The 72,089-nt window shown below is 44.2% G+C and overlaps 2 long non-coding RNA genes across 5 annotated transcripts; one reads left to right on the top strand and one right to left on the bottom strand.

Annotated features, from left to right (window-relative positions):
* The first annotated feature begins 28,664 nt into the window (after positions 1–28,664).
* LOC117196847 (uncharacterized) lies at positions 28,665–67,724 on the top strand. Of its 4 annotated transcripts, none has more exons than XR_004477242.2 (3): positions 28,665–29,209; positions 51,781–51,936; positions 60,278–67,724. It is a non-coding gene; the product is annotated as an uncharacterized LOC117196847 (long non-coding RNA). The 4 variants fall into 4 exon arrangements; XR_007478824.1 differs by lacking the exon at positions 28,665–29,209 and adding an exon at positions 49,482–49,771; XR_004477243.2 differs by lacking the exon at positions 28,665–29,209 and adding an exon at positions 49,781–50,175.
* On the bottom strand, positions 29,216–34,760 carry LOC125965201 (uncharacterized). Its single transcript, XR_007478830.1, has 3 exons — positions 33,786–34,760; positions 30,685–31,293; positions 29,216–30,193 (listed from the first exon to the last, which is right to left on the bottom strand). It is a non-coding gene; the product is annotated as an uncharacterized LOC125965201 (long non-coding RNA).
* Positions 67,725–72,089: the final 4,365 nt, after the last annotated feature.

Here is a 72,089-nt window from a genome sequence, read left to right as displayed (position 1 = left end):
GATCGTTTTTATGCCCAACGTTAGAGGGCTTGCTCTATTCAAGGCTTTGTGAAATATGACAAAAGCAAATGCCAGCTTAGTAAATCTCATGTCCAAAGTCCCTCTAAATAAGTAAAAAAGGAAGGCAGAGGGACAGACAAGGGGAGAGCACAGTGTCTCGGGGCTGGGGAATAACTGTATTAACGGGAGAGGATCCAGAGCCAGAAGGGATGAATGGGGAGATTGTGCTTCTTCCCGGCTATGAAACACTCTCAAACCCACCTCCTCAGCCCATCTCCCCATAAAACGTGATTTGGGGTAAGTGCCGGAAAACGGCCTGTGTGTACTTGGGGAAGAAACTATTCATGACATAATGATTTTGGATACAATCCCATTAAGCTGTGCCCTGTGGCTGTTTTTTCCATTAAGCCATTTAAGCCATTTCACAATCCGTGATCTCCTCTTTGGGAGAAAGAGAGAAACTTGGTCATGGGGGCCTGAGCGGGGAGATGGGCAAGAACTGACTTGGTTCTGTTTCAGCATGTAGGTACCTCGAGGTTCTCCGGTAATGTGGGCTTTCCTTGAGCAAACACTAGGTGGTCCTTGGCTTGGCCCTGTGGGGTTAGCAGTCTTGGGCTCTGCACAAGTCAGTTCTGGATGGAATACAAGAAAAATGTCTTATGGAAAATAGAAACTTACTAGGCTGGATAAACAATAGCACAGTGGTAGCCGTGGCACCAACCACTAACAAAAAAATGACAAAACCCCAATTCACCAAGAAGGACTTTATTCCTATCATAGTTTGGTTGGCTCTGTGGTTTTGGGCGAGAGGAAAATACTTTGGATATGATGACGGTGTTTCCCGAGTGATGTGTGGTGACCTAAGGGGTATGGGGTTCAAGTGTTTGGGGCTGGGGGCCCCCCCGTGTGAGTCACAGGTGCCTCTTCACGGTTGGCTCAGGTAGACGAGGCCGTGAGCAGACATCACAGTGCAGAGAGACCGTCCCTGACTCACAGAGGGTCCCGTGGAGAGCAGGAGAGGTGGTTGGCCTGCAGAGGACAAGACATAGGAAGCAGAGGAGGGCCGTGTCTAACAGTAGCGCAGTGTGTGTCTCTAGTGCTTGACAGCTGACAAAGCACCGTGTGCATTGTCTCATCTACAGAAACCTGTGAGGTCAGCAGGACTGATACTCTATCTCCAGTTACAGACGGGGAAGGCGAGGTTCACAGAAGTGAAGGAGTCTGTCCACGAGCACACGGCAAACAGGAGGCAGAGCCAGGGCTGGCACTCAGAGCTCTTGACCTGAAAGCAAGTAGAATACGCTGGTACTTGAGGGGCGTTAATGAGCTTACCTTGTAATCTTTGCCTCTACTCCCCTGCTCTAGAGCCCAGTATTCCCTCCCTGGACTTGTCCTTTTTGGTTAAGGCGTGGTCTCCAGCAAAGTCCCAGTTAGAGGCAAAGTACAGGCATGAGAGGTCACACATTTCACAAGTCTTTTGCCCTGGTGATACTTTAAAGGATGTGTCTGCCGTGCCGAGCTGGCAGGGTCTCCCAGAGGCACAGACGTGTCTGTGGCCCCCAGCCCCTTGATTCCGCACTGTGCTCTCTCAAATCTGCATGGGAAGGTCTCGTGCGCTGCCCTGTACTTCGGCCCCTTCGGACTCCTTCTTTGTTACTTCGCGGGTACGTCTTCCCGTCCTCGGCTTCGTGCCTTTGCTCAAGTACTTCTGTTTGCCTTCCTTGCAGGGTCCTCTCTATGTGGATTAGGATGAGAGCGCTCTGTAAGCCATGAAAGGCCATCTCAAAATCCCGTCTTTGAATATTCTGAGTTCTTGGTGCGGTTCCCGATCAATGGTGGATGCCCAACAGGTGACTGTGGATGGAAGTTTGGGGGGCACTTGTCGGAGGCCATTTCGTGCTCTGTGCTGCAGCCAGTTAGACTTCGGTAGCCAGAGGTTGTTGGTGACTGTCTTAGGGATGGGCAAATGTTCTAGGCGACAGATAGATTTGAATTCTGCTACTGGCATGGAATGATTGTATCAGGTCTGCAAAGACCATGCGAGATTTTTGAACTGTTCACTCCACTTTTCCCACAGCTGAAAGAAGTGATTCTGTAACTGTGGCCTGGGGTCAGCTTGCTGTCTGGGGGAACGCCCAACTCACAGTGAGATGGTTGATGGAAAAGGAATTTAGACAGAGGGAATAGCTATAAGAAGATAGTATATAGAGGCAGCAGAGTGTAGTAAGTGAGGTGCACAGACATTGGAATTGCTTAGAATCTGGCTTTGACACTTTCACTTGGTGACCTTTAGTGCTTTAGTTATCTTGTCTGTACAGTGAGGATAATAATTATACCAACTCCACAGAGTTGCATGAGGATCGAATTAGAGAATTCACGTAAAGTGCTTAGCAGAGAGCCTGGCACAAGGTGAGTACTCAGAAGAGATGCTCTTCCTAAGGAATCCCCTGTCGAGCAGCATGGAGCCGCAGCCATGGAGTCCGGACAGGGCTGCACTGAGCAATGGGCAAGCCCACTTCAGGTGCATCAGCCCTTTGGACCTCAGTTTTCCTGCCTGTGAAATGACCTGAGGGGATTGTTCTAGCTCTGACGTCATAGCATCCAATCACCAAACTACCTTAAGAAACCGAGGGTGGGATGGTACCAGCATGTTGGATTTCAGGTTGCTTCTAAGGTGGGCGCAGGATGGTGTCTCTGAACACAGTTCTAGGACAGGATATTGGAGTGAGAGGACCCCACATATGATGGTAAGAAGGAATCCTCCTACTTACTTAGTGCTCCATGGTTTGCAAACATTGTCCACGTTCGTCATCTTGTGTAATCCCTACAACAGCCTTACGAGGGAGGCATTTTTTCAGGTGAGTTGCTGGGGCTGGGAGAGGTGGAGTGACCTCACTCATAAGCAGCAGGGGCAGCAGGGCTGGGACTCGAGTGAGCCCCTGGCGGTGCTTATCCCTGGGACCCACACGCCAGCTGCGTGGCTTTTCCAAGAGGGACAATTCCAAGTGCTGACTCATGGTCAGCTTTTATTGACCTCCTTCTCGGCCACTCCAGCTGACTCCAGCTGACACCCCAGCTCTTCCGTAAGACTCTTTGTAGCCACACAAGTGCTTGATATATCTGATACAGAGCAAACAGGACTATTGCCCTACCAGGGCTTAAATCCTAATATGAGAAAACAAAAAAAACAAACTAGCCATCAATAGACTTTGTCATTAAGATAATCACCAAAGGGCACTGAGGGGGAAGGGCGAGTCAGGCATTGGGTGGGGGTAGTCCGACTGGTTTAATCTAGGAGAACTTCCTAGAGGAGGTGGCACAGTTGATTTATGATTTAAAAGAGGGGAAAATGTAGTAGTTGAGACTGGGGGAACCAAGCCATCTAAGGAGTCTTCCCTTCCTTCCTCACCCCGCCATCTTGCCACCTATAGAGCTGACAGTACTGCTCAGTGGCAAAAGCCAGAAAGAGGTCCCAGGACATTTGATGTCCCTTGTCTGAGGCCTGGAGAGAGACTGTGCTGCTTCCCCACCCCATCGTTAATCTTGCTCAACCTCTTTTGCAAAACGGGACTCTCAGCTCTTAGGGAGGAGGTGTGAGAAAGAGTGCCTGCAAACTCCCCAAGCTTTCTGGACGAAAGAGGCAGTGTTCATGGAGGCTCAAGCACTCCCATCCATGCCCTGAACCTGGGGGCTGGGCACCACGCCGATGTCACTGCCACACACCAGTGAGCCTCAGGAGGAGCAAGTTTCAGAGGTGGCAGACGGGGGCCAAATACTAGGTTACAGTGCAACAGATGATGGAAGACCAATTAATTTCTTTACAACGGAGAAATAGCTGAAAGATTACCAAGCAGTAATTATTTATTGAACTGCTGCCTATGCAAAAATAGGGGGAAAATTGCTCTGTAGGGGGAAATTAATCTCTCCCATAACCTCAGCTTTTGGTTGCTCTCTGCCTGTGCTTGGAGGTCATGTAACGATCTCCAGGTCATTCAGGAAGCACGGAGTCACTGTAACAGGCTCTTTCAGGGTTGTCAGAAAAACTGTTTAGAAATCTAGGGGTTTTCACCTTTCTATCTATCTTTCAATCTTTCCAGCCCCTGCACAGAAAGAGCAAGCTCTAGAACCCGACCTCCATGCCAGGTAGGCAGTTCTGACCCCCAAAAGAGGCAAGTTGAGGCAAACGCCTGCACATCACAGGTGCAACTGGGTAAACAGCAAGCCCAGGGCACGTGGGCTCAGAGCAGGGGCAGGGAGGAACTAAGGACAAACCTGTTGGTCAGAGGCTGTCTTAGGATAACCCGTGAAGAATTTGTTCATTCACTAGTTCATTCATTCATTCATTCAGTATATTTGGAGAGCCTCTGTTGTGCTCTCTATAATATTGCTACCAACGAGATGAGACGCTCTATAGCTTACACTAGGATTTCTGCACTATCCCTCTTTGTCAGAGGAGATCGCACACTGTCACTATGCTGTCTTGAAGTACAGAAGCCCCAACGTAGTCAAGCCAGAACGGCCTCCCAAGGGAGCGACATTAAGGTGACTTGGTGTCCTTTAAGGTCATGGGTTCAATTCCCCTATGGGGAGGAACTTCCTTCAGTTCTTGAACCCACCCATCCTGCAGATAACCCTCTGACCGCCAGGGGGCCTGGTTGAGACGCCTGGCGCAAGCGCAGCCCTCCCAGAAAAACCTTGCCCTTCTGTTGGCGCTTGCAGGTGTCAACATCTTCCTCCAGAGGTCAAGGCCACCTTTGAGGGTACACGGTGGCTGGTCCCTCCACACAGGGAGGCTGGGCGGGGAGTTCTTCCAGCTGGGCCAGTCCTGATGTCCTAGAGCTCTTAGTGGGTGATCCTGCCTGCCCTGGGGCTTCTGCCTTTAACCCCATGGGTCACCGAGGAGCCCCTTTCACACAGTTTTCCCAGCATTTAGGCTGGGTCTGAAGGTGCGGAGTGAGATAGAGAATCCATAGCTGGAATAACTGGTGCTGTTTGGGGCTCCGCTTCCAGCTTGCACCGCTGTGATAAAGTCCACCTTCCTCTCAGGCACCTCCTTCCCGCACCCGAGGAGGAAGACATCTGAGTCCCCCTTAGGTCAGGAAGGGCCACTTGTCCGAGCCTCCTGGCTGGCCACTCCCAGGACCCGTGGCAGGTGGGAAAGGATGGAACAGGTTCCTTCCAAACCCATCTTTACGCCTTGGTGAGATAAGTGAACGTGTGATCTGGGAAACACCGAAGAGCTTCAACAGAACCAAAATCTCTTCCTCACCAAGATTCAATCACACCAAAAATTCCATAGCTGGAAATTAATTGGTTCAGGCCAGGCGGTGCCTTCAGTTTAAGGCATCCTTTAAAAATCACTAATAATTGAGATTTCCCTGGCGGTCCAGTGGTTAGGACTCCGCGCTTCCAATGCAGGGGGCACAGGTTCCATCCCTGATCAGGGCACTAAGATTCACACAATGTGGCACGGCCCGAAAAAACCCCACTACTAATAGCTAACCTTTCTTTGCTGTTCTTTAGTATATAAAGTGCCCCAGCGCCCCACCAGTCCCAGATGCCCCAACTCTCTCTTCTGCCTATAGAGAGTAACAAGAGCTACTTTCTTCATTTTTTTAAAAAATTGAGGTATAATTGGCATATAGCATTATATTGGTACCAGGTGTACAGCATAATGATTCTATATTTGTATATATTGTGAAATGATCACCACAGTAAGTCTTGTTAACATTTGTCACCACATGGAGCTGCAAAGAAATTTTTTTCTTGTGATGAGGACTTTTAAGATCTACTCTCTTAGCAACTTTCAACTATGCAATACAATATAGTTGTCTACAGTCACCACGGTGTACATTACATTCTGATGAATACATTATTTTATAACTGGAAGTTTGTATCTTTTGACTCCCTTCATGCATTTCTCCTGCCCCACTCCACCCTCCACCTCTGGCAACCACCAATCTGTTTTCTGTGTCTATGAGCCTTAGGGTTTTGTTTTGTTTGTTTGTTTAGGCTCCACATATAAGAAAGATCATATACTATTTGTCTTTCTCTGTCTGACTTATTTCACTTAATATAATGCCCTCAAGGTCTCTCCATGTTGCTGCAAATGGCAAGATTTCATTATTTTTTATGGCTGAGTAATATTCCATTGTGTATATGTACCACATCTTCTTTTTCCTTTCATCTGTCAATGGACACTTAGGTTGTTTTCATAACTTGGCTATTGTGAATAATGCTGCAATGAACATGGGGGTGCATGTATCTTTTTGAATTAGTGTTTTAGTTTTCTTCAGATAAATACTCAGAAGTGGAATTGCTGGATCATATGGTAGCTCTATTTTTAATTTTTTGAGGAACCTCCATACTGTTTTCTGTAGTGGCTGCATCAATTTACATTTCTACCAACGGTGTAGAAGGGCTCCCTTTTGTCCACATCCTCATCAACACGTTACTTCTTGTCTTTTTTGATGATGGTCATTCTGACATGTATGAGGTGATATGTTATTGTGATTTTGACTTGCATTTTCCTGATGATTAGTGATGTTGAGTATCTTTTCATGTACCTTTTGGCCATTTGGATATCTTCTTTAGAAAAACATCTATTCAGATCCTCTGCCCATTTAAAAAAATCAGATTTTTTTTGGCTGTTAAGTTGTATGGGTTCTTTATACATATTGGATATTAACATCTCACCAAATATATGATTTACAAATATTTTATCCCATTTGGTAGTTTGCCTTTTCATTCTGTTGATGGTTTCCTTTTCTATGTAGAAACTTTTTAATTTGATGTAGTCCCACTTGTTTATTTTTGCTTTTGTTGCCTTTGCTTTTGGAGTCAGATCCAAAAAGTCTTTACCAAGACCAAATGTCAAGGAGCTTACAGCCTATGTATAGTTCCAGGAGTTTTATGGTTTTAGGTCTTACATTCAAGCCTTTAATCCATTTTAAGTTAATTTCTGTGTATGGTGTAAGATAGTGGTTTAGTTTCATTCTTTTCCTGTGGCTGTCCAGTTTTCCCAACACCATTTATTGAAGAGACTGTCCTTTCCCCATTGTATATTCTTGGCTCTTTTGCCATCAATTAATTGACCATATAAGTGTGGGTATATTTCTGAGCTCTCTATTTTTTTCCACTGATCTATGTGTCTGTTTTTATGCCACTGACAAACTGTTTTGATTATTATAGCTTTGTAATATAGTTTGAAATCAGGGGGCACGAGGCCTCCACCTTTGTTCTTCTTTCTCAAGATTGCTTTGGCTATTGGGGGTCTTTTTTAGTTTCAGACAATTTTAGGATCGTTTCTTCTATTTCTTTGAAAAAATGCTATTGGAATTTTGACAGGGATTGCATTGAATCTCTAGATCACTTTGGGTGATATGGACATTTTGACAATATTAATTCTTCCTATCCATAAGCATGGAATATCTTTCCATTTATTTGTGTCTCTTCAATTTCTTTCATCAATGTCTTATAGTTTTCAGTGTACAGGTCTCTCACCACCAGGTTTCTTTTCTCTTGGCACCCCTCTGAGCTGTGACGCCAGCTCCTGGCAGGGACTGGTTCCCCACCGGGTTGTAAGGTGTTTCCACCACCTCCTAAGCAGGGAGTTGGGAATAGACATTGCCCTCAGCTCCCACCTGGACACCGGAGGGACAAGGCTCAGGGACAAGGACACAAGCCACCTGGCGGAGGCCATTTGGCACCAGTGCTCCACAGTATGGGCAGCTGAGCTGGGTGCTGTAAAATTTTGTACATAGTGCTAGGCCCTACCCTCCAGGAGTTTATATGTCAAAATGTCTTAGATATATTACTGTCCCTCCCTGGGCTCCTCTCCCTCTGAGTGTGGCTGCTACTTACTGTTACAATGGGATGCGATTCTCTTTATTTAGGAAAGGTAAGAACACTGGACTTTGGGGATCATAAGACTTGAACAGAGTTCCAGATCTGCCACTAAATTGGCCCTGTGGTCTTGAGCAAGTTATCTGGGCTGGCTGAGCCTCAGTTTTCTCATCTGTGAAATAGGAAAGATAATACCACCCCACAAGATTGTTCTGAGGCTGTAATGAGAAAACGCACTGAAAACATATGAGAGCCACAAAAGGCAGTGGGTGGGTGAGATGAGATGCTGCTATTCTTAGAGAAGAGGCAAGCAGAAGAGCCTAGTGGACAGATCGGCTATACCACACCTCCTTACTTTCCTTCCCCACCTGGACCTGGTCAGCATCTCCTACCAGTTCCCTTGACATGTGCCCTCGACATGTCCCAAACAGTCCTGTTCTCGATGCTCTGGCCTTTCCTTTACCCCTCCTCTCTCTTCAAAGCTGCCTAATCTCTGCTTCAGTCCTTTGGATTCTTGTGCCTTCAATTATTTATTCTTGTAATAAATGTTTATTGAGTGCCCTGTAGAAGAAAGCCTGGTGTATTAGATTAGAAAGAACAAGACTTGGCATCTTTTGCCTTCTCCCCAACTAGCCACGACTCTAGGCAAGTCCCTTGCCTTCTCTGAGCTTCACCTTCCTAAAATAGAAGATGGAGATGACACCTACATTACAGGGTTGTTAGGAGGATGATGGGTGATAAAGTGTGTGGAAACCAAGGCCAGGTGCTCAGTAAACGTTAACTCCCTCTGCAGCCTGCTTACCGTCAATCAGATAAACTTACCAAGTATCAAGCAGCAGTGGAATGACGAGGACCTACTAGGCTGATCCTTTAGAAATCAAAGCGAAACAAAAGCCCATGCATTTTAACGGGATCCCGGGACCCATCGCAAATTCTGGCCTGACAACAGCTGCTTGAATGTATGACTGCGCCCCCGGTGTCACCTCCAAAAGAAGTAAGTGTGGGAAGCATTCCAAGTCCCGTGGCAAGGCCACGGGAGCTCAGCTGCATGGGCACCTTGTTGCCCAATGAGGTGTTTCGTCCCGTGCCCACCAACACCACGGCTGTACAGTGCCAGCCCTTTCGAACTCAAAAATACAGCACCTCTTCATCCAACTGAGGTCCCGGATGGGTGGGGAATGTCTGGGCTTCAATCGTAGACAACCCTTTTGGGGGACTAAATTTAAAAAGCAGGTATATCATTTGGTAAGTTTGATATTAAGCCTCTGGGGGGATTTAGAAAGACGAGTAAATATCTAGCACAGGGCACTTTAAACGGCTCATTTAATCATTCATTCAGCAAATACTGGCTGAGTTAGGCACCGCTGTAGATGCTGGGGTTCAGACCGGCTGGGACCTGGGACTTTTGCTGCAGGGCTGCAGTGCTTGCACCTGAACACATCTCTTCTCCAGCAACTAAATCTGAAGAAACTCTATGGGACTAAAAATAACTGCGTGCATGCACAGTTGGGGGCAAATTCTGGACAAAAGATACAAAGAGACCAAAAAACCCAACTGCCACTTTTGAAGAGCCTGGAGCAAAAACAGGGTGTTGGGAGCAAATGTGGGGTACTGCGCATGGCCCCTGCACACACCACCACCAGAGGGGTGGGCAAAACACCCAAGCCACCCCTCCGGCTCGACCCCTGGACACGCCCCTACCCTCACCCCACGTAAGGAACCAGCTCCCCTCCCCCACCCAGGGGGCGAGCAAGCGTGGGAACCTCTTGTATGATCTCGCTTCCCCCCCTGCTGCGGCAGCGGCCCCAGTAAAGCCTTGCCTGAATTTCTTGCCTGCCGTCTGATCAATTTTTATTGGTTGGGGAAGGCCAAGAACCCTGGTCCGTATCAGCGTCACAGCAGTGAACAAAACAGACGGCCCCCTGCCTGTGGAGCTGGCACGCTGGTGCCAGAGGCAGACGGGAACGGGAAACATCATAAATAAGGACAGTGAAGGGTGTGTTAGGAGTGGGAAGTATTGAGAAAGAAGAAAAAGTAGAGCTGGGTGAGGGGATCAGAGCGCCAGAGGGGCGAGGGGATGGGCTGAACTGTGAAACGGGGTGGGGGTGTCGGGAGAAGGCTCACTGAAAAGGTGAGATTCAGCCAAGACCCGAAGGACGTGGAGGCAGGTGATGCCGATGTCGGAGGTGCAGCGTGGAGCTCGTCCGCCGTGCTCAGGACCGCTAGGGCAGAGGGCGGCGCGGTGGGGGGAGCAAGAGGATGGAGGCGGCGGAGGGGGCCGTGGAGACCACCTTAAGGACTGCAGCTTTTACTGTGGGAGAAAAGGGAGCCGCCAGCGGTTTTGAGGTGAGACAGGATCCACCAGGAGCATTCATTCCAGTCCTGGCTCTGCCAGGCACCCGCCACGACACTTTGAGCAAATCAGGTCACCCGCCACGGGCTGCACTTGCCTCAGGAGTAAGATGCCACGGATGAGACGGTTGGCTTGGGTTATTTCCAAGCTCCCTTCTAAACCCAGTGGTGTCGGATGCGGACCAAGTCACGCAAACTCTTCCACAGTGTCTCTGCTTACCACGGAAGGGCCGTGCTGCCTGGCACTCGCTCGTTTTCCTTCCTGTTCTTTCCCAGTCTGCCCCCGAGGCATCCCCGGGTCCCCAGGCACATCTGGAAGGGAGAGCCAGTGGTGCTGGGAGGGTCGGCTGCGTTTCCTGCCACGCCCACCTGGAGCTGAGTACAACTCTTCCAAGGCAGTTACCTTTCCTGGCTGGGACCAGCGAGAGGGCAGTTTCCCATGGTGAGGTAAGCCCGTGGCCTGCTCCCAGCAACCCCTGCTGGGCTGGCGGGATTAGGAGAGGAGAGGAAACAAGTGACAGGGCTGGACAGCCCCCCCGCCCCCGGCAGGGGAACAGGCAGTGACCGTTCCTGGGCAGTGTGGCAGGATTTGGGCGCTGCGTCAGTGATGGGCCTGCCACCATAAGTGCATCTGTTTCACTCCGAGGGTATCAGAGACACAAGCACCTCAGCCAGGAGGGACCGTGCTTCTTCGCCCGATTGAGGGGAACAGCTGACAAAGACTCTTTTGACGCAGGATTGTCAGAAAGGAGGACTTTCCCCTTTTTTAGCAGAGGGACTATGAAAGGAAGAATGAGGAGTTCAGGGCCCCTTCTCCTCCTCTGTCACCCTGCCCTGCTCTGTCTTTGGGTCCATGGCCTCCAGCCTCCAACCAACCATCACCTCCCGATCTCCTCCATCGCCAGCCAGAAGGTTCTCATTCACCAAGTTTCCAGAGCTGGAAACTTCCCCAAACTAGAGACTTGTTGGGAATTTTAAAATGCCATCTAGGGCTTCCCTGGTGGCGCAGTGGTTGAGAGTCCGCCTGTGGATGCAGGGGACACGAGTTCGTGCCCCGGTCCGGGAAGATCCCACATGCCGCGGAGCGGCTGGGCCCGTGAGCCATGGCCGCTGAGCCTGCGCTCCGCAACGGGAGAGGCCACAACAGTGAGGGGCCCGCGTACCGCAAAAAAAAAAAAAAAAGAAAAGTGCCATCCAGCCAAGAGCTTTCAAACGCACAGCCATCAGTGGGCGTGGCTGCTGGGATGCGTGAGAAGAGAATCAAGTTACAAGAACAGGTTAACCGCTGAGACTGGACTAGTGCACCTGTGGCTTTCCACCAGCATAGGCCGGCATCTCTGCAAGGAGTATTTTAAAAATCAGGTTATTGAAGTGTAATTTACATAGAGCAAAACGAATGTTTTTTGGTGTACGGTTCAATGAGTTTTGACAAATGCAGATAGTCGTGCAACCCCTACCGTAAACAAAATGTAGAACATTTTCATCACTCCCCCCAAAACTCCCTCATGCCCCTTGGTATTCAATCCCTCCCCACCTGCAGCCTTTGCCAGGAGTATTCTTCCTGAATCATACTGAATCATATTCTCTCTTTTCTCTAGATGTCTTGATACCTGTCTCCTTTCAGTTAACATTATGTTTTTGAGATTCATTCAAGTTGTTTTGTGTATCAGTAATTCCTTCTTTTTTATTGCTGTGGAGGACGATCACTTTGGTTTTTTTATTTTAATTTTTATTGTGGTAATATAACAAAATTTTCCTTTCAAACAATTTTTAAGGGTACAATTCACTGGCATTAACTATATTCACATGTGCAACCATCACCACTATCTATTTCTAAATATTTCTAAAACTCTTTTTATCATTGCAAACAGAAAGTCTGTATCCATTAAGCAATAACTCGCCCTTCCCCCTTCATAGCCCCTGGTCACCTATAATGTACTTTCTGTCTTTGTCAGTTTCCCTGTTCTTCATACTCATGTAAGTGAAATCATGTAATATTTGTCCTTTTGTGTCTAACTTATTTGGCTTAGCATAATGTCTTCGGGATTTATCCAAGTTGCCACATGTATCAGAATTTCATGCCTTTTTGTGGCTGAGTAATACTCTATTGTATGGATATAGCACATTTTGCTCATCAGTTCATTAGTCAATGGACACTTTGATCATTTTCACCTTTTAGCTATTGTGAATAATCCTGCTATGAACATCGGCATACAAGTATCTGAGTCCCTCTTTTCCTTCATTTTTTTTTTTTTTCTTCCAGTATATACCTAGGAGTGGAATTACCAGGTCATATGGTAATTCTATGTTTTAACTTTTTGAGTAACCACCAAATTTTTTCCACAGTGGCTGCACCATTTAAGATTCCCACCAGCAATGCACGATAGTTCTAATTTCTCTACATCCTTGCCAGCCCTTTTTATTTTCTGTTTTTTTAAAAAGTACGGCCATCCTAGTAGATGCAAAGTGGTATCTCATTGTGGTTTTGATTGCATCCTAATGACTATATGTTGTGCATCTTTTCATGTGTTTATTTGAAATTTGCTTATCTTCTTTGGAGAAATGTTTACATCTTTTGTCCATTTTTTTTTTTTTTTTTTTGCGGTACGTGGGCCTCTCACTGTTGTGACCTCTCCCGTTGCGAGCACAGGCTCTGGACGCGCAGGCTCAGCGGCCATGCCTCACGGGCCCAGCCACTCCGCGGCATGTGGGATCTTCCCGGACCGGGGCACGAACCCGTCCCCTGCATCGGCAGGCGGACTCTCAACCACTGCGCCACCAGGGAAGCCCTTTTGTCCATTTTTAAATTGAGTATGTCATTTTATTGTTCAGCTGTAGGAATTCTTTATATATTCTCGATAGGAAACTCTTATCAGATATATGATTTACAAATATTCTCTCCCTTTCCGTGGGTTGTCTTTTCATGCTCTTGATAGTATCCTTTGATGCACAAAATTTTTTAAAATTTTAGTGAAGTCCAAATTGTGTTGTTCATGGTGAATTATCTTTTTAATATGCTGCTGAATTTGGTTTGATAGTATTTTGTGAAAAATGTTTGCATCTATGTTGTTAAGGAATATTGGTCTGCAGTGTTCTTTTCTTGTGATACCTTTATCTGCCTTGGTAATGCTGACCTCACAGAATGAGTTAGGAAGTGTCACTTCTTTTCAGTTTTGGGGGGAAGAATTTGAGAAGGATTGGTGTTCTTCTTTAAATATTTGATAGATTTCACCAGTGAAGCCATCTGGTCTAGGGCTTTTCTTTGTTTGGAGGTTTTTGATTACTGATTCAATCTTCGTACTAGTTATAGGTCTATTTAAATTTTCTTTCTCTTCATGACTCAGTCCTGGTAGTGTTTCTAAAACTTTGTCCATTTAATCTAGGTTTTCCAATTTGTTGGTGTACAGCTGTCCTTAGTACTCTCTTATAATCCTTTCTGAATAAAAATATACATACATACATACAAACAGGAGAGTTTAAAACAGTGTGTGTGTGAGTGTGTGTGTATGGGTGTGTGTTTGTAATAGCCTGACTGAAAGTTTAAGGAAAGAGAGAGGACGGTTTTACATTATAGCAATTTAAATAATTTCAAATGGAACATTTGATATCCCTGTGTTCAAATCCTCATTTTGCTGACTAGCCACCAGAATTTATTTCATCCAAATAAATTCCCATCTTATAAGCATGGCACCAATGCTTTCATCTTCTTGTATTGGAATGAATGATGACCCCCAAAAGATATGTCTCAACCTCTGCGGAACCTGTGAATTTGACCTTACTTGGAAAAAAATCATGTTTAAGATGTAATTACGTTGCAGATGTAATTACATTAAGGATCTTGGAACGAGGTCATTCTGGGCTTAAGGTGGGCCCCAATCCAATGACAAGTGTCCCTATAGGAGACACACAGAAGGGAGACCCATAGGAAGAAGGAAGAGAAGGTCACGTGAAGACAGAAGCAGGTATCAGAGTTGTGTGGTCACAAGATGAGGGACGCCTGGAGCCACCGGAAGTCGGAAGAGGCCAGGAAGGAATCTTCCTTAGAGACCTGGGAGGGGAGGTGATTCTGCCAAGCCCTTGATTTTGGACTTCTGGCCTCCAGAACCGCAGGAGCACAAATTTCTGTTGTTCTAGCCAAGAAGTTTGTGGTAATTCGTTATGACTGTCCTAGGAGACTAATGCAACCATTCTTTTCCTTTGTGTCTTCTCTTCTCTTTCTTAGAAGGAACAAAAATAGTTTCCTCTTACTGTCCCAAGCACGATGGTTTTCCCTTTGCTGTGATCACAGAATCTCGTCCTCTTCTACCTGTGTTTCCCAAAGTGAGTGATGTAGGTGATATAAGGGCATAGCATTCAATTAAAGGGAATCACACGATGAGACGTGACACTCTGTTTATTACGAAGGCTCAATAGTCAGAGAGAAAGTCTCCGTATGGTGGGAATAGGCACGTAACATTTAACACCAATCTCCCTTTTTATCAAAGAGAAAGCAGGCTTCAGCTCAGCTCTTTGAAAGCTGGCAAGAGTATCTGGCTAGATATTAATAACATTGTTCTGGTTTCAGTGCATTTATTTTTATGTTTGGCTATCTTCTATTTATTGTAAGCGATGCCAATTTTTCTTTTAGGCTTATGATAGCAAGTTTCTTTTTTAAACAAATAAATCTAAATTAAAGTCTCAGTTATTTTAAAGAAACATATTAAGTAAAAAACAGGGATGTTATACAGATATGGAAAAGTCTGTGAAGGTGGGAAGTACTATACTACCCCCATAATCTTATCGAAGTATTTTTTTCTAGGGAAAATTCCCTCTATAAGAAGAATTCTGATGCCAGAAATGGTCCATTTCTGAACTCTTTGGATTCATCTCTTGGTTGAGTGGGTTTCCTTTTTATTTACAAGAAGTGTTTATGGATATTGTGTTCCCTGAGTTTTTATATGCTTGACATTGTCTGTTGCCTCTGTGTTAACAATAACTTGTTTGGTAGAAAATTCTTGGGTCCCACTTTCTTTTCTTCAGAGCCTTAGGGACATTGTTTTACCATCTTCTTGCATTAAATGCTGCCTGATTCTCAGCGTCCCCGCCAACCCACCCCAGCCACGCGCACTGTAAGTGAATCACTTTTGTAGGACCTTTTTCTTTTATTCTGAAGTGTGGCAAATTCATTGAAATACATCTCAGGGTTAAGCACTTGGTATCACTTTTTCCCAGAACCCAAGGTGCCCTTTCAATTTCCTGATACAGTCCTTTCTTCCTTTTCTTTCATATTAGTAAATATTTTTTTCTGTTTCATGTGTTGTAGTATCTCCTTCGGGGACACAAGGACCCATATGTCAGATCATTTTCTTTCTATCTTCCATATCTTTATCTTCCTTCTCATCATTTCAACTTTGTATTTTCCCTATGCGTTTTCTGTGAATTACCTCAAGTTTTCCTGAATATGATGAATTTAGTATTTAGGTATGTTAATTTTGTTTCTTGTTGTTTCAAAATTATTTAACTCTGGAATTGTTATTTTGCTCCTCATTTTTTTTTTCTTAGCTCTTTAATGACCATTTTTCATCTCATTTTATTGTCTCACCTGATGACTTGTATTCATTTCATTGAATTCGTGTTTTTCTTATTTTTTTCCCCTAAATCCAAAACACTTGGATTTTTTCCTGTTTCTTGGCGTTGTGTTATCTTCCAGAATGGATCCTTCACTGGTGAATTCACACTATGTTTCTTCCTTTTTATTTTTGCTTTAACATCTTTGCATAGTCACCATGAATTTCATTCTTGAAAAAATGTAACATAAGCAGCTTTTTTTTTTAGCACATTCCATTTGCCTGCATATAGTATGAGTCAGTTTTACTGGGTCTTCATCTCAATATGTCTGAGTCCTGCTGTCTTCCCTTCAATATTGTTTGTTTCTAGTCTTACAATTTTTCTTGCCCTTAGCAAGTTACTTCAACTTTCTGTCTCACTTTCATCAGTCTGCAGTATGAATAATAATAGTACTTAATGTACAGGTTGAGCATTAAATGAGCTATAAAGTTCCAAGTGCTTGTAACGGTGCCTGGCATACACTATGAGGCTAATATCCCAAGGGAGGGAGGCTCTCATCTCCCCAGCTTCTAAGTGTTGGGTGCCCAGGACTCGGTCCTTAGACCTCTTCTCTATCACCACTCACTCCCTTGGTGATCTCACCCACTACTGGGTGTTAATATCATTCATAAGCTGATGACTTTCAAATTTCTGTTTTCACCTTGGACTTCTTTCTATGGACTTGTCTTTCTACCTCCCTGCACAATATTTCCACATAAGCCTCTGTTAGCCATCTCAGACTTAATATGCTCAGAATCAACCAACCTTCTGATCTCCAGTACCCTCCTGCCTGGAACCTGCTCCTCTAGCGGTCTTCATCATCATAGTGAGTGCTAACACCACCCTTTCATTTGCTCAGGACAGAAATGTGGGGATCATCTTTTTTTTAAATTAACCATTTTATGTATTTATTTAAAAAAAAATTATTTATTTAATTATTTGGCTGCACCGGATCTTAGTTGAGGAACTTGGGGTCTTCGCTGCCACGTGCAGGATCTTCGTTGCCTCATGCAGGATCTTTAGTTGCGGCATGCGAACTCTTAGTTGCGGCACGCATTTGGGATCTAGTTCCCTGACCAGGGATTGAACCCAGGCCCCCTTCATTGGGAGCGCAGAGTCTCTTACCCACTGGACCACCAGGGTCATCTCTGACTCATCCCTTTATCCCTCACGTTCAACTCAGTCCTTCCAAAAAAATCCAGAATCCGAATGCTTCTCATCACCGTCTCTACCACTGTCCTTGTCCAGACCACTGCCATCTATCACATACTGCAAATGCCCCACCCCCGCGCCCAATGGTGTCTCTGCTTCTGTCCCCAGCCCCTTCTTCATGTCTGTTCTCAGTACAGCAGTAAGTGTGATCTGGTTAACACTTAAATTGAAACAATGTTGCTCCTCTCCTCAGATCCCCCCAGTGGCATTTCATGTCACTGAGAGACAGACAATGCCAGAGACTTTACAAGATCCTACGTGACCTTCCCCTGCCCCCTCTCTGATCTTATCCTTGCCTACCCTCTCCCGCATTCTTTCCATACCAGCCCCACTGACTTTGCTGTTCCTTCAACCCATCGGATAGACTCTCACCCATCAGAAATAGATGTTGGATTTCATCAAATTCTTCTCCTGCATATATTGAGATGATCATATGGTTGTTAAATATATCCATCAATATAGTAAATTACATTGTTTGTTTTTAATTTTTTAATTTTATTTATTTTTTATACATCAGGTTCTTATTAGTTGTCTGTTTTATACATATCAGTGTATACATGTCAATCCCAATCTCCCAATTCATACCACCACCACCACCACCAGCCCCTGCCACTTTCCTCCCTTGGTGTCCATACGTTTGTTCTCTACGTCTGTGTCTCTATTCTGAAGTAAGTCAGAAAGAGAAAAACAAATATCGTATATTAACGCATATATGTGGAACCTAGAAAAATGGTACAGATGAACCGGTTTGCAGGACAGACATTGATTGATTTATGAATGTTAACCTAACTTTGCATCCCTGGGTTAAACTCCACCTAATCATTATTTATTTTATATATTGTTGGATTCTATTTGCTAAATGTTGTTGAGAATTTTTGTTCTGTAGTCTTCTATTCTTTTAATATCTTAGGTTTTGTTATCTATCAGGGTTACTTTTATCTCCAGGAAGGAGTGAAGAAGTACTCCCTCTTCTTCAGATTTCTGGAAGAGTTTGTCTAGAATTTGTATTATTTCTTTTTAAAGAGTTTGATAGAATTCAACCAGTGAAGCCACCTGAGCCTGTAGTTTTCTTTGAGGTAAAGTTTTTAATTAAAAATTCAGTTTCTCGGGCTTCCCTGGTGGCGCAGTGGTTGAGAGTCTGCCTGCCGATGCAGGGGACACGGGTTTGTGCCCTGGTCCGGGAAGATCCCACATGCCGCAGAGCGGCTGGGCCCGTGAGTCATGGCCGCTGAGCCTGCGCATCCAGAGCCTGTGCTCCGCAACGGGAGAGGCCACAACAGTGAGAGGCCTGCGTACCAAAAACAAACAAACAAACAAACAAAATTCAGTTTCTCCAGTAGATATATATGATTATTTAGGTTATCTATTTCTCCTTGAGTGAGTTTTGTTTCTTTCAAGGAATTTGCCCATTTCATTTAAATTGCAAATGTATTGGCAAAAAGTTATTCATAATATTCTCTTACTATCTTTTTGAAATCTAAAGAATCTGTGGTGAAGTAACTGCTTTTAATCTGGATATTGGTAATTTGTGACTTTTTAATTTTTTTCCGACCAGTCTAGCTAGTGGTTTATCAATTTTATTGATCTTCTCAAAGAACCAACTTTTGATCTCATTGATTTTTTTGATTGTTTTCTTTTTTTATTTTATTAATTTCTGCTCTGATACTATTTTTTCTTCTTCTGCTTACTTTGGATTTCATTTGCTTTTCTTTTTCTAGTTTTGTAAGGTAGCAGGTGAGATAATTGATTAGAAACTTTTCTCTTTTCTAATATAGGCATTTAGTATTATATATTTCCTTCTAAGTATTGCTTTAGCTCTATACCACTCTTTAGATACATTTTTTTTTTACTTTCACTCCTTTTTGCTTTATTTTACCCCATAGGTTATGCAGGATTCCATTAGTTAGTTTCCAAATATTGGGGGATTTTCCAGAGAACTTTCTGTTATTGATTTCTAATTTAATTCCATTGTGGTCATACAACATACTTTTCATGATTTGAACACTTCTGAATTTATTGATGGCTCAGAATATGGTATAACATGGTCTGTGTTGTTGAGAAGAGTGTGTGTCTTGCTGTTGTTGGATGGTGTGCTCTACAAATGTCACTTAGGTCTAGTTACCTGAGAGTGTTGTTCAAATCTTCTATATTCTTACTGATTTTCTGTCTACTTGTTCTATCAATTATTGAGAGAGGGGTATTGAAATCTCCAAGAATAATTGTAGATGTGTTTATTTCTCTTGCAATTGATCAGTTTTTTCTTCCTGTTTGAAGTTTGGTTATTAGGGGAATAAACATTTAGGATTTTATGTCGTCTTTATGAATTAACCCCTTTACTATTGTGAAATGACCCTCATTATCCCTGGTAATATTCTGTCCTCTAAAACCTATTTTGTCTGATATTAATGTAGCCACTTCAACTTTATTTTGGTTAGTATTAGTATCTTTTGTTATAAATTTCCTTTTGACTTACTTGCGCTTTTATATTTAAAGTAAGTTTTTTGGGGCAGCATATAATCAATGGTTCCCTTTTCATCCAATGTGACAATCTCTAATTGTTATAATTGACAATCTTCCAGTTGGGTTGTTTAGACTACTTACACTTAATATATTTATTGATTTGGTTGGGTTTCAATCTGTCACATTGCTATTTGTCTCTTACTTACCCATCTGTTTCTTATTTCCTTCGCCCTTTATTTTCTGTCTTCTTATGGATCATTTTTTATGATCCCATGGTGTTTTCTTTGTTAGTTTATCAGCTATACTTCTTTATTGTATAATTTAATTTCCAAATTCTCAGCAACCATATATTAAAAATTCTACCTCTTTTTCATTGTTTACTCTCTCCTTTGGGGGGTCCAGCAATCAACTGGTGGATGGCGAAGAGCCCACACCTGCTTTGTCTTGGAAGTTTGTGATCCGGGCGTGAACAGCATCTCATGGGGGCATAGAGGAGGAGATGGAGCCAGCTAACTATGCACTATTGTCATTCCCTGCTACCGGGAATCAGAAATCTCCCCAGAGGGTTTATGTTCACCCAAGGCAGTGCTCCTGGGCGTAATGAAAGCCGGCCAACACTTCTCATTCTGAGAATTCTTTCTGGAAACAGAAGTCATTCTAGCCACAAACACTTCTTTATCAGAAAATTAGAAACTGCTTCCTACTCTCATCCCCTAGAGCCCTCCCCTTCACCTCCTAATTTTCCACACATTCAAGCTTCAAAACACTTCAAGACGAATCTAGATTATAACTCCTTTCCTGCTATTTCTGAAGCAGCTGCTGTGAGAGAAACAAGTGTCTGGTTCACAGATTTGTAAGACACAGAAAGTGAAAGAGAAACAATACCAATGATTTCTAAAAATTCTATGAGAGAGAGGGGTGAAGAAAACTCGGTATAGTCACTGAAGTTACACAATGAGTAATGAGCGTCCAATTACAGATGTTCCCCTTTATAAATAGATTTATTATTCTCACCAAAAGGTATTAAATTTGATACTCTAGAGAGCAATACTGTCTAACAGAAATACAAAGTGAGCCATATTAATAAATTAAAATTTTCTAGTAGCCTCGTTAAAAAAGTAAAAAGAAACAGGAGAAGTTAATTTAAAAATTTTTTTAAAATTTAAGTATAGTTGATTTATAATGCTGAGTTAGTTTCAGGTGTACAGTAAAGTGATTCAGTTACACATATGTTCTTTTTCAGATTCTTTTCCATTATAGGTTATTACAAGATATTGAATATAGTTCCCTGTGCTATACAATAGGTCCTTGTTGTTTATCTATTTTATATATAGTAGTATGTATCTGTTAATCCCAAACTCCTAATTTATCTGTCCCCCACTTCCGCTTTGGTAACCATAAGATTGTTTATCATGTCTGTGAGTTTGTTTCTGTTTTGTAGATATGTTCATTTATATCATTGTTTTAGATTCCATAACTAAATGACATCATATGTTATCTGTCTTTCTCTGTCTGACTTATTTCACTTAGTATAACAATCTCTAACTCTATCCATGTTGCTGAAAATTTCATTATTTCATTCTTTTTTATGGCTGAGTAATATTCCATTGTGTGTGTGTGCCCACGCGTGCGTGTGTGTATATGTACTACATATTCTTTATCCATTCATCTGCCGATGGACACTTAGGTTGCTTCCATGTCTTGGCTATTGAAAATAGTGCTGCTGTAGACATTGGGGTGCATGTATCTTTTCTAATTAGAGTTTTCGTCTTTTCTGAATACATGCCCAGGAGTGGGATTGCTGGATCATACGGTAGCTCTATTTTTAGTTTTTAAAGGAACTTCAATACTGTTTTCCATAGTGGCTGCACCAATTTATATGCCAACCAACAGTGAGGAGAAATGAATTTTAATGTTAAATTTTAACCCAATATATAAAAGTATTATCACTTCAAGGTACTATTAATATAAAAATTATTAACAAGGTATTTTATATATTTTTTCATGCTAAGTCTTATATACCTAGTGCATATTACATGCTTGTATTACGCTTCAGTTAGGACTAGCCAGAATTCAGAGGCTCAGTAGACATATGACTAGTGGCTACCTTGTTAGAGAGGGCAGCTCGAAATCTCCTTGGGTATTTTGACTTCTCCAAGGGGTCTTAACTCAGGGCCTAAGGAACCTGCACTTGCTTTCCTAGGGCTTTTTTTTTTTCAACAAATGCATGCACAGTTCCAGTGGGGCAAGGGCAGGGAGAGTGAGAAGAAAAAAGGAGGAAGGAGATACTGAGCCCAGTCCATCCAATATCCAATGATGTACTGGTGTCAACCTCAAACTACCTTGGTGAGGACCTGTTGTCACAGATGTTATTGAGCCAAAATCAGTAGGAAAATGAAGCCTATGTTGCATTGGGGCAGATGAGACCCAGCTCATCCTCCCACTCTGGTGGCCCGTAGCACTTTTTTATCTGGTTCTCAGAACATGTCTAGTTCATGTTCCCTGCTATTTACCTATAATGATCCTTCAGAAAAATCAATAGCCCCTAGAAGATTAGAGCTGGGAGGGACAGTAGAGGTCCTTTGGTGCAAACTCCCCATTTTACAGTCAAGGACAGTGAGCCCTGGAATGTCAGAAACCTGCAAAGGGTTCCATAGTTGGTTAGAAGCAGAACCTCTCTTAGTTTTGGGAAACCCAGGCTGATGTCTCATCCTCTGCACCATATAGATTCAAGAATGTGCCCAGCTGGAACAACCCACAGCTGTTGCCAGAGTACCCAGGAAAAAAACACATATTGTCATCAGTGCAGGTTGGATTAATGCACCTGGACATAATAGCTGTTGAGAAACTCTCAGGATAAAAAGCAAGTGCCAGAAACGTTGACATACAGACCAGGAAAGAGGAGCAAGTGCAAAGGATAAAGAGCCTCTAACGCCTGCCCCTCCCAGTCACCCCACTGACCAAATAAAAGACAAATTCTACAAAGGAAATGTACTCAAATATAAAGAAAAAAGTTTACTGAAATCAAGACCTTGAAGCAGTATCTGCACCCCCATATTCATTGCATTTATTTACAATAGCCAAGACATGGAAGCAACCTAAAAGTCCATCAGTGAAGCAGTGGATAAAGAAAATGAGGTATATACATACAATGGGATATTGTTCAGCCTAGACTGGAAAAGAAGACAGAAGACAAAAAGTGCCAATATTGGGAAAGATAGAAAGTCACTACAGAACTTAGAGACAGAAGGATAATAAGGATAATAAAAATAGTATGAATAATTTTATCAAAATAAATTTTATAACCTAAATAAAATGTACAAATTCCGTGAGACATAAATTACCAAAATTGACACAAAAAGAAATAGAAAATCTGAATTGCCCTATTATACGGTACGTATTGTACTACGGTGACTATCCTATAGTTGAATTTATAATTTAAAGTCTTCCCATAAAGAAAACTACAGGCCCAAATAGTTTTACATATGACTTCTAACCAATGAGGAAAAAATAATATGAATTCAACAAAATTTTTCAGAAAATAGAGAAAGAAGAAACACTTTCCAACTCAATTTATGGGACCAGAATCACCCTTATACTGAAACTAGACAAAAACATTACAAGAAAAGAACACTAGAGCAATACTCCTCATGAATATAGACTCAGAAATCCTTAACAAAATATTAGCAAATGAAATCCAGAAACATATGGAAAGGAGCCTTGGTTTTTTGTTTTTTAACCTGTTAACTAAAAAGGTTGAACTAGAACTAGATAATTTCTGAAGTCCCATTCAGGTCTTAAACTTTATGGTTTTTTCATCTTGGCCTCTAGTCCAGACTCACCTCTTTTAAAGGGGTTTAGAGTTGTTAAAATTCCAGCTTCTGTTACACCTAACTTGAAAAAAAGGCAAGCTTAAATGGCATATAACAAGGTTTTAATAAAAATTACAAGGTGATTCCTCCTCCCTCGCCCACTGGCTTAAGTAGCAGGAATTTTAGGCCAGAAGAAGGGGAGGAAATGACATTGGGCAGAAGAGATCTGTTGGGGATGGGCCCTCACATCACACAGCGTAAGTAATTCCCTGCCCCATCTGGGGTTCCCTTGTGCTGCTGCAGTGCACATAGTAGTCAGAATGGCCAGTGACTCCTTCAGGGCACGCTACGCAACCTCAGGTGGGGCTCGACCTGAAAGTCAAGTTTATCCTGACACAAACAAAGGACCCCCATAGAACCTCTTCTACCATCACTTAGAAAATCAGGGTAGGGAGAAGCCATTCCTGGGGTAACAACAGATGCTAAACTTCCTGTGTTCCAGCATTGCATGTAAGTGCACGGTTCCAAAAATAGGATAGCAAGAACTGGAACTATAAAAATATAACGGTTCTCTCTGTGTTTATTTAAATTGAGGACTTAAAAAGTTGCAGGTAGAAAAATGATAATTGTTTGCAATTTTTCAACAACCTACTATATGAAAGGGCCAAGTCCAGTGTAGACTTGTGGAATAGCATCCTAGGACACAGAACAGGATTGGCAGGAAGAGCCAGGAGGAAGAAAGAAGAGCATCTTGACAAAGTTGAGAAAAACCAGGCAGAGTTTCACCAACTCCTTAATCGAGGAGGAATTGGAATTAATCATAAACCCACCTTGTATGTTGCTTCAAGTTTACTGTAGAAATAACTTTAACCATTTAAAGCATAGTATATATAATTCATTCAGTTGTGTGGATTCAGTCTTTTTCATCTAACCCTTTCTGTCGTGTTTATATAGCCTCACATAAAAGAACCCCTTCAGGTATTTTGAATCTTGGTCAAGTGGAACCCCAATCATTTATTGCAGTCGAGATTTTAGATTTTAGCTCTGAAAGGGTGGCACAATAGAAACGCTTACAGATGGCACTGAGCAGGGCTTACTCCTGCCTGAGTGTGCCACATGCCACACTGGTGCACTTGATGAAAGGCCGAAGGCGAAGGAGCACTGATGACTTCGGAATCAAGGGCATGAGCCTTTTTAATTTCATAATATCAGAATTGCTCCTAGCCTCCAGGGAAAGCTATACTTTGGAGGGTCTGAACAAACCACATACCTTTCTATGCCTCTGTTCATGCCATGACCTATGCGCAAGATTCTTCCTCCCTCCTTCCACCTCCCCAAATCCTAGACATCTTTCCACGCTCAGCTCAAAATATATGCTCTCTGTTATGTTCTTTCTATTGGCAACTCTCTTCCTCAGTCATGGGGGTAATTGATCATTTAATTCTTTGGGCTCTTATAACTATTATGTTACTTTGTTGTCCTACTTGTCTTTTGGAGGGAAGAGTGTGTTATCTTTTCTTTGAGGATTTTTCTCTTCATCTTTGATGTCCTTTAGAATCACTCCTAAATGTCTAGGTTTGCACTGGTTTTTATTTACCCTGTTTGGAACTTGGTGTATTTCTTCAACCCAGGGTCTTATGTTTTTATTCAATTCTGGAAGATTCTCAGCCATAATCTCCTCGAATATTTCCTCTCTCCCTTTATTCTCTATTTTATGCTCTGGAATGCCTAATAGATGTATGATGCACCTACATACATCATTCTAGTCTCCATACGTCAACTGCCTTTTTGGTATTTCCACCTTTTTATTTCGCTCTTTATCCCCATTTCGCCTCTTTATCTCTATGTGTAATTTCAATGATCCTTCTTTAGTTGTGTCTAATTGACTACAGATTTTAGAAATCTCTGGTACAGAGAATTAGATTGATGTTAGTCCTAGGTTCATTATATACTATCATCATTTGTTAATGCATAGTCCTTTTTTGTTTGTCTAGATATGTATCTATTCATTAATAATATAAAAAATGAAGGGACTAGAATGTTAGCAATAACTTATAACTACCCATGTGCTTCCTCCCATCTTGTCCCAATCCTTCCTCTCCTCCAAGGTAACCACTACCCTGATGCTTGTTCTTATTGTTGCTTTACTTTAAAAATTAACCTAATGAAACTTAAAAGCTTTTGCACAGCAAAGGAAACCATAAAAAAGACGAAAAGACAACCCTCAGAATGGGAGAAAATATTTGCAAATGAAGCAACTGACAAAGGATTAATCTCCAAAATATACAAGAAGCTCATGCAGCTCAATATCAAAAAAACAGACAACCCAATGCAAAAATGGGCAGAAGACCTGAATAGACATTTCTCCAAAGAAGATATACAGATTGCCAACAGACACATGAAAAGATGCTCAATGTCACTGATCATTAGAGAAATGCAAATCAAAACTACAATGAGGTATCACCTCACACCAGTCAGAATGGCCATCATCAAAAAATCTAAAAACAATAAATGCTGGAGAGGGTGTGGAGAAAAGGGAATCCTCTTGCACTGTTGGTGGGAATGTAAATTGATACAGCCACTGTGGAGAACAGTATGGAGGTTCCTTAAAAAACTAAAAATAGAACTACCTTATGACCCAGCAATCCCACTACTGGGCATATACCCTGAGAAAACCGTAATTCAAAAAGAGTCATGTACCACAATGTTCATTGCAGCTCTATTTATAATACCCAGGACATGGAAGCAACCTAAGTGTCCATTGACAGATGAATGGATAAAGAAGATGTGGCACATATATATAATGGAATATTACTCAGCCATAAAAAGAAATGAAATTGAGTTATTTGTAGTGAGGTGGATGGACCGAGAGACTGTCATACAGAGTGAAGTAAGTCAGAGAGAGAAAAACAAATACTATGTGCTAACACATATATATGGAATCTAAAAAAAAAAAATGGCTCTGATGAACCTAGGGGCAGGACAGGAATAAAGACACAGACGTAGAGAATGGACTTGAGGACATGGGGAGGGGGAAGGGTAAACTGGGACGAAGTGAGAGAGTGGCATTGACATATACCCATTACCAAATGTAAAATAGATAGCTAATGGGAAGCAGCTGCATGGCCCAAGGATATCAGCTCGGTGCTTTGCGACCACCTAGAGGGGTGGGATAAGGAGGTTGGGAGGGAGATGCAAGGTGGAGGGGATATGGGGCTATACGTATGTATGTAGCTGATTCACTTTGTTATACAGCAGAAACTAACACAACACTGTAAAGCAATTATACTCCAATAAAGATTTTTTTAAAAAAATGTTTTGAGAATATATTTGTTCCTAAAAAGCACATTATTCAGTTTTTGGCTTTTAACTTAAAAAAAAAACTTTGTGACTTTATAAAAATGATTCTGCACTGAAATCATCTTCTAGGACATTATTATTTTTTTTTATATAAATTTATTTATTTTAGGCTGCGTTGGGTCTTCGTTGCTGCGCATGGGCTTTCCCTAGTTGTGGTGAGTAGGCTTCTCATTGTGGTGGCTTCTCCTGTGGCAGAGCATGGGCTCTAGGTGCACAGGCTTCAGTAGTTATGGCACGCGGGCTCAGTAGTTGTGGCGCACGGGCTTAGTTGCTCCGTGGCATGTGGGATCTTCCCGGACCAGTGCTCAAACCCGAGTTCCCTGTGTTGGCAGGTGGATTCTTAACCACTGCGCCACCAGGGAAGCCATGGACTTATTTTTTTCATTCCCAGTTATGTTGTTAAGATTCCTGCATATTGCAGCATGTAGCTGCAATTCATTTGTTTTGACTGCACTGTAATGTTCCATTGTGTCTTCATGTGACTATATCACAGTTTATTTATCCACTCTTGGTGTCAACAAGCATTTGGGTTGTTTCCAGGTCTTTGCTACTATGAGCTGCACTACTATAAACTTTGTTATTTATGGCTCTTGGGTTTCTCTTGGTTGTGTTCCAGGAAATGGAATTGCTGAGATACAGAGTATGTGATTGCTCAACTTTCAGAATAATGGTGCACTCTTCTCCTAGGTGATTGTACCAAACAAATCTGCTATTTATTACCTCTCTATTGTGTTTTGAATTTTCGGCGACCATATTTTTCACTTGTAAAAGTGTTATGTAGTTCTTCATCAAATTGGCTTTTACGTTTCTAAACTGTCTTCCACTGTCATTGTGGCTTCCATTCCTTCATTTATCTGTCTAATCAGCTTAAACATCCATATATTATAATCTTTTTCAAGTTGTGTAATCGTCTCCAGTTACTGATGTGCTGAGTCTGCTTGTTGCATCTGCTTTACATCTATATACACTTCCCCACCCCATGGTTGTTTGTTTCTTTATATGGTTTATAAATTCTGGTTTTGAGCTTATCTTCAGCACAACATTTTCCCTCTGGGAAGATCCTATCTGTTCTGATGTAAGTGCCTCTACAAAGTTAGTTTCCAATTGCTTCTACTAAAGCCACATGGATTTCAATGGGTTAAGATGTGTCTTTCTGTTGTGTTGATGCTTTGCTTTGGAGTTCCTGTCTGTATGTACAGGATGTATATATGTCTGTATATACATCTAGAACCCACACCCTCACAGGGCACAGGTCTGGAGTTTTACCTTCTCATAAATGACTTTTTAAAAAAACTCCATCAAAGCCTCAAATGGATGTCAAAATTCCTTGCCACTTCCACAGGTTGATGGATAAAGTTTTCCTAATTCCCTTTCCAGGGACTGGGAAACCCTTCAAGTCACTGGGCTTTATGAAGGGGATTCATTTATAGTTTCCAAACGTGTGCATGCCCAAGACCAGTTACACCATGCCAGTATAAACATGAAAATCAGTCTGCAGTCCCTGGGACCCATATGCAGGCCTAATAAACTGTTTGGCCATTATGATATTAGCTCCCACTTCCCATTCTCCCTAGGTTTGAGTTCTTTCCTTCATTCTTTTGTTTAGCTAGCGTATCTATGTGTAGATGAAATAAGGAAGAAAGCCCAAGTCAGTGCAGGCAGGCTTGCTGCTAGAAATTCTACTGAGATATATACATATCATATATATATAGATAGATAAATATATATCATATATATTTTTATATATAAATTTAATTTTTATTTTATTTTGGAATATAGTTGATTTACAATGTTGTGTTCTACTGATATATTTTTATTAGAGCATTTATGTCATTCTTCCTTGAGTTTTTGTTAGTTGATTAACTCAGGTCTCTCATGCTGAGGGCAGGCTCCTTGAGGGCAAGCCCGTTTTATTCATCTTCATCTCCTGACCACATGACTTTTGCAGCAACACATTAACATGTAATACATATTCAAATATAATTGTGAAATGCCGACATAATGAATGAACACACGAGTGAATGACGTCACAAGCCAAATTCACTTTCCAATAAAACGCCATTTCTACATTTTATTCAAAGAACTCCCAAGGTATAAAAAGCCAGAGACTTGTTCAAGTTCGTAGATGGTCAGTCAAGGAGCAGGGCAGAGAATTTAGGAGTCCTGAGCCCTGGATAGCTGACAACCGGCCATCTCTACTCTCCAGGGAGAGCGAGAGGCCAGGACGGCTGCCGCATGGAGGCCTGTGCTGTGCATTTTCTTGGATTTGTACACTCCCTTTTTTGTTTCAGACTGACTGAGCCAGGGCTTCTGAAATTTCAGGAGTGAGAGCACCTCTAAGAAAGAGGCAGAACACAGTCAGCACTGCTCCACCTGAAATACGCCCGCCGGTCCTGTTGTGACCGGGGACCTGTGATGACACAGAGCGTGTGTTCTGAGTGAGGATGCGTGTGCGCGTGCTCGGGCGATGTGCGTGTTACCGCCGGTTCCCACTCCACGCAGGAACCTGCCTCAGCACTTCCCAAGCACATTGGAGCTCTTTACGTGCCCAGCTCTCCTACTAAACTGCGAGTTTCTCAAAGGTGGGTACTATGTCGTCGTCATCTTTGCACGCTCAGTGCCAACAGAGTAGATCAGATTATGAAAGATGAAGCCTGGGACAGGACCCGCCCAGATGGCCCAGCTGCTTTTCCGGGCCAGGGTCTGTGTCTCCCGGGCTAGCCCAAGTCTCTGAAGAGGCAGTGTCCCCCTTGCTCCTTGCTCAACAAGAAGGGCAGAGGTCAGACCAACCGCCTCCCTTCTTGCTTAGCTTAACTCTCTATCAGCTTTGTACTGGATCTTAAGCAGACCTATTCCCACCTGCTTATTTGAGAGCGAGAACCAGTTTGCGGCTTCTTCATGAGGTGTGTAGCAACGGTGTCCCCAGATAGCTTGGGGTGATGAAAGAAATCGGCTTGGGAGACACGCCTCCCTGTTTGTCTTCTCAGCCTTGGGAGTGGAGTGGGCCCCAGTGCAGCTCTGCCCCAACCCTGGCTTCCCTGTGCCCAGGGCTACAAGGGACTCAGAGGTGCTGCTTCTGAGTGTGTGAAAAAGAGCAAAGGGAATGTGAGTCAGAGAAATAATTCCCGGACCAACCTCACCCTAGAATTGTTTCATTAAAATGGGGAGCTGGAGGGGGAGAAAGTCTTTTGCCAAAGTCTCCACTCTGTTCCAACTTGCCTTTGACGTGAGGACTCAGCAGATCCAGGGCTGACGAACCGAGAAGGGCTTGATTTACAGAGCCCTCCTCCGTCCCGGGAGGGCATCAGCGCTGTAAGTGGAGGCTCTAAAGTGTTCGTGAACAGTGTAAGCCGGTCCTGCGCCTCCCTCTGCCCAGCACCCCAGAGTAAATTTCCAAAAGGTGGTAGGACAGAGAAAAAGTTCCTTCTGTTCGGATGCCATTGCGTCTGTTGGATGAAGAGCCGGACCAGTCGCTGGGTTCTTCAAGGCAGGCGTCTCGAGTTTCCTGCAGCTCTGCTCTCTGCCACCCAGCTTCAGGGGTCTTCCATCAGTCCCACGGGGGCGTGCTGTTTAATGATAGGAACGTTGAGAGACAGCTCCAGCTGTCACAGCATGGCCCTAACGGCACAAACATCTGAGTTCCTACAGACTTTTTTCAGACCGTCTGCCCAGTGATACAAGCCCAGCTCGCTTCCCTGGACCACTGCAGTGTTCCACATGCTTCCCTTACAGTGGCGCCTCCAGAATTTCTATAGAAGAGGGTCTTACAGGCCCCAGTACTGCAAATGGAGGCCAGGGCATTTGTCTTAAAGCTGCGCTTTCATGAACCATCAGAAAGGAAACAAACCTAAAAGCATGATTAATGAAAAAATATATACTTTGTTTATATCAGTGAGATACTTCCTTGGGTTTTATGGACATGAAATTCGGGATTTATTTTTTCTTTCTTATAGTCAGTCAGTTATTCCAGTTGTATTTTATAGCATTTGCTTTTGCTTAGTTGCTTCCTTCTAGATTATTCTGTGACCTCATTGGCCTGAGAATTTAAAATACATACCTTGTGATTATTTAGCTGAAATTCACTTATTTATTTGCTGAATTAATTGGTTGGGACTTCAGGTAAAGGTAGGTAGTATTGGCCCTGCAAGTGTTCCTTGGCTCCCTAGGGTCCTGGAATGAATGCAGTTGTTTAGAATTAGCCCGACTTCATCTCTAGTAGAAGCACAAAGGATCAGATTGTATCCAAAAAAGGGAGGTTTTTCAGTAGTGTAAGGGGGCAAGTCACCATTCCTCTCCAGATTTCAATTTTCTATAAAATGAAGAGGTTGGCTTAGATGACTAAGGTCTCTTTCTGCTAGCTCTATCTAGCTATCCACCCTTCCATCCTCAGCAGATTAGGTGATGGGGCCTATTACTCAGGTTATTTTCATCTCTCCCATCTATTGACTATAATCCTAGAGTGAGTTCTTTTGTGTCTCCCCAGCCTCATGTCCTCCAATTGCAAAGTAGGGACATTTACCTTGGTCTCTTTTCTACCCACAAGCATTGGCAGGGAACCTCAGCATCTCAGGCAGGAAAGGTGATTGGCCCATCCTTCCTGAAGAACCTCCAGAGCATAGCCAAATAGGGAGGAAGACCCACACCAGCACAGGTGGACACTTCCTTTCTGGGGAGAAGGAAAACAACAGAGAAGGAGAGTAGCTCAAAAAGGGGGCCACCCTCAACCACCCAGACCACAGCTCTGGCAGCAGGGCTCCACCCACCCATCCCCATGGGGTCTTGGTCACTCTCAAGTTTACAGTATTGGAGCAGGAAGGTCTGCCAAGATCACCTCAATAACTATAATTGTGGAAGATGATATAAGCTGTGTTCAATCTTCATTAAGTTTGAGGCCATCTTTTTCCTTCAGTGGTTAATCCAAAGATTATCTGTTAAACGCACAGAGCCAAACCAGATGAAATGAACAGATGTGGCGCCTTCCCTCTAAGGGTTTATAATCTAAATTAAAGAGCATCCACTCACAATGGGGAAATAAATCCTGGACAGCCTTAAAGAGCATTGAGTCCAAATTGATACTGATTATCTGGTTTTTGACGTACTCGGGATGGGGTGAGGACGGTGGGTTTCAATCCGGGGCAGTGCTCTCAGCACTTTTTGTGTGTTGGACCCAAGGATGTGACTCCCTTATCCACTTAGCAGTCATAAAAAGTACACAGACAACTCAGTTTCAGTCGTAACACTCACTGTACGGACCATGTTGAACGTGCATTGCCAGGTAGTTGTGATTTTTACAGGAACTTGGGCACTGGTGCCCCTTGAACAAGGAAGATATCTATCAAGCTCAATATCATCAATGTCATTAACATAAGTGTTTTCAGTGGTCATAGGACAGATGTGCTGAACTGTGGGTTGTCAACTGGACATCACTGACATCCCCTTCTGAGGTCTTCCTGCCTGGAGAAGAGAAACTGATAGCTGCATTTCCCCGAACCTCTTCTCTGCCTGGTTCCAGGAGGAATCATCCAATGCAAAGCACTTACAGGAGGAAGCGGGAGGAGGAGGGATCATTATTCTCCCCGGGCAGATGGAGGCAGGTACACAGAGAAATGCAGGGTTCAAACCGCTTTCAGATAGATTTTCAGAGAATCACCTGTGTTATGCTACAGGCTGAGATAGCTGGTAGAAACATCTCAGAGATAAGTTTTGTAGTTTCCCAGGGCAGCTCTTGGGGATCACATGCTTCATTGCTGCAGGCTGAGAGCATTTACAATGACTTTTTTGATCTTTGCTTCCCCAGTGGCTGCATAAACCTTACTTCCCCATCTTAAAACTCTTAATACATGCAACATACACAGTGGCTTCTATTTTTCTGATAAAACCCTGACTAATAGAAAAAGTAATTATTTAAAAATTTAATGTAAAATTAGGAAAAACAGAATGCAGAATGGATGAGAGAAGTATATTGTGTTATAGGAACACCCATAAAGGGAATCTAATCCAGAATTGGGGGATGGAGGACAGAGACTTCCTGAGAAAGTGGCCTCCAAGCTGAGACTTGAAGGATAAAACTGGGTTAGCTAGTCAAAGTGCATGGGGTGGAGGAGACGGAGGTTGTCTTCAAATTGTGCAAAGACCCCGAGGCCCGAGGGGGCCCAGAGATAGACGCCCCATTTGTCGGGGTGATGGTAGGTGGTGATCGCTAAGAGCAGAGGAGAGATATTACAGGGTTTTTAAATGTAGAGTTTATGTCTTCAAATGATCGCTCTGGTTGTGGGACCGAGAATGGATTTCAAGAGAGCAAGATTAAATGTGGGGAGAGCAACAGCCAGCTGTCGTGAGGGTCCATACACGAGACGTCCATAGCTTGGACTTGGGTACTGGCAGTGTGGATAGAGAGATGGTGACAGATGCAAGAAATGCTTAGTAGGTGCACGGGTTAGAGAATGGGAGAAGTCAAGGAGGACTCATTTTGCCTCTATGGAAACTGAAGCTTAGAGGGATTACACAGCTCACCTCAGGTCACATAGCTCGGAAGCAGTGGAGTCAGGATTCAAACCTTAATTTGTGTAACTCTGGAGGCTTTGCTTAACTAAAAGCTCTATAGCATACACAGTCACAGATAGTCAATTTTTAAAAAAGTAATTAGAATGAGGTCCTCACGGCACTCGAGATTACCATTTTACATTAAGATAACACATGGGATAATGGTCTCTTCATCTCTTATTCTATTCTACATTACTTCCTAGTTGATTTAACTCATTTTCATAAGTTTTTCCTCTATATTTTAAAATGTTGTAATTAAAGGAAGAGGGAAAGAAGATTTCTTCTCACTAATATTTTGCTTTCAACTAAAGGAAAAGCAAAAGGCATTTGTTTCATCGTTTTGACGTACATAAACCTGTAACTTCAGAAGTTCTGAGAGGCTAAAAACCATAACCAGCTGTCGTATTTTGTTTGCCAAAATGACTAAGGTAGTGTGTAAGGTTGGGAAAGCAGTAAAATAATTATCCCATAGTGCTCCCAAACACCCACCTCTTCTGCTTTATGGTAGATGTACTAAACATGTCTGAAATAGCTGGAAGCAAATGCTGACTTGCCCACGATTCTGACTCCTATCTATTTGCTACTGAGTCTTGAGCCTCCATCTCTAGAACAAACCTCTTTGCTGAGGACACTCTCAGGCGCATGACTCAGGCTCCTTCAACTTTCTGTGTTCCAGCAATCTCACTGCCCCACACTGCTTTCCTTCCTGAAATCTTCATCATCCACATCTGTAAAACCAGACATTTAAAAAGTTATTCTAGAGTCATTTCTCCCCTATTTCTCACATCAAATCAGCCACTAAATCTGATGGTTTACCTCTTAAATACCTCTTTATTTTTTCCTTTCCTCTCTACTTTCACCATGGCTGCCTTAATACAGGCTACTGTTTCCAAATTCCTGACGGATAATCATTTTTGTGAGGCAGAAACAAGAAATTGGAATTCCCGGGAATTCCCCAAATCACAATTTATTCTGTATTTTTTCCATAACACTTCACTTACGTGTTTTTAAATAATAAAGATTGGCCACAATAATAGACAATGAATAGTTTTTCTGTGATAGGGTTATACTAAAAGTTTGAAAGGTTTTCTGTGGGAAAAAAAAAGTGTAATAATAAATGCTTGGCTATTACTATTGTGAACCAAAATATTGTGACAAAATTACATGTTTCCATAACATGTAAAAATGACATCTACCTGATATAGGCATTTGATAGTAATTAGAAGGTAAAATTAGAAGGAAACATTAACACAGAATAAATGCCAAGTAAAAATCGTTTTAAAAATCCAAAGATAATATCACAAATATTTAATATTTAAACCTTACTCTTAAAATAAAATTGTAAATCTCACAAGCATGAATTTTACTATCCAGTAGTGAAATCTTAGTTTTAGGACAAGCATTCCAGATGTAGAAAAATGTCTTTCATCTCGTGTTAAGGTTCGCGGAATTGGTTGGTTGAGGATGTGTTCAAAAGCATCTTCAAATTGGGCGATTAGTGAACATGTTGCTTCAGATTAGGTCATTTCCTTTTTTAGTAACAAAAATATGTTGTCTGTTTGGCCTGGTTTTTGTTTTGCCATTGAAATAGACGTTGCTGGGCCTCCCTGGTGGCGCAGTGGTTGGGAGTCCGCCTGCCGATGCAGGGGACGCGGGTTCGTGTCCCGGTCTGGGAAGATCCCACGTGCCGCGGAGCGGCTGGGCCCGTGAGCCATGGCCGCTGAGCCTGCGCGTCCGGAGCCTGTGCTCCGCAACGGGAGAGGCCACCACGGTGAGAGGCCCGCGTACCGCAAAAAAAAAAAAAAAAAGCAACGTTTATTTCTTTTTCTTTTTTTTTGCGGTACGCGGGCCTCTCACTGTTATGGCCCCTACCGTTGTGGAGCACAGGCTCCGGACGCGCAGGCCCAGCGGCCATGGCTCACGGGCCCAGCTGCTTCTTAGCACGTGGGATCCTCGCGGACCGGGGCACGAACCCGCGTCCCCTGCATCAGCAGGCGGACTCCCAACCACTGCGCCACCAGGGAAGCCCTAGACGTTGTTTATTTAAATTTGAATTTAAGATCAGTTTCTGGTCTCTTATTAGATCATTTCATAACAACATTAATCTGTTTTTCTCATTGTATGTCTTTTGTCAAAATATTTGCAAAGAACTGTAACTTAGGGTGAATATTTAAACACTAGAAACACCAATGAACATTTCATAACATTCAAATAATATAACATTCGTATCTTCTAACAAGGTTAACAGGACTTCACAGAATTATTTGCCAAAATTGCCCACTTAGAGACTTATTTTGGCCTCCAAAACTTGTTATTTCTTAGCACACCACTCACAGAATTTGTATAAAGTAAAAAATGCATGTAAACATATTAGTATTTATTTTATTTCCAAGAACGACATCATTATTAGCAGACAGGGCCATGAAAACATACTTACACCAGTGCCAAAAGCCAGAAGAAACGCTGATTGCCTCTTTCTTACCTGATGCTCCTGCGCTGGTTCCCAGAAATATCAAGTTTAATATTCAACTCTGCAGCTCTGTTCCCTGCTCTAGCTTTTGCCTTGATGTTGAGTGGATTCCTTTGAGCCAGTAATGTTTCTATGTTAATAGTTAAGCTCTAATTCTCACGGGAGAATTATACTACTTTCTCTCACTTTTCTCTGATTTATCAACTGATTATGATTATTGTTTTTTTTAGGTTCAGTATTTAGCCCTCAACTGGAAACAGCCCAAATGCTCATCCACGGGGCAATGGATAAAAAATTGTGGTATATTCATACAATAGAATGTTAGCCGTAAAAAGAAACATGGATGAATCTCAGAATCATTGTGCTTAATGAAAGAAGCCAGGCAAAAAAGTATCTAGTGTATGATTCCATTTATGTATAATTTCAGGAAATGCAAACAAATTTATAGTGACAGAAAGCAAATCAGTGGATGTCTTGGATTGGAAAATGAGGAGACTTTTGGATGTGATGGAAGCATTCCTATTTTTACTGTGGTGATGGTTTCATGGGGTTATACACAGGTTAAAAGTCATCAAATCATACACTTTAAATATGTGTAATTTGTGCTATGGAAAGTTATATCTTAATAAAGTTGAAAGGAGAGAAGACAGAGTGAGAGGTTGAGAGAGAGAAAGATGGGGATGGGGGAAGAAAAATGTTTTCTTTACGGAAGGATGCCAGCTGATATATAAATATATTTTATATATATACATATATATATATAGGATGCCAACTGATATATAAATATATTATATATATATACATATATATTGGATGCCAGCTGATATATAAATATATTTTATATATATATACATATATATATAGGATGCCAGCTGATATATAAATATATTTTATATAGATATACATATATATATATATAGGATGCCAGCTGATATATAAATATATTTTATATATATACATATAGGATGCCAGCTGATATATAATTATATTTTATATATATACATATATATATAGGATGCCAGCTGATATATAAATATATTTTCTATATATATACATATATATAGGATGCCAGCTGATATATAAATATATTTTATATATATACACATTTATATAATGATGGAATTACAACATCACTATTTTGTAACTCCTCAATGTAACCACTTATGCAAGGGAGGATTATCAATGAATGCTAAAACAATCAAGTGAAAGATATTTACTTGGTCTTAAGGAATCCCTCCATAGATAACTTTTTAGTTAGAAAGGAGAAAATGTGCCTTTACAATGGAGAAATCTGGCAATTACTAACTTAACCAAGGAGATGAGCTTGGCATTACCCACAGTATACACCCATCTCCTACATGGTGTTCTTACCAGGAACGTTTAAGAGGAATCTAATGATGGAAAAACAGTCAGAGAAATCCAGAATGTGGAGCTTATTGCAGGCAACAGGCCTGGGCTCTACAAAGGATTTAGTCAAATGGAGAACAGAAGGCAAGGGGAGGGAATATCTAGGTTGATGGAAATTATGGAGATATAGTGACCAGATGCCATATATATATATATATATATATATATATATATATATATATATATATAGTTTTTATTGAAATATAGTTGATTTACAATGTTGTGTTAGTTTCAGGTGTACAGCAAAGTGATTCAGTTATACATATATATACATAATCTTTTTTAGATTCTTTTCCATTATAGGTTATTACAAGATACTGAGTATAGTTCCCTGTGTCATACAGTAGGTCCTTGTTGGTTATCTATTTTGTATATAGTACTGTGTATATTTTAATCCCAAACTCTTAATTTATCCCCCCTTCCCCTTTGGTAACCTAAATTTGTTTTCTATGTCTGCTAGTCTATTTCTGTTTTGTAAATAAGTTCATTTGTATCATTTTTTTAGATTCCACATATAAGCGATATTGTATGATATTTGTCTTTCTCTATCTGACTTCACTTAGTATGATAACCTCTAGGTCCATCCATGTTGCTGCAAATGGCATTATTTCATTCTTTTTATGGCTGAGTAATATTCCATTGTATATATGTACCATATCTTCTTTATCCATTCATCAGTCGATGGACACTTATGTTGCTTCCATGTCCTGGCTATTGTAAATAGTGCTGCTATGAGCATTGGGGGTGCATGTATCTTTTCAAATTAGAGTTTTCTCCAGATATATGCCCAGGAGTGGGATTGCTGGATCATAGAGTAACTCTATTTTTTGTTTTTAAAGGAACTTCCATACTGTTCTCCATAATGACTACACCAATTTACATTCCCACCAACAATGTAAGAGGGTTCCTTTTTCTCCACACCCTCTCCAGCATTTATGTGTAGACATTTTGATGATGGCCATTCTGACTGGTGTGAGGTGACACCTCATTGTAGTTTGACTTGCATTTCTCTAATAATTAGTGATGCTGAGCATCTTTTCACGTGCCTGTTGGCCATCTGTATGTCTTCTTTGGAGAAATGTCTATTTAGATCTTCTGCTCATTTTTGGATGGGGTTGTTTGTTTCTTTGATATTGAGCTGTATGAGCTGTTGCAATATATATATTTTGAATAGTTCCTAAATCACAGGAGAAAACAGCTAGAAAACATATACTTGGCACAACTGGGAAAATTTGAGTATTACAAGATATTATTGAATTAATGTTGATTTTCTTAGGTGTGGTAATGGTGATGTAGTTGTATAAAAAATGTTATTGTTCTTTGGGAATGTGTTGAAATATTTGGGAGTGAAGTGTCCTGATATGTGTAGCCAATTTTCAGATATTTGTAAAAAAAATTATATATATATATGTATATGTGGGTGGGGGAGAGAGGTGGGAGGAACAAACTTGGCAGGAATTTAACAGTTGGTGAATCTTAGTATAGGCTTAAACATTTTCAAAAAAAAAGAAACAGGACTTCCCTGGCAGTCCAGTGGTTAAGACTCTGTGCTTCCAATACAGGGGGTGTGGGTTTGATCCCTGGTTGGGGAACTAAGATCCCATATGCTGCGTGGTGTAGCCAAAAAAGAAACAAACAAACAAACAAAATTAAAAAGTTCTAAAAAATAGAAATAAATTTACTCAACAATCCCTACCGCCACCACCAAAATTTCAGCTGCACGCTCTTTGCAAAGGACACAACTAAAATGCAATGACACAGGTTAGAAGTAAAGGGCTGAATAAAGATAAACCAGCCATAAACTAATTTTTAAAAGTTGCTGTGTAGCTTCTTTAATGTCACACAAAATAGATTTTTAAAATCAAAAGGTAGTATTAGTCATAAAGTTAATACAGGATAAAAGGAAAAATAATTCGCCAGGAAGATGAAACAATTTAAAACTTGTAATGTGTAACTTGTAACGTTAAAGGGAGCGCCTTTTTGCCCCTGGCTTCCGTGAGGAGAGCTGTTCCTGAAGCGTGTTCTGAACCTCTCTGTGTCCCCTGACTTGCTCGCCCTTGGGAGCAACGTGTCTGGCTGGTACACAGACGCCGATAAACCCATGTGGAGTCCAGCTTGGCCCGCACCTTCTCCCTCATGGATGCAGCTGCCCTCAGGGAGCGTGGGTTCCGCTTTTCCTCAGGGGCTCTGCTCTTCTTGGGGGAGCATTGCCCTGATCTAGAGCTGCCTGCATCTGGGGCTGGGGCTGCCTGCCTTTTTGGGGTTCATCCACAAGCCCATCTGGTTCTCATACTAAGATGTCTTCCATCTTAGCCTCTATCAGCAACAAAGGTGATATTTCGACCTACATCTTCACTTTTTATTTCTCAGTGTATCCAGACCCAGAGACCCCAATAGCATGCAATCACATAGTGTTAAATATATGCAGAGAGAGCAAAAACTTACAGAACTATGAGGAAAAATTCAGAAATCCATAATCATGTTGGAAAATTTAGAACAATACAGGTGATAAGTTTCATCTAAATGATAGAATAGAGAACTTTACTTCCAACAATTAGAGAATGCACATTTTTTCAAACATTCTGGAATATTTATAAAATTTTATCATGTCCTAGGTCACAAGGCAAGTTTCAATGAAAAAAAAAACTTATATAATTAGACCAGATTTTCCAAGCACAACATAATTAAATATGAAATTAATAACTAAAACATAGACAGACCTCGCCATTCTCTTACATTTGGATAATTGAAGCACACTTCTAACTAATTCATAGTTCAAACAAGAAGTCCTAATGGGTGTTAGAAAGTATTTATAACAGCAAAAATGAAAACAATAACAGTTAAACCTGTCAGCCATAGATAAGGCAATAGCTAAAGGGAGATGTATAATAAGAAGGAAGATTTAAAAATTAAAGAGTTAACTGGCCAGTTCAAGAAGTTAGAAAAGTGAAATAGAAGAAACCCCTCCTCCCTTCAAATGAGGAATTTTGATGGAATTTCTAAGGTGAACCTATTTATATGGAAGGGAAAAGGGCCAAGGATAGCTTTGATAATTTTAAAGAAGAGCAAGGAGGGGAAATTGACTCTTCCAAACAGAGAGGTAAAAGATAAAGCTACACATAATTGTACAGTGCCATATTGGTGCAAAAATAGATAAATAGACTAGGGGTTACCACTGGCCTGTGTGCCAAATCCAGCCCACCGCCTGTTTTGTAAATAAAGTTTTGTTGAGCACAGCCATACTCCTTAGTAGCTTTTGAGCTGAGTAATTGTCACAGAGACTCTATGGCCCACAAACTATAAAATATTTACTATCTGTCCCTTTACAGAAAATTTTGCTGATCCTTGAGAAAGACCAGTGGACCAATAGCAAATGGCATTTCAAATCAATTGGGAAAGAATGAAATATTCAATTAGTGGGTTTGGACTAATTGTTTATGCATATGGGAATAGATAAAAGTAGATCTCTGGGCTTCCCTGGTGGCGCAGTGGTTGGGAATCTGCCTGCCAATGCAGGGAACACAGATTCGTGCCCCGGTCTGGGAGGATCTCACGGCTGGGCCCATGAGCCACAACTACTGAGCCTGCGTGTCTGGAGCCTGTGCTCCGCAACGGGAGAGGCTGTGACAGTGAGAGGCCCGCGCACCGAGATGAAGAGTGGCCCCCGCTCGCCGCAGCTGGAGGAAGCCCTCGCACAGAAATGAAGACCCAACCCAGCAAAAAAAAAATTAATTAATTAATTAAAAGAAAAAAAAGTAGATCTCTTCTTTACACCTTACCAAAAAAAAAATTCTGGAAGGATTAGAGACCTAAATGTGAAAAGTTTTAGACAAAAATACATGCAATATCATATGAACTTGGGATGGGGAAGAATCTTATAATGTATAAAAAGCTTAAACTATAAAGACTGATACATTTGATTATATTAAAAATTGAAACTTCTGTACAATAGAAGACTCCATAGATGGACTTAAAAGACCAGTTACTCACAGGGAGGTAAGATTTGCAACGCACATAGCAGAAAAAAAGGTGAGTATCCAGGATATATAAAGAATTTCAAATCAGTAAGAAAAAGACAAACAACCCAACAGAAAAACAGACAAAGGATATTTCTGAACAGGCAGTTCACAGAAGAGGAAACCTGGGTAGGTTATAGAAAGATTTTTTACTTCATTAGTAATGAGGAAAATGAAAATAACAATGAGATAATTTCACAGGCATCAATTTAAAAAATTTAGTCTGATTATGTTAAGTGTTGATAAGAATGTGGGGAAATCAGAAGGTTTTATTTGTTGCTGGTGGTGGCATATATTGGTTGAACCAGTTTGCAGAACAACTTAGTAATACTTGGTAAAGGTGAAGATGCCCAAACCCTGTGACCCAGTAATGCCCCTTCCAGGGATCTCCTCTTGAGAGCTGCTTGCCCAGGTGCCCAAGGAGACACATACAGCATGTAAAGTGGCTTTGTTAGGAAGAGAAAAAAATTGGAAACAATCCATTTGCCTAACATTAGGGAACTGTCCACGATTTTACCCAGGGTAAGGCCTGGAGGTTAAATTGGAGAACCAGCACTGAGGTGTTATGGGATCCCCGGTAGAAGTCCTTATGGGACACAAATCAGGGAGTGATTGAGTGTTCCTGCTGGAGCAGGGGGTTGGTCTCATTAAAGAAGATGACAAGAGTGTGTTTTGAAGTATGAATAGGTGTTTGAAAGTCAGAAGGAAGACAAGCAAAGCAGAATAAGAAAAGCGTGGTCCAGGGGTTCCCTGGTGGCACAGTGGTTAAGAATCTGCCTGCCAATGCAGGGGACACGGGTTTGAGCCCTGGTCCAGGAAGATCCCACATGCCGCGGAGCAACTAAGCCAGTGCGTCACAGCTACTGAACCTGTGCTCTAGAGCCCGCGAGCCACAACTGTTGAAGCCCGCGCACCTAGAGCCTGTGCTCCACGACAAGAGAAGCCACCGCGATGAGAAGCCCGCACACCGCAACAAAGAGTAGCCCCTGCTCGCTGCAACTAGAGAAAGCCTGCATGCAGCAACAAAGACCCAATGCAGCCAAAAAATTTAAAAAAAAAAACCCACAAAACTTCATGACACTGATTTAGCAATGATTTCATGAATGTGACACCAAAGCATGGGCAATAAAGGGAAAATAATTGCTTAATTGAACTATATCAAAATCAAAACTTTTTTTTATAAGTAAGACACATCATTTATTTTAAGGATGAACATTTCTCAGTTTTGGAGATTTAACTTTTCTGGTTGTAATCATTTCCCAAACTATTACTTATCAGCCATCAATATTTTAACCTTGAACATTAGGAGTCAAAGTAGCATTAAAAACAATAAATTAAATAATTTAATTAAATTAATCCTGAAGCATTAAAACAGCATTAAAATAATCCTGAAAAATAAAATACCTAGAAAAAAATTGGGACCTTAATCCTGCAGATCAAATTCTCAAACTTTTTGGCTTTAACACTCCTTTACACTTTTAGAAATTATTGAGGATTCAAAGGGTTTTGTGTTTATGTGAATTATACATATTGATATTAATTATAGTCAAAATTGAAACTGAGGCTAATATTTCATTAATCATTTAAAAAATAACAAATAACATATTTGTATTGTCTAAGACAAAAATTTGTAAGAAATGTCTGCTTTAATAAAAAGATAGCTGGATTTTCATATCTGCATCGAATTTTTTGCAATATATTGTTTCAGTTGAAATATGTGAAGAAAATCTTGCTTCACACAGATATGTAGTTAGAAAAGAAAGAAGTATTTTAATAGCCCTTTTAGATAATTATGAATATTCTTTGATATGACACTAAAATTTGAAAAGTGGCAGTTTCTTAAAGGTGAGTTGCAATGTGGAATCTGAAGCCATATTAATGAACGTTTCAAAATGTTACATTATTTGCACTTGAATAGATCTGTTTTTACTTATGCATGATTTTGTAACATCAACCATTGGCCATTTGGAAAACACTGACTCACTGAGTCATGTAATTCTTCTGAATGTTGACACATCTCACTCTACAAGAACCAAGACAAACCCCACATATTTATTAACATCACCATCAGTCTCATCAGAAAAGTCATTAAGTATTGGGAAGCTGTCACGCTCATAGTGGCAGATGTATGCTTTCCAAAATTCTGATTTTTGCTTGAAAGATCCAATTTTTTTTCACTTGGCAACAAACAGTGTCAGATATTTTCCTTAAAGTGACAAGCTCACTTCATTAATTTTAAAGAACATGCCTGCCAAATACCCAAGTCTGAATAACCACAGTTTGTTTGTCAGTCATGCTTTCAAATAAAAATGGTGTTAGTGTGTGTGTGGGAAAGGCTAGTTTAGCTTGCAACTCAACTTATCACACCAATGCTTTTCTCTGAGACAACCACCATACTTTGGTACATAGCAGAATTGCTTTATGTGTACTTTGCACGTTGACACAGAATATTAAAAAGATGCTCATTCCAGGGCTGAGATTAATAAAATTAATATTTTTATTGCTTCATCAGGGACATGAAATAAACTGGCTTTTCTCCTTTCTGGGAGTGCATAGTGTTAAGAATTCAACTACTAGTACATAGTACCATTTAGCGCCGTGGCCTTAATCTGTACTAAGCCACCTGCTGTTTTACTCACCATCGCTTTTGCCCCATCAGTGCAAATGTCAACACAGTGAAAAGGGTAAATAATGTCTTACTATTATGATGAAAATAGTTCTGACCTTGTGGACTTCCTGAAAGTGTCTTGGGGGTCTCATACTGAGAACTGCTGGTAGAGGGGATGGAGAATATGGGGGAGGAACATGGTCAGATCTGCAACTTGGGGAGAGGCTCTGCCGGCAGCGTGGAAGATGAGCTGGATGAGATAAGTGTGGAGGCAAGGAGACTATGGCAGTTTCCAGGAGAGATGATGAGGGTCCTGACCGAGGACAGAGGCTGTTGGCATATAGGGAGCACAGGAATAAGAAAAGTCACAGGTCCAGGGTGACTCGCAGCATCATGATTGCACAGCAGGATTCGCTGAGCTGGAAAACATAGGAGAAGGAGAGAGTGGGGACGCAGCAACCAGAGTCCAGCTTTGGTTAAGTGGACACTGAAGTAGTGTCCACAGAGAGTTGTCTGGAGGGAGCTGATTATACAGATATTGAGATACACGTCTGACAACTAAAATCAGAGGAGAGGATAAAATCTTGGAGGATGAGTCTAGTGCCTAGAACACAACCTACCTAAAGTCAGGCTTTAATGAATAGGTAGAGAAGGAATAACACGAAAGATAGAAGAATCACAGGAGGTTGGTATATGGAAAGCAAGAGAGTGTTTCCAGAAGGCAAAGCTCAATGACTGCCAATGCTACAGAAACCTCAGAACTAAAAGGAGTCCACCAAAACGTAAACTCTGTGAAAGCCTTTAGACCACTGTATCTGTGGGCCTGGAACAGTGCCTGGTTCAGAGTAGATACAAAACAAAGATTTGTTGACTGAATAAATGGATGACTCCATTGGATGTGGCCGCTGAAGGCCAGTGATCACCTTTATCATAGTGGTTCTGTGGGTGTAGAGACACAAGCCTGGCAGCTGTGGATGGAGAGTGAGTGGAAGGAGAGGGTAGTGTGCATTTTTTTGAGGAACTTGGTTATCAAAGGAAGTGAAGAGTTTAAGGGAGAGCTTGCACCTATCACAGGGTGAGGGAAGGCTTGTATTGAGTTAGGTCAATTTTTTTTTTTTAAGGATGAAAGAGACTTTTGAGTATGTTTTATCAACTCTGGGGAAGGAGCCTTTAGGAAGGTATAAAGTTGGTGATCATGATGAATTCTGATCCTTTATTCACAACTCCCTGTCTTCTGCAACCTCCTTAGTCCCCAGAGCCACAAGTGGCTTGAAGAAATAGATGTTCTCCTTGATTCAAAGCAGATTTTGGGCAAACTTTGGGCTGCGCCCATCACCCACAAGGAAGGCACTGCTGAGGAATTATGCCATCTCCTACTATCTTCTTTTGTCCTAGCACCAGACTGTAACTGACCTCCATCCTTTGCAGTCTGGGCGTCTCGTGCGTCCCACCGAAGACGCAGACCAACGTCTAGTCTGAGTCCAGCCCTGGGAACTACTTTCAGCCCTTGCCGAGTGCCTTCCTCTCTCCTACCCCCAGGCTTCTCCTCCCTCGCAGCTGCCTAAGTGCTACTGACTCTCCAGCTCTCCGTGTGGTAGCCTTCCCTCCCTGCACCTCTATCGTAAAGCCCATCACAGTAGATCGTGAATTCCTACTCACAGCCCTCGCTTCCCCCACTAGGCTAGGAGCTTTGTGAAGGTAAGTACCACATCTTGCTCCCTTGGGGTCCTCCACACCTAACACGGAGTAAGTCTCACTAAATGTGTGCTGTATGAGTGAATGAACAAATGGGTCTGTTCCTTATCCTTCTTCATCCTGACTGTCTTCACAGAGGAAGAAGACCCAGGCGAAGCAGCAGACTTAGAAACGGAACCCAAAGAGTTGCCTTAGGTTATATGCAGTTTCCCTCAAAAGTCTAACCTTCTCTAGCTGCAGATTTAGGCTGTGAGCAGCCTGCAGATTTGGAGGCAGTAAAGACAACATCATAATAACCATCTATTAAACGTCAAAGGGAGAAAAAGTTAAAACACGAATGGATATAATTGCTGGCTGCCATAGATTGGTTCCTGGGCATTATAACTGGTTTAATTGTTGGTCTAGATACCCTTGTGATAGGCGCCATATATAAATACAGACACACAGTGATGCAGAGGTAACTGACAGAGGCTGTGACCTAGTGATGCCACAGCTCTGTAGCCTGAAGGGAAGAATTTTATCTGTTTGGTGTGTTTGGCATAATTATCTGTCACAAAGCAGCCAAAAATGACTCTCTTGTTTAACAATTACATTACCTAAAGCCCAGAGAATTAGTATCCTGGGCTGTGTGTCAGGATGCCTGGGGGTCATACCAGGCTCTGGAGCAGCCAGCGGTGTGCCCCCAGGCCAGTCACCTGTCTCTATTACTCAGTACACTTGTCATAGTACTTGGGCTCATGCATTCACTTATTCCTTAATTCAATACATATTTATTAAGCACTTACCGTATTCCTGGCACAGTGCTAGGTACTGGAAGTACCGAGAGGGAATAAGACGAAGTTGCCGACCTTATTACAGTCCACCGTGAGGGTGACGCAGAGAAACTGAAGCCCCGGGCATGACAATGCTGTTGAGGTATGTCCCGGTGCTGTAGGGGGACAGGGAAAGGGGTAAGTGGGACTGCTGGAGAAGACGGTGAAATCTTGAGAGGGGGAGGTCTTTGAACTGGGTTTTAAATGATTAGCAGGAGTTTGCCAGGCAGAGAAAAAAAGAAATGCCATTCAAAATAACAGGAACATGGTATCAAAAATAAAAATGTTTCGGGAATGGTGAGTGTTAGGTGGGTGTAGTTAGACTATAAGGAACTGATCGGTGTCAGTTAGTCTTGGGCAGGTGTCTGGGTATTTTCTAGTAGGCTATAAGGCAGCAGTTCTCAAACGTGAGCGTGCACCAGCATGACCTGGAGGGCTTGTTAACACAGATTGCTGGCCCCTCCGCCAGACTGAGCAGGTCTGGGGTGGGGCCTGAGGACCGGCATCTCTAATAAGCTCTCAGGTATGGTAGATGACCTGGGAGGGAAGACGGGTTCAAATCAGGCTGTATCTTACCCTGATGGCGTGGTATTACCCAAGTCAGTTTACCTCCCTGAGTCTCAGTCTCAGTTACCTCCTTGGTGAAACGACACCTGCCGGGCAGCCTTTCTTCTGCCGACTGCATTAAGTGAGAGAATGTGTGTGTGAGCTCTTCAGATACATCAAGTGCTATCAGAAGTGCTAAAAAATGTGTATATGTACACACACAGAGATACAGACATAGCTTTTAGTACCTCTTTTAGCACATCGAAAACTCCAAGAGACTTAATGAATCCAAGAGGTTTGTCAAGACTGTTGGATGGGGACTTCCCTGGTGGTACAGTGGTTAAGAATCCGCCTGCCAATGCAGGGGACACGGGTTCAAGCCCTGGTCTGGGAAGCTCCCACAGGCCGCAGAGCAACTAAGCCTGGGCATCACAACTACTGAGCCTGTGCTCTAGAGCCCGCGAGCCACAACTACTGAGCCCATGTGCCACAACTACTGAAGCCGCACACCTAGAGCCCATGCTCCACCACAAGAGAAGCCACCGCAATAAGAAGCCTGCACACCGCAATGAAGAGTAGCCCCTGCTCGCTGCAACTAGAGAAAGCCTGCGTGCAGCAACGAAGACCCAAACACAGCCAAAAATAAATAAAATTAATTAATTTTAAAAAAAGACTGTTGGATGGTTGCTCTGTGTGTGTGTGTATGTGTGTGTGTGTGAGAGAGGGAGAGAGAGAGAGACAGAGAGAGACAGAGAGAGACAGAGAGGGAGAAAAGGGGAATGAGATAGAATATGTCAGAGTGGAAAAAGGAGGCTGATGTTAATTCCATTTTTACCTTCAAGTTCTGGTCTCATTTCCAATAACATCTTAGAAGATTTCTTAATTAAAACAGATCAGCATTTAGAAATCTTCAGCTAGGAATTTCTCCTTGCTGTCAAATAAAAATCCTTTCTGGGTCCCTTAGGGACTTCTGGGGTTCTCTGGAATATTTGCACTGTTCTCCACAAGCCTAGAAACAGGCAGTACTGATCAGGCTCAGACTGAATGCACCCAGGCTCTTTAAACAAATGAACATCTAGCCAGTTCTAGAAAACCTTTGCTTAACCTTGGTGTAATTCTCCACCTCCACGGTATTGACAGGCCAGGTTTCAAGAGCTCCTTTAACTAAATACGACTGAAGTTTCCCTTTCATCAGGAAGAGCCACTCGGAGGCTGTAACATGTTATTCTGGAGTGCGTTGGCAGGCACACTCTGGAACGGCAGGCTATCAGTTTACCCACAAGTGAACAATTAGCCGGGTGGTGTGGTTAATCACAGCAGCTTCACCATGGAAAAAGAAAAATAATACCCTTCCCATCTCATCCCAAGGAAAAGAAAGGAGACATCTACCAATTTGTAAGAGGATAATTTCCTAATTACCCCATGAAGGTTGTTATTTCTGGTGGGTCCTTAAATCAGGTTGAGAAGGGTGAAATCTGATCCTTTAGTGATGAAAAATGTTATTGTAGGATTAAGTTTTCACACAGTGTCTCCTACGGCTTAAGGAAGAAGTTGCTAATTTCCCCCAGTAGCTGTGGAGGCAGCCGGTGTGGGCAGAGGAAGGTCCACAAGTGGAGAGGCCTGAGCTGGGGCACTTCAGGTTGGCCCCAAGGTGATTGTTTAATTACTTGGGAAAGCTTCCTCCTGAGCCTGAGGAAGCCCCAGCACATTACATGACTCATAGCATATTAACTTCTAAATGTTTTAGAAATGAGGCTTGCCTTAGTTTTCAGCTACCATTAAATTCCCCTCGAGGCATCTTGTGCAAAAAGGAGGGGTGTTCTGGCACTGATTACCAAACCATAAGCAATCCCGAGCCACACACGGGGCACTTCCAGAATGTTACCTACTCCTCAGGAAGGAAACTAACATTTCTGGAGGCCCCACCAGGTGTTCTAGAATTTTTTCTTCCACTATCTCCTTGACTCTTCTCAGCAACGCTGTGAGACAATGTAAAGGCTGCTATTTTAAAGTGGGGAAAGTGAAGCTCAGAGGCTAATACCCCAGTGGAGGAGCTGACCATTTGCTTCCAGAAGGGGTAGGCCCCCGGTGCAGTGTTCAACCGGCAGAGCTCAGCTCCTTTGCTTTCCTGTCTGCCCCCTCTCTGACAGCGGTGGGCTAACAGGCCAAAGACGGGGAAACGGAGAGGTCAAGGGGGAGAAGGTGGCTGAGTGGGAGCAGGGAAGTAAACCTGGCACCCCCTGGATGTGGAGAAGGGCTGGGCTGGAGGGAGAGCCAGGGCTGGTACTAGGAAGAATAGCCAAGCAGGTGAAATGCGGCTTTGTTCTCACTCTCTGCAGTTCCAGAAGGCCCTCCCTCCACCCCCGGGATCCAGCCATTAACTCAACAACTATTTATTAAGCGCCTCCTAACTACGGGGTACCGTAATGGGCACTAGGGATACGGTAGTGAACAAACGCAAATCCCCCCTCAAGGAGCCTACGTTCTAGGGGTTTCTCTCCAGTGGCTTCAAGCCGTCTTGGGCTGCTTAGAATTCCCTAGTAGGGTGTTCCCTTTCGGTTCCTCTTCACACGTACGCGCGCGCACACGCACACACGCGCGTGTCCGTGCCCCGCAACCCTCGCTCGTGCTCACGTGCACGCACGGCTACGCACATGCACCGACACACACGGGCTCACACGTGCGCGCTCGCGCAGACACGCACAAAAACGCGGACGCACACGGCCTGTCGTGCCGCCCGCCCCCTCCCACGCCGAAGGCTCAGCGCGGAGTTGCGGGCTGTGGACGCGCGCGTGCGCAGGAGCCGCGCGTCCCGCGGCCGCCCCGGAGGGTCTCCTAAGCAGTGCGGGCGTCGCCGCCGCCGCGCGCTCTCCGGCGCGGGAGGAAGGAGGCCGGCGCGGAGCCCTGGGAGCCCGAGTCCCGGCGGTCCCCTCCGGCCGCACAGCCGGGCTCCGCGCTGCGGGCAGACGGGCAGCGTCCCCGGACACCGCGGCCACCCTCCCTTCTCAGCGATTCCGTCTGGGCGGCCGGATGGGAGGAGAGGGCAGGTTCGCTGAGCTGCGAATCTTCGCGAGGCACGGTGGGGAAACAGCTGTCGAGCGTTTGGGGAACAGCCTCGGCCCTGAGTCTGTGGCGGAAACTTGGACTCAGGGCCCTGAAAGCTGGCCGAGGGCACTGTCAGGAGATGCGGGACTGGTCCGTCAGCTACTGCTTTCTTCCAGCGCGTCTCAGTCGGTGGTTTGTTTCCCACCCGAGCAGCCCCCGCGGCCCTGCGCACAAACACACTCGTTTCTTCCTCGGGCGCCTCTCTGAGCTGCGCTCCGATGCCGCCGGGCGACTCCTGACCCCACCACCTTTGTTTCCTCGGGCCAGTCAGCACTTCTGAGAAGTTGTCCTTAGGCCATTACCACTTCCCTGTGCTCTCGAGGAGGAGAGAGAAGAGAGTGGCAAGGTAGGAGAAGGATTCCCTTCCCTGGCCGGGACCCCCTGGCTCGGTTCAGAAAGCCCCAGCTCCGAAGGGCGCTGTGCAGTTGGAGGGTATCTGTTCTGTCCCCACGCAGTCAGGGGCGAGCGTGCTTTCTGGGGTTGGGCCTGAGGCAGGCTTCTCCTGCACCCCTTGTGGATCAAGGTCAACAGCAGGAAACTGACACAGAGCTGGGTTCTGCGTCCTTGCGTGAGCAGGGAGACACCGCCTGAGAGCTGGGGGGAGAACTGCCCTCATTACCTGTCTGTTAGCACTTGCCCCTGGGAATCACCACGTTTTACTTATCACACTTACTGATAGACGTGTATTACCATCCCTATTTTACAGGGGAGGAGAGCGACTCTCCCAGGGGTTAAGTGACTTGCTAAAGTTCACCTTTAGCTAATGTGAGGGGCAAAGTAGGACAAACTGGACCACCTTCAACTAGTTTTATTACCAGTAGGAATTCATTTTCCTGTTTCTTGCAAAGCAGTGATAGGTTTGGCAGTTAGGCGGCACTCCTGCTCCAGACATGCCTGGTTCATCTCTGTCCTATAAACAGCCCTTCTACCTCCTAGATTTCTCACACAGTTTTCCCAACTTGGAATGCCGCTCTCCCTTACACCAATGCGACTCCTACACATCCATCAGGGCCCAGCTGACAAACTCTTCCTGCACGAGTCTTTCCCCTCCCTCACTAGCCTTCACCCATCTCCCTTTACTCCGTGGCCCAGTGTTTATATTCTGGGCCATAAAGTCTAACCCTTCATTATGTCACTGCTTTTTATGATTCTCTCATTGTTTCATTTTCTTCCGTCTTATTCCATCAGTCAGGTGATCTTCATAAGGGCAGGGCCCGTGGCATAGGCACTTCCTTTACGTACCCCGTGGTTTCTATCACGGTGCTGGGCACAAAGTCGCACTCAGTGACTGTTGTTTGGCTAATTGACCAGACACACTCTAAACCTGGCCAAAGGTGGGCCCAGGAGCTTTTGCTATGAGCCCTTGAGGGGTGGTATTAGTGGGCTTTCAGCCATTAATCCTCCAGCAGCAACTCCCCCTCACTGGGTGGCTTGCCTGCCTGGATTACCTGAGAGGGAGAGACAGAGCTTAACTGAATAGAGAATACACACTAAGACATCCAAGGACTGCTTAGACCAGGCGCTGCTTCTTTAACGTTGCCCATGGTATGCGGTGATGGAGGATACCTAAATGAAATGCAAACAGACACATAACATGGAAGATCTGGTCTTAATTGAAATAGAACAAACAAACAAAAACCAGAAGGTGAATGACTGCTTTTTTGGAGGAGTGGTTTGGTGTTTCATGTTGAGGGTTTTGAAACTGATCAAATACATGTCTGAGGCCAGGTCTTTCCCCCTCTCACCCTCTCAGTGTGTACGAGGGCTCATCGTTGCAGGTTAAAACGTGTTTTCACATACGTCATCTCAGGTATTCCTCACAAAACTTTGAGAGAGAATAACAGTAACAACATTTATAAAATACCTGTAATTATTTAATAACTACTGTGTACTAGGCACCATTCTAAGGACTTAACGTATATTAAGTCATCTGTCCCTTGCTGTTTTACAGATGCAGAAACTGAGGCACTGAGAGTGCCAGCAGTGGTTGGTGGTGGGAATGTCCCCAAGGCAGAGGTGAATCAAGATTCTTTCATGATGAGAGCTCCGTTGAAAGAAAGAAGATGCACTGAGTAAGGAAAGCAACACTGAACACCTGCTCTGCCAGGTAAGACTGCTAGGCGCTTTGTGGGCACGTTCTCGCCGAATCTTCACAGTTACCTGTAAGGTTATTGTGTTTGCGTTGTGACCTTGCCCCACATTTGAAGAACCTTGGCTTCCCAAGGTCAGCTGGCTAGCGTGTGAGCCAGGCCTGTGGACTCACATGCCTGTGTTTCCAGCACCGTGCTGGGTGCCCGGGGTGGCTCAGCCTTCCTTCTCTGGCTCTTTGTTTCTGCTTGAGAGAGGGGGGGCAATGTTTATTTCACTGGCTGAGCTGGTGAGATCCTTATCACCCTTAAAAAGCATGTATTAAATCTCTAATTGTACATGGCACGAACTATTTTGTATACAAAAATAATTGAGTAAAGTACACAGACAGGGGCTCTGCCCTCTGGGAACAAAGGATCCCCAGCGCGTGAAGGTGGTAGGATAGCCCAAAGAACCACGGTCCTAGAGTGCACCCTCCTTGGCAAAGGTGTGTCCTGGCTGAGAGGGGGAAGTGGCACAGGGGCGTGGGAGAGTCTTCCAAATCCATCCCCACTTCTGGGAAGGGCCTCTGAGAGGTTAGGGCTTTGGGGGCAGATAGAGGTGGGTTTGAAGCCTTCTTAGTAACAGTGTAAGCTTGGACCAGTTCCGAACCTTCTCCAAGCTTCATTTCCAACCTGTGGAATTGGACTGAACAGGTATCATTCTGTTAAATGAGATGGTATACTTAATGCACTTAGCACAGTGCCCGATATACAGTACGTACTTAAATCGTCGGTAGCTGTTGTCATGGCTGTTGGGTAGGTAGCTTGTTCCCAGAGTGGATTTGAAGGATGAAGGAAAGGCTCGTGGTTAGGAAAGGGGGACTTCTGACTGCGCAGCAGTGTCCCTTCGCTGCCCCGGGGCTCGGTGGCTGTCACAGGCAGCACGGCCCTGTGTTTCCTACCCCCTCCTTCTCCTGAGACGGCCGGGGGCTTGGCCTTTCTGGAGTGGCCCCTCAAATGTCTGTCTCATATTAAATGGTTGGTCTTGAGTTGTTATTCTGGAGAGATGCGAGGCTTTCGGGGGGCAAAAGACACGAAGGAGAAGGGAGCTGCACCTGGTGAGCGGTACACAGTAGGAATTCAACAAATGCTGACCGCTTCTGATAATCTGGGGCCCCAGTCTCCCCAGACCCACAGAGGGGGCTGCTGCCCTGGCAGTACTTGGTGAGGAGTTTAGGGACAGAGCCGTAAACCACATCTGGGTGCCCAGGGGTTGCCATGGCAGATGGGCCACTCCGTGATGTTCTTTGCAGCCTTTGAGAGTCCCCAGAGTGCACACCCTTTGCTCACCCGGAGGTGGGCAGGGAGTGACCAGGGGCACACGCCGCAGAAAATCCCTTTTGTTTCTTCTTAGCAGAGCCCCTGTACAGCACTGGCTTCCTGCTTAATGGCCTGTTCTGGGTGGGGAGGCGGGGGAAATGCGCAGAACTGAGGGAGAAAAAGATTAAACTCACAGTAAAACCAAACCCAAGCATCACGGCTCTCCGTCCCCTCCTCTGCAGCCCTGACCCTACTCTGGGAGCTGTCTCCCAGCCAGTTCCCCTCCGAGGCAAATAACAATTATTCCAGGAGGCCCTGGCGCACCGGGCCTGAAAGACAATGCTTGATTGTTCTTCCTTCCCCCTGCGGCAAAAGATGGGCTGGAGGAGAGCACCGCGGAAAGGGAAAGGAGCAGCCTCCCTGCTCTCCCGCGGGGCGGCTCGGGAGCTGTCAAAACAGGCCTAGATCAGGGCGGGGGAGCGGCGGGGGAGGGGGGATTACTGCCGCTGCTCCCGACCTGCTCGCAAAGTTGCACTCTTTCCCCCCGCGGCGTTCCTGGCAGCTGTGGCCACTTAAACGGCTTTTGCTGCCATTAAACAGGAGAGTCATTAAGTCACGGAGCTCAATGAGGCTTTCAAGGGTCCAGTAGTCACCCCTCCGCTCGGTGAAAAGTGCCAATTCATCGCTTGGGAGTTAACAAACCTGGAGGTTGTGACTAAGAGGTGAGCAGCGCCAGCGCCCAGATTGACGGCTCACCCCAGCGTGACCCCGCGCTGAAAACCAGGCTTGTGTGCAGTCAGAAGGTGGGAGGTGGGCGACCACTCGGAGCGAGTGGGATTGCTGGTTTCTCCAGCTTCTCAGCTGGTGTTTGGGCCTGAAAGATCCAGAAAGCTCTCCCATCATTACTGGTATTTATCAATCAGGGGCTTGTGGAAGGCTGAGACGGTGTGTTGTCCCAAAGTGCATCTCTCCTGAATCAGGCCGTTGGCATCGGGGACGTTAGTTCTGCTGCCCGCACCCTTGACGTTAGGGATTTTGTCTGTTGCGCCTTTGAACAGTGCCTGGTACTACGCTTGTAGAATATGTGTAGGAAGGAGGGAGGGCAAATGGGAACCCCAGGGCCCACCTCGTTTACCCTCCATCGGGTGGGAGCCCACTTGTCACTCAGCTGTGTCTGGAAGTGACTGTCCACAGGAACAAGGTGAGGACGGATCTGGTGTGGGAGTGGAGTCCTCCCCGGCATGTTCAAGCTTTCCTTTATTCAAACTCACTAAATTCTCATAATTAGGTGAGGTGGGGAGGGGAGGTGTTCCTGTCCCCATTTTGCAGATGAGGAAACTGAGGTTCAGAAAGGTAAGTGACATCTAAGCAAGTGACCCCAGGACAATCTGACCCCAGGACCCGGCCAGACTGCCCCTCTCACTCAGAGGCCAGGCACTGGACGGGAATCAGAAGAAAGAGGAAGATGGCCCAAGAGCCTGCCTCCTGGCCTGTTTTCCTGAGGTTAGAAGGCTGTCAGGAGAGGGTGGAGAGGTCTGGGGCCGAGGCTGTTCTCAGCAAGGGGGCGTTTTCCTTCCTTCAGCCCTCTTGTCCGCGTTTCACTGTCTGCTCTCGCGGGGGCTGAACGGGAGGATGGGCAGCACCTGCGCAGAGCCACGAGCACGCGGACTGGGGGAACTGCAGGGGACGTTTGCCACCGCGGGCGGGGGTCTAAAGGACGAGTGGTGGCTCCCAGGACTACCTGGCTCCCTGTGACTCCATGGGGGGGACGTGCCGCCTCGCCGCTGCCCCCAGGATGGCCAGCCTTCTAGAAACACTGCTCCTTACAGGAATTGGGCCTGGCTCTGTGATCCGGGACTAAGGAGGTTAGATCCTATCTGGGAAAGCTGGATGACTGACAGTCTGGCTTATCCCGTGTGGGATTACTCAGCCTGTAAAAGTCCTGTTTATTTGTTAAGGGAGGGGCAGATCCATAACCCACCTGTTGACACCTGGATGGCACAGGAGAGAGAGCTGCACCTCTTTGCCCGCCCAGCACCCCGTGGTGGCTCTCCCTGCCAAGCTGCTGTGGTTGCGGGGAAGAACACCTGGTGGGGGAGTGATGGGAGAGCCTCCCGCTGGCAGCTGCCACCTCTGCCCAGAGCCATGATCGTGGAAGGCCCAGGCAGGAAGCCTGAGAACACTTCCAGACACGTCTCCCTTAGAGCCCTGCCCCAGAGTGGGCCTGACCACATTGGTGAGAGCAGGTTCACCAGCTCCCAGAAGCTGGCTGTCCAAGAACCTCTCTGAGATTTCCCAGCCTTTTTTTCCATGACTCTGCTAATTTTGCCTCCAAGACCAAATGAGTGGAAGATTCAGGGGGTTTTGAGTCTTAGGTTACAGGTCCGAGCAGGGCACACCACCCCTCACACTCTTGGTTTCTCCACACCATTTCTGTTCCGATGGCAGGAAAGCAGAGGGGAGAAGCTGGCTGACCTTGTTTCAAGCTGCCGTCAGAGAACAGGTGCTCATTGTAAGAGTGTCTGGCATTGGAAAGAGCACGAGGTCAGTGCTTAAGATCCACAGGCCCCCATCCTCGCCCTGGCCTGAGTCAGCTGTGTGACCTTGGGCAGCGAGTTAGTCTTTCTGAATCTATCTCCTCACCAGAAAACAAAAGGAATCGGATTGACGTCTCCCAGGGCCCCTTCCAACGCCAGCATTTTATGATGATACAGCTACTAACCTCACTACTGATGTCGTTCATTTACAACTGACACCCCCTGTGGGGGACATGTGCTCTGGGTTGTTCCTCCTTGCTCTGCTGATGGATCTGCAGCGCCCCACACCTGCCTGCCTGTCTCCTTTGTCTGCCTCAGTTCCCACGCAGGAAGGCTGGCACCGTGGCCTCTGCTGTCCTCTGAGTCTCTGGGAGTGCGCCATCCAATAGCCATGCTAGCCTGGGAGGTCTGGGTCTCAGTTCCTCGGGAACTGACTTGCAGGTTGGCTGCAGGCAAGACTTGGCTTCTCTGAACCTCATCCACCTAATGGGACAAAGAACCCTCCCTGGGAAAGCACTTCGGGATGCTTCAGTGGGAGAAGCAAGAGAAGCAGGAAGCTGCCTCGTTGTGGAGGCTGAGGATCTAAATCCCAGAGCCTTTGGGAGCCAGTGGACCTCTACCAGTGGGCTGCACATTCAGTGGGACTTAGCTTCCCAGTTTGCATGGAACTAAGGCCTCCTGGCAGGTGCTGCGCGGCTTGCCCACATGCACCGTGAACTGGGATCAAGACGCCCTCTTTTTGTATTAGTTCTGGGCCTGGTTTTGAAGCATCTTGCCGGGACCGTGAATGGTTTTGCAGTGCATTTCAGGGAGCTCTTCACAGCCTCGCTCATCGGGCCTTGTGGACCTCTGCTTCCTTCAGCCGACTCAGTGTGGCTGCCATGCTGAGGCTGCCGAGTCACACGGGCAAGGCCCGTTACCTGCCAGACGTGGCTTTCCTGGACCCACCTTTCCAGGGTAATGAACTCCCAGGATTAATCTGAGAGCTCCTCTCTCCTCTTCTACCTTCGCCTCCTACCTTTCCCGCCACCCCCAGCTTCTGGTCCTCAGGTGGGACCTGTTAAGCCAGGGAGCAATTAGCCAGCTCAGGCTTCAGGACTCTCCCTAGAACAAGTGGAGCAATGGCTTGATGACCCTGGGATGAAGGGGTGTCGCTTTGCAAGAGATCCTTGAAAGGACATGAATATTCATGGCGAGGGTCCTTCAGAGTCATTTAGAACTACTTGTAAGTTACTGAATCTGCCGAGTTCTCTCAGGCCTCGAGTGGTGTCCAGTTGCCACTTCCTCTGCTCAGAATCCTCTTCCATTCTCACCTGCCTGGTTAATTCTTACCTGCTCCTCAAGATTCACTCCCTCCAGGGACTTCCCTGGTGGCGCAGTCGTTAAGAGTCTGCTTGCCAATGCAGGGGACACGGGTTCGAGCCCTGGTCCAGGAAGTTCTCACATGCCGTGGAGCAACTAAGCCTGTGCACCACAACTACTGAGCCTGTGTGCCACAACTACTGAAGCCCGTGCACCTAGAGCCCGTGCTCCACAACAAGAGAAGCAACCAGAATAAGGAGGCTGTGCACTGCAATGAAGAGTGGCCCCCGCTTGCCGCAACTAGAGAAAGCCCGTGCGCAGCAACGAAAACCCAACATAGCCAAAAATAAATAAATTAAATAAATAAATTTAAAATAAAAAATAGTCATGGCTTCAACTGGGGCAACAGCTGTGAGATGCAGAGGGGTGCTTAGAATCAGGAAAGATGTTTATGGTAGAGCCAATGGGATTTCCTAAGACATGTAGGAGAAATGGAAGAGTCGAGGATGACACTAAGGTATTTGGCTAGAACAATCAGGAGAATGGAGTTGCATCAGCTGAGTTAAGATGATTATGAGTGAAGCAGATTTGGGGGGTAGGGAGAATCAGAAGTTCAGTTTGGGACAAGTAAGGTTTGAAATGCCTATTCGATATCCAAATGGAGATGTAGAGTGGGCAGAAGGTGAGTCAGTCGGCATTCAGGGAGTGGTCAGACTTGTAGATATGAATGTGGGGCTGTTGATACTTAGACTGTATTTGAACAGGAAGGACTGGGTAAGATCGCCTAGAGAACAAAAGCATTCCAAGGACTGAAACTTGGGGGTCTCCAGCTTCTAGGGGTTGAAGGAATTAGGAAGATGCTGAGGAGACTGAAAAAAAGTAGTGAGACTGATATTCTGGAAGTGAAGTGGTTCTTGGAGGAGAGGGTGATTGACTATCAAGTATAACTGGGAGGTCAAGGACAGGGTTGACCATTGCATCTGACAGCTCAGAGGTCACTGGTGATCATGTTCAGAGTAGTTTCAGTGGTTTGAGAGAGAACTGGAGAAGAGAAAGTTCATATGAACAACTCTTGAAGAATTTTGCTGGAAAGGTGATCTGAGAGATAGGTCACTAGATGGAGGAAAATGTGGGTCAAAGTGGTTTTTTAAAAACTGCATTAATTTATGAATTAGTTAAGGAACTATGGGTCCATTGACATGGATTTTTGAGAGCTTAGCCTAGAGCCAGGAGAGGAGATTGAGAAAAGGTTGTTTTCATCTTTTCCCCATTAGCCCCTGTCATCCCAGTTCTGCCTTCTCTCTTTCACTAAATGGTGAGGGATGTATTCATTTTTGTATCAACATCTTGTGCAGATTTCTAGTCTCTCTGATATTTAGCAGACCAATGGATGCCTATCTACTATGCCATGTCATCTCTTTTCTAGAAGACTTGACATTTGGCTCTATAAATCATTGGATGCATTGATAATGCCTGATTCATGTATTGTAATGTAATTTGGTAATTATATGGTGAAATAATATGTCATTTCCAGGGGTGGCATAATATGGTTCATAATCTTTCACAATAATCAGTTAATAAGTATGTTGCATCAAGGAACTATTTACATAGTCTTTAAGTGTCAGATTCTTGACCTTTCTACACAGTGACTAACATTCTTCTAAGTATGATGGAGCATGCACCAGAAGACATGACTCCTCTATGCCTGACAGTGTATGTAAATTAGTGAGAACCCATACAAATGTCTGATCATGTATTACAAGCTTGAGATGAATTCTAGAAGAATATAATAGTAAACCACAGCATCAATACCATAAATAATAACATTAACATGGAAATGATTGACTCATGTTGGAGTTGACTGGGGATGATTCTTTTTTTTCTCATGGCAAGGCACGTGGTTTCCCTGTTTTTCTCTTTCTTAACATCTTTATTGGAGTATAATTGCTTTACAATGGTGTGTTAGTTTCTGCTGTATAACAAAGTGAATCAGCTATACATGTACATATATCCCCATATCTCCTCCCTCTTGTGTCTTATCTCCTCCCTCTTGCATCTATCCCTTTTTAATAACAACACACAAATAGGCATCACTTTCCCCCTTACTTCTTGGTAGTGTAGTAAAAAAATAATGTGCTTTGGGGTCAGTCAGATCTACATTAAAATCCTTAGTTTGCTGTTTATTAACCGTGAGACTGTGAACAAGTTACTTCTATGAGCTTTAGTTTCCTTATCTATAAAATGGAAATGGTGATACCTACCTCACAGGGTTATTGTGAAGTTCAGCTTAAATGTGAGTGTCAATGTAAATTGCCTGGTGTGATATCTGATGTAGAACAATGATAGCAATTAGTGTACTTAGCAGTACTTGCAGTGGCTGTAGGGGTGGCTTGGTGCTGGTAGTGATGGGTGCAGACGCCTCCCTTGCGTGGAAGGCTTCTCTCCATGCTCTAAATCCTATCAGCAGATGGAAACGGGTTTATCCATCATCCGCGGCATTAGTCCCTATCAGCTTTCATGCATTCATGTAATAATTTTTTATTGAGAACCTTGTAAGTTCCACACAACAAAATCCGTGCCCTCTTGGGGCTTATGTATCAATACTAGTGAGTTTTGGGGAAAAAACTCTGGGTCACCCCATATTTAATACAGCTCTTTCATAGTCTCCATCTTTATTGTTTTAAATTACCACCCAGCCTCTGGCCAAACCTGCTCCAGGTAAGAATAAACTGAGGCAACTTGAGCCCTTCATATACACACACCAGCCACTAGTGACTTTCTTCTTATTGTCAGGAACTAGCCAGCTTAGAGTTTGATTCCTTCCAAGACTATTTTATTTTTTCTCTGCGTGGGAGGAATGTTCCCCTGCTGAAGTCAGGTATGAGGTCAGGTCTGTCACCTGCAGTTGGGATTTGGGACAGACTGAGAATCACCGTGCCGTGCTGGGCTGAAAGCATCACATGACTCTGCCTCACTGTCCGCTTGTACAGGGAACAAGGAAAAGGAATCCTGGGTGCTCAGCAAGGAGGAAAAAGCTAGAAGCCTCTGTGGTAGACAGTGGGAAGGAGGCCAGGCCCGGGGACAGACACAGAAAGGTAGACCCTTAGAGCCTGGGCTCCTTTTGAAGTCCCCGCGCTCCTGGAAACAGACCATGAAACTATTTAATAAAAAGTTAACCGTATAGTTGCAGGTAATCACGGCCAGGTGTTTCTTTCTTCAGGTCTCAGACCTGAGTGCGTGTCCCCTGGCTGTCAGTGTGCACAGTGACGAGATGGTGGGAACTGGTTTGACACCAACATGAACCCTTCACCGAAAACTCAACTCAACCCCAGGGATTTCTGAGCTGTCGAAGAAAGTTTGATGACTTTCCTTGCTTAACCAGGCCCTGTTAAGCTCCCTTGAGGCTAAGTAAGGAAGAAGGGGCCATGAATTGTTTTTAAACATCTTTATTGGAGGATAATTGCTTTACAATGTTGTGTTAGTTTCTGCTGTATAACAAAGTGAATCAGCTATACGTATACGTATATCCCCATATCCCCTCCCTCTTGCATCTCCCTCCCACCTTCCCTATCCCACCCCTCTAGGTGGTCACAGAGCACCGAGCTGATCTCCCTGTGCTATGCGGCTGCTTCCCACTAGCTATCTATTTTACATGTGGTACTGTGTATATGTCAAAGCCACTCTCTCACTTCGTCCCAGCTTACCCTTCCCTCTCCCTGTGTCCTCAGGTCCATTCTCTACGTCTGCGTCTCTATTCCTGTCCTGCCCCTAGGTTCATCAGAACCGATTTTTTTTAAAGGAGGAAACTAACTTTTTAAAAAAAATTAATTAATTTTATTTTATTTATTTTATTTTTGGCTGCGTTGGGTCTTTGTTGCTGCGCGCAGGTTTTTCTCTAGTTGCGGTGAGCAGGGGCTACTCTTCGTTGTGGTGCGCAGGCTTCTCATTGCGGTGGCTTCTCTTATTGCAGAGCACGAGTGCTAGGCACGCGGGCTTCAGTAGTTGTGTCACGTGGGCTAAGTAGTTGTGGCACATGGGCTTAGTTGCTCCCCGGCATGTGGGATCTTTCCGGACCAGGGCTCAAACCCGAGTCCCCTGCATTGGCAGGCAGATTCTTAGCCACTGCTCCACCAAGGAAGCCCCCATTTTTTTTTTTAGATTCCATATATTTGTGTTAGCATATGGTATTTGTTTTTCTCTTTCTGACTTCACTCTGTATGACAGACTCTAGGTCCATCCACCTCACTACAGATAACTCAATTTCATTTCTTTTTATGGCTGAGTAATATTCCATTGTATATATGTGCCACATCTTCTTTATCCATTCATATGTCAATGGACACTTAGGTTGCTTCCATGTCTTGGCTATTGTAAATAGTGCTGCAGTGAACATTGTGGTGCATGACTCTTTTTGAATTATGGTTTTCTCAGGGTATATGCCAGCTTTTGCACAGCAAAGTAAACCATAAACAAGATGAAAAGACAGCCCTCAGAATGGGAGAAAATATTCGCAAATGAAGCAACTGACAAAGGATTAATCTCCAAAATATATAAGCAGCTCATGCAACTCAATATCAAAAAAAGAAACAACCCAATCCAAAAATGGGCAGAAGACCTAAATAGACATTTCTCCAAAGAAGATATACAGACAGCCAACAAACACATGAAAGGATGCTCAACATCACTAATCATGAGAGAAATGCAAATCAAAACTACAATGAGGTATCATCTCACACCGATCAGAATGGCCATCATCAAAAAATCTAGAAACAATAAATGCTGAAGAGGGTGTGGAGAAAAGGGAACCCTCTTGCACTGTTGGTGGGAATGTAAGTTGATACAGCCACTATGGAGAACAGTATGGAGGTTCCTTAAAAAACTAAAAAAAGGGGCCATGAATTTTGTGTCTTTCTGTGGAAAGGTAAATTTCCAAAAGCAACAGCCCTTCCTCCAAATAAATATGTAATCAAAGTAAACACGGTGTTATCTGCCTTGTAAAACTAGTGTCAAAATGCCCTCCTGACTGCCTTCTTCCAACTAAAACACTGACCCTCCTTTATAGAAATTCTGGAATCTCCATGGCCTAGCAGAGTAACAATATTCACAGTAGTTTAAATATATGTATTAAGTCAAATTAGGTTTCACTGGTCCCCCCTCCTCATTTCCTTGTTATCTGTCATTTACTTCCAATATGCAGTGGTTGCTGCTGGACATCAGAGAAAATCTGTCCCAATGCCCATAAAATACCACCTCCTGTTTCTCTGACTCGGTACCCACAGGGACATCAGAACAGGAAGGTTCATCCTTAACACCAGTAATTAGGGACTTAGCGAGCTCTCTCCTTTACCAGCCCTTAAGTCAGCAGTCTCCTACTCATTCATTGGCATGCGTTCTCTTGAGTGATAATCTTCACTCTTCCCACAGGTAAGTTTTTCTAGGAAAAAGTTCGATACTGGATATCACTGTAGTCAGATAAAGAATACCTCAAGCCCTTAACCCTATTCCATCGCAGTGGAAACTGCAGGTTAGCTTCACCAGAACAGAAAAAGTCATTGTATTATAATGAAGCTAATTACACTCCCTTCCACCCCCAAAAGAATGGCGTTTCATCATCTATAGAGGCGTTATCAGGTAGTGATTAAGATCCTGGACTCCAGAGACAGACGTGGGTGTGGATCCCTGCTTTGAACCAGTAACTACTCCTGTGACCAAGTAGCTTGGCTTCTGTACACCTACCTCACAGGGTGTTGTTAGACTTGTGTGAATAAGGCAATATATCGCAGTGTTTTGATGCTAGATAGTGCTCAGCTGTTTAAAAGAAAACTATGTTGATGGTTCCGATTACAGCTGATATTAATATGAGCAGCCAGCAGGGATTCACACAGCTCCACTGTAAGAATTTGTGGGAAAGAGAAAAAAAATTGGTTCCCATCACAAAAGACCACATATTATATGATTGCCTTTACCTGTATGTGAAATGTTCAGAACAGACAGATCCGTAGAGACAGAAAGTAGATTAGTGGTTGCCTAGGGCTGGGTAGCGGGGTATGGGGGGACATGGGAGGATCACTGCTAAAGGGTACAGGGTTTCTTTTTGGAGTGGTGAAAAGGTTCTTAGATTGATTGTGGTGATGGTTACACAACTCTGAATACACTAAAAACCACTGAATTGTAGACTTCAAATGGGTGAATGGTATGGGCTGTGAGTTATGTCTCAATAACGCTATTATAAAAAATATATTAGCTCCCATTTATGACTCAGTTAATCTTTATAATAGCTCACGGTTTTATACAACAGTCAAGAAGGCTGAGATTAAGATGTATTAAAGCAACTTAATCTGGCCCCTGTGAGTAGCGTGTAATGTACCCAGGATTTCCTATTGATTGATTGGAACTTAGTTTCACAGAATTGGATTAATCATAATCTTTGGTTCGTGACACATTAGCCCCTTCGGTCCACTGAAGTCCATCTTTTATTTTGCTTTATTTTATGCATGTATGCCTGCTGAATAATATAATAAATACGTCTGACCGCCCCCTGCCCAAAGGAAGGCTAGAATATCACCAATAATGTACAGTTGCCTTTGTGTTTTCTTCTCTCCCATCCCTGTCTCCTCCCAGAGATGAGCACTACCATGAATGCTGTGTTTACCATTCCCCTGCCTCTTTTTAAAAAAAAAATTTTTTAAATTTATTTTTAATTTATTTTATTTTTGGCTGCATTGGGTCTTTGTTGCTGCACGCGGGCTTTTCTTTAGTTGCGGCGGGCCGGGGCTGCTCTTCGTTGCAGTGCGCCGGCTACTCATTGCGGTGGCTTCTCGTTGCAGAGCATGGGCTCTAAGGCGTGCGGGTTTCAGTAGTTGTGGCACACGGGCTCAGTAGTTGTGGCTCGTGGGCTCTACAGCGCATGCTCAGTAGTTGTGGTGCATGGGCTTAGTTGCTCCGCAGCATGTGGTATCTTCCCGGACCAGGGCTCGAACCCGCTTCCCTTGCATTGGCAGGTGGATTCTTAACCACTACACCACCAGGGAAGCCCTCCCCTGCCTCTTTTAGAAAGTGTTTTTTTTTTTTTTTAGTGGCAGTAAGTGCGTAAATGGCGTATTATTTAGCTTAGCTTAAGTTTTAATTTTGCATAGTTTTTGAACTTTATAAAAAGTCTATCAGGTTGTTCAACATAGATTCATCCATGTGGAAGAATGCCTCTGTGGCTCTTTTGTTTTCATGCCATAGAGTATCACATTTTATGAATATACTATGATTTGTTTATGCATTCTTCTTTCAGTGGGTATTGAGATTGTTTCCAGTGTTTTGCTATCTTGATAAGTTCAACCGTGATTATTTTTTGTATATGTGTCTCCTTATACACGTGCTAAATTTTCTCTTGGGTATATCCTTACAGAAATTAGGTGACTACCTAGTAGATTTGCTGGGTGTGCAGGCATTCAACCTTACAAGATAATGTTACGTGGTTTTTCAGTTTCCACCACAATGTGTATGAGACCCTGTCAATATCCAACACTTGGTATCGTCAGACTTCTTAGATTTGTCAACCAAATGGATGTAAACCAGCATTTCATGGGGACAAAATGTTATCTGCCTCTTCCTGATTATTGGTGATGTGAACATCTCTTTATAGGTTTATTGATCATGTGTGTTTATTTTTTAAAAAAATAAATATGAAATGCAACTTTTATTTAAAACTTGAAGCCAACCCAAAATGTTGCTTCATTTTATTTCGCTAACTCCTCCATATCCACAGGCTAAATTGACTGGTTCCATGTGTGTTTCTTGTTCTATGAAATGCTTCTTTATGGTTTTTGCCCATTTTTATGCTAAGTTGAGGTTTTTCTTATTTGTAGGAGTCCTTTATATATTTCTGAAACTAATCTTTTATTGGCTATATATATTTCCAATATTTTCTTCAAGTTTGTATCTTGTATTTTTACTTTCATTGGAGACTCTTTTGACAAACGAATTTTGGGTTACAATATTTATGTATCTCTTCTTGTATAATTAGCAAGGTTTGCGTCTTGACTAAGAAATCTTATCCTATTCCAAGGTCATTAAGGTATTCGCCATGTAGTTCTTCTGAAAGTTTTGAAATTTTGCCTTGACCTTTGTTTTCTTAATCTATTTGGTATTGATTTTTGATGGTGTGAGGTAGAGTTCCTTTTCAATTATTTCCATGTAAAAAGCCACCTTTTTTCAATGAAGGGGGTTACACCTATCCAACTTGAAAGCTCATGCTCTTAATCATTCTGCTGTTCCGAGGAGATAATGGTGTGGTATTAGACTGTTTGATAAACAAGGGCTAGGCACTTGGGAGAAAAGTGAAATAAGGCACAGTTTCTACTCTCAGTCTGTTGCTCAGTACCAGGGGCTGAGGGCTAGATTTGGTCCTTCTTTTCAAAGGATTTCTTCCCACTCTAAGTTTCATGATAACATATTCCAGGTCATCTTTTGGCACTGGCAGTTCCACAGAGGGGTTCCTATGGGAAGCTCTGGGTTCCACTTTTTAAAAACTAAATTTAGTGTTTTTTTAATTGAAGTATAGTTGGTATACGCTATCATATAAGTTACAGGTGTACCACATAGTGATTCACATTTTTTAAAGGTTATACTCCATTTACAGTTATTACAAAACACCAGTTATGTTCTCCATGTTGCACAGTATATCCTTGTAGCTTATTTTATACCTAATAGTTTGTACCTCTTAATTCCCTACCCCCAGGTTGCCTCCCCTTTCCTCTCTCCATTGGTAACTACTAGTTTGTTCTCTATACTTGTGAGTTTGCTCCTTTTTTGTTATATTCACTAGCTTGTTGTAGTTTTTAGATTCCACATATAAGTGGTATCATACAGTATTTGTCTTTCTCTGACTTACTTCACTTAGCATAATGCCCTCAAGTCCATCCATGTTGTTGCAGATGCCAAAATTTCATTCTTTTTTTATGGCTGAGTAGTATTCCCATTGTGTGTGTGTGTGTGTGTGTGTGTGTGGACTCAATGCAATACCTATCAAAATACCAATGGCATTTTTCACAGAACTAGAACAAATAATTTTAAAATTTGTATGGAAACACAAAAGACCCTGACTAGCCAAAATAAACAATCTTGAGAAAGAAGAACAGAGCTGCAGAAGTCATGCTTCCTGACCTCAGACTATACTACAGAGCTATAGGAATCAAAACAGTATGACATTGGCACAAAAGAGACACATAGATCAATGGAACAGAATAGAGAGTCCAGAAATAAACCCATGCACTTATGGTCAGTTAATCTATAACAAAGGAGGAAAAAATTTATAATGGAGAAAAGATAGTCTCTTCAATAAGTGGTGTTGGGAAACTGGACAGCTGCATGTAAATTAGAATATTCTCTAACACCATCTACAAAAATAAACTCAAAATAGATTAAAGACCTAAATGTAAAACGTATCATAAAACTCCTAGAGGAAAACATAGGCAAAACCACTCTTTGACGTAAATCGTAGCAATATTTTGGGGGATCCTTGTCCTAAAGCAAAGGAAAATTAAAGCAAAAATAAACAAATGGGACCTAATTAAACTTAAAAGCTTTTGATAGCAAAGGAAACAACGACAAAATGAAACGACAACCTACTGAATGGGAGAAAATATTTATTTGCAAATGATATGACCGATAAGGGGTTAATATCCAACATATATAAACAGCTCATACAACTCAACGTCAAAAAAACAAACGACTTGATTAAAAAATGGGCAGAAGAACCGAATAGACATTTTTCCAAAGAGGAAATGCAGATGGCCAACAGGTATACGAGAAGATGCTCAACATCGCTAATCATCAGAGAAATGCAAATCAAAACCACAATGAGATATCACCTCACACCAGTCAGAATGGCCATCATCAAAATATCTACAAACAAATGCTGGAGAGGGTGTGGAGAAAAGGAAACCCTCGTACACTGTTGGTGGGAATGTAAATTGGTGCAGCCACTGTGAAGAACAGTATGGAGGTTTCTCAAAAAACTAAAAATAGAACTACCATATGACCCAGCAATCCCACTCCTGGGTATATATCCAAAAAACAAAAACGCTGATTCGAAAAGATACATGCACCACAATGTTCACAGCAGCACTCTTTACAATTGCCAAGATATGGGAGCAACCTAACTGTCCATCAGCAGATGAATGGATAGAGAAGATGGATTCTACTTCTTCATCCTTGTTTCCTTCATTTCCTGGAGGTTAAAGTGACACAGTGGGGAAGAGCATACGCTTAGGGCCAGACAGACCTGGTTTCAAGGTTCAGTTCTCCCACACGGTAACCCGGGGGAAGTTAAACCCTCTTGAACCTCGGTGTCTTCGCTGTGTGTCTCCATGCAAAATGCACATCCTCTGCCGGAAGGCTTGGCTCCCTCATTCAGTCCTCGGCTAGGGGTGGGGACACAGGAACTTGTGACAGCCAGCCCCTCGGGGACCATCTGCACTGCGGAAGGGTGACAGCCCACAGAGCTGACACAAATGACAGATGTCCCCTACAACCCCCCAGGATGTTACCCCATCTTATCTTTCTTCCCTCTACTTGGTTGGAAGATCTTGTCGCTTCAGCTGGCCTGTGAGCTCCTGGTGGGCAGCCCTTAGACCTCAGCTTCTTCCACGGTCTCGCACGCAGTGACATGTACACAACAATTGAGTGACTGAGTTAGGAGGGACAGAGACCCCGCTCTCAGGGTGTGGGACTGAAGGGCAAGCCTTTTGGTTTCCCAGTAGAAACAAAAACAAAAGCCAGCCATCAAAACAGAGAGGAGAGAAAGGCCTTTCTCCATAAGCCTCCCCAGGTGGTAAGAGCTGGCTTTGAGAAGCTTGGGTGTGACAGGTGGCCTCCCACTCTGTCCCTCGTTGGTCTCCACCACCTGGCTGGAGTGTTTATTGCTGGCGCCTCTCACCCCTTGGCCAGGAGGGTTCTCTGGTTCAGCCCAAGCAGCAGGAGAGAGGGAACGACCCCATGGCACACACAGCTCCACCCCAGACTCCACAGTGCATGTTGCTCTGTGTGTAGCCTGGTCATTAATCAACGAGCAGTGAGATATGGGAACATCACTGCGTCCTTTCGCTGCCCAGGGCACTTTGCATTGTCATTGAGTACATTTTTCATCCGAGCTAAATAGAGTGCTGGGTAGGGTGCTGTTTCTTGCACTATTTACAGGCCCCTGGGATTTTTCCTTCTCCCTATGGTACTGTGAAGGGAACAGGCTGACTTCAGCGATTTCTGTGGTGAGGTCATATGGCCCTAGGAGGGTTACCTTAGCCCGGGAGACTCAGGTAACCAAGGCCACTGGTAGGGATGGGTTTAGAGAGAAAGAGAGGCAGGAAGGGGAAATTTGATTCAACTAAATCTAAGACTCATTTGAAGTGTTGGTAAGGTTCTAATTATGCTTCTCAATAGAGCAAATTTTTGTAATGTTCCAAATGTAAATGTTGGAAAGAGGCTGCAAATGAAAACAACCAGATGACATCTAAAGCCAAAAATAAGCCCAAAGCGACCTTAATTATTGCACTGCCTCAGGCTAAGTGGAGTTCGAATGTGGCCTGCTAGAAAGAATCTACATCGGCCTTCCTCTCACACAGAAAACTCTAGAACTTGACATTAAGGAAACTGGGCTTGCGACCCCGATGCGTCACCTGCTAGTTCCTTGGTCCTAGGCTGGCAGCTTAGCCTGTCAGTGCCTGACTGCGGGCATCTGTGAAGTGGGGACCGTCCAGCCCAGCTCCCTGAGGGGTTTGTGGAGAGATTCAAAATGAGCTAATGTGAACGGGAGCTCCCTGGGTGTCCGTGCCTCACGGTGGGTCCCAGTGGCTCCAGTGTACACCGGTGTCCGTATCTTTTCTAAGTCCTTTGTCTTTACTCCTTCGTCAGAAGCCCTGCTCTTCATCCCTCTCTCCAGGTACTTCTTTTGGAGATTCCTCTTCTCCCATTCAGCCCTTGATTAGGATTTCCAAAAAATATTTCATGGATCGCTAGTCCCCAAATGGCCCACCACCAGAGGGGGTTCCGAGGACAAATCAGTCTGGAAACAGCGCCTTCCGAAAGTCCCGGGGCCTGAGAAATCTTGTAGGAGGGGACCTCCTTTACCTTCGCTCCTTCATCTCTTGGCACCTCCCTCATGAGTCTGACCCCAGAACCCATTTTTCACACATTGCCTATTGAGCCCCCTCCCCCATATACAGCCTGGGACCCGTGCTAGGTGGTGACTGAATAGTGACGGCACCCGCTGAATACTTAGGACGCGTCAGGCACGGTGGTGTCTTTATCAACCTTTACCTCCCAAACAGCCCCGTGAGACGGGTGCATTCCACGTAGGTGTGACTAAAACACGGGTCTGGCTGTCTCTGTTTTACAAATAAGGAAAGTGAAACTCATGGAAGGCTAGGAATTTGCCCAGAGTCACAGAACGAGTACGTGGTGGAGTGGGGCGTGACCCAGGCCTTGCCCCCAGGTCTGTCCAGCTCTAAAGGCCCTGCCTGTCACCGCGCATGCGGGCCGGCGGCTGGTGGGTTTGATTTAGCATGGGCGGGGCCTCTGGACTGGAGCTTGCTGGCCTCTGAGTCCACGTGATGGAAGATGGAGCTGGGTGGGTGGGCAGCCAGCCCGGTTCAGTGCAGCCGGCACGCCTGGGGCCCGTGAACTGGGACGGCTGCACCCTCTCAGTGCGCAGACCGGAAACTGAGGCTCAGGAGATGGAATGGTGTGGCCAGGTGGCAGCCATGCTGGAGCCCGGAGTGCTCTACCATCTGTCCTTTCCCCGGATCCAACCCCACCCTCCGCGCTCGGAGCTGCCCTCCGGCATCTGCATCCACGGTGCTCAGAGCTGCTTAAGTTGTGGGGCTGTTCTCACTAATTGGAACCTCAGGGCGCTGTTGTGGTCCCTGCTGCTGTAAACACTTTGCCAATCTGCATGCGTATGTGACGCTATAAAAGTTCCCGAAAGATCTTATCCACCCTGCTGGCACCCAGCTGAAGGAAAAGCCAGGTAGAAAGACAATGTGTGTGTTATGAGGAAAAAAAAAAAAAGGTGTGGGGGAAGTTTCTTGTTTTTGTTCTCCGTGCAGGTGAACAGGGTGAGAAGTGGAAAACATCCAGTGCTGAGGCAGCTCCCAGAGCTTGCTTTGTTTTGTTTTGAAATTGCTTAAGAGAGATTTTCCTTGTACCGCCTAAGCTGCCTGTCACATTTGAAAAGCCGGAATGGGACTGTTAAGATTCTGTAAACGAATTCGTTTCGGAACATGGGGTTCTTTGCCCGGTGGGAACGAACTTCGGTGATCGCTGGGTCTGGCGTGTCATTTACAGGTGTGCAGACTGAGGCCCATGACCTGGACCAGCCAGCCGTGGGCCAGCTTGACCTCCGCCCCAGGGCTCCCTCACGCTCTGCAGAACACCCCAGGCCCAGCTGAACACCGCACACTCGTTTTCAGCAGAATGAAACTCGGTTTGGTGCATCAAGACACGATTGAATGCTTCCCAAGCTGCAGAGCAGAGTCCTGGCGAGTCCTCCCCAGACCTCCCCGGCCTCTCCGCTCAGCCCTAGCCAGTCCCGAGCGCCAGCCCCGGGCCAGGAGGGTACCTGCTCTACAGTCTTTACCCCCCGGAGCTGCTTTTCAGTGTGGAAATCAAGGCCGAGAGAGATGAGTGTGTCTCGGGTCCACAGCTGGGAAGTGAGATCGACCACAACCCAGGACTGGACTGGCTGACTGGGTGCTTCAGTGTCGTTGGCTTCCTTGGTGTGGGAAGGAGTAAGAAAACGTAAACGCAGAGCACTAGCGCGGTGCCTTGCGCACAGTGGGTGCTTCCGGAATGCTCGGTCCCGTCCCCTGATGTCTTCTCTGAGTTCTTCACCGTCATTTAAATCCAATAGAAACAGCGTCTACAGCACACTGATTTGTTAACTCCTGGTTTACCTTAATGACCTTTTCTTCAGAGGGACTTGCTAACCCAGTGAATGCACTTCCATAGCCCCCCAAACACTGATTCCTGATGTGCTGAAACTTGCCAACACTTGAGGGGATAGAAGATGGTGGTTTACAACCAAGAAGCCGAGAAGCTGTTAAACACTTAAAATTTACAAGGAGAAATGCTCATCCTATCCCGTCTCTTAGCCAGGAAAGAAGATATGCATCTTCTCTCTCCATCACAGGAAGCCTAGTTTGAGCAAACGTCTTGATATAATTGTTTGACCCTTTCCAACCAGTCTCCCTAGACATTTTTGGAGGCCTCCTATGGAACAATTAAGCAGCACAACTCAGCATGTAAGACGGTTTGAGGGAAGAGGGTGGGGAGGGAATAAGGAACTCAAGAAACCCAGGAAGCCAAGGGCTTGGGCCGGGGAGAGGTGAGTCCATGGAGGGTTGGGGAAGTTTCGCTTGTGTCTTTCCGCTGGTCCACTGTGGGCCTTTCTGCACCTCACCCCAAGCCAGGGAGCAGATTTGTCCTGCCACCCATGCTGCTAACATCACCAGAGCCAAGTGAGGATGGTGCCCGTCTATCAGGAAAGCCTGACTCCTCCCCCACTGCCACCATGCCTCCCCTCCAGTTACTTCCAGGGCCGGACATCACAGCCTGGAGGAGCAGTGTCCAGAGGTGGGGGGAGGACACGGGAGGCGAGGGGAGGAGTTGCAGCCGTACGACCCTAGAAAGTGGTGTCAAGGCTCCTGGAAGGAAGGAGGTGGGAGGGAACCCACGTTTACTGAGCACATACTATGTGCCAGGAACTTGACACGTAATCGTATTTAATCCCTGCAGAAATCTTGTGAGAGGTATTGTTATCCTCTTTGTACCAGTGAGGGTACAGAGGATCAGCACGGTTAGGTAACTTGCCTGAGGTCACATGACAACCGAGGTGGAGCCAGAGTTTGAATGCATGGCCTGTGATTCCAAATCCTCTGTTCTTTGCACCAGCACCCTGTGAGATCAGTTCCAAAGTGCTGACTGTGTCATTTGTCCTTTGTTACCTCGTGAACTTGAGCGAGCTGCTTAACTTTGCAGCCTCCTGG

This window comes from Orcinus orca, chromosome 8, assembly GCF_937001465.1.
Source record: "Orcinus orca chromosome 8, mOrcOrc1.1, whole genome shotgun sequence".
NCBI lineage: Eukaryota > Metazoa > Chordata > Mammalia > Artiodactyla > Delphinidae > Orcinus > Orcinus orca.
Note: the sequence above shows the minus strand (reverse complement) of the source record. Positions and strands in the feature narration are given on the sequence as shown.